At 43.9% G+C, this 72,089-nt stretch overlaps 1 protein-coding gene across 2 annotated transcripts; it reads right to left on the bottom strand.

The window, feature by feature from the left end:
* Positions 1–16,942: 16,942 nt before the first annotated feature.
* SEMA7A (semaphorin 7A (JohnMiltonHagen blood group)) lies at positions 16,943–70,674 on the bottom strand. Of its 2 annotated transcripts, XM_072982285.2 has the most exons (14): positions 70,436–70,674; positions 37,066–37,199; positions 35,442–35,483; positions 33,671–33,766; positions 32,359–32,443; positions 30,462–30,572; positions 28,029–28,174; positions 27,514–27,686; positions 26,902–27,010; positions 25,940–26,123; positions 24,717–24,832; positions 23,929–24,095; positions 22,494–22,564; positions 16,943–20,174 (listed from the first exon to the last, which is right to left on the bottom strand). In XM_072982285.2, exons 1-14 carry the CDS (start codon positions 70,563–70,565, stop codon positions 19,801–19,803), a joined length of 1,938 nt encoding a protein of 645 aa, XP_072838386.2. In that variant the 5' UTR covers positions 70,566–70,674; the 3' UTR covers positions 16,943–19,800. The 2 variants fall into 2 exon arrangements, with proteins under 2 accessions (XP_072838386.2, XP_072838387.2); XM_072982286.2 differs by lacking the exons at positions 32,359–32,443; positions 33,671–33,766; positions 35,442–35,483; positions 37,066–37,199.
* Between the last annotated feature and the right edge of the window lie 1,415 nt (positions 70,675–72,089).

The following is a 72,089-nucleotide window of genomic DNA, read 5'->3' as shown; positions in this document are numbered from 1 at the left end:
ACAATATGGACAGATTTATCCATTCAGTGCTGGCAGCCTGTGGTCCCTTCAGAGCATGGTGCCCCCTCACAAGATGCCTCACCTTTCAGAGGGCTTTGGTGCTGAGCACTAAAAAAAAAAATCTGATTTGGAATTAGGTTCAGGGGCCGGCTTTGCCCAAAAGCTAATTTAGGGCCATTTTAGGACCTTCCTTGACATGAGGTGCTTCTAGTACTTCTCTGGATCTTTCTGCACTTTAAAAAAACATAATTCAGAGTAGTTAGAGTTTAGTTGGAGGGTAGTGAGAAAACATGAATTTGACCCAACTCCGGTAGGCAGTGGAAGACCGGAGGGCCTGGCGTGCTCTGGTCCATGGGGTCACAAAGAGTTGGACACGACTTCACATCTAAACAACAAGTGAGAAAAGAGAAAGAAAAAATTAAATACCATCTACAACTTAAAATATACCCAACTGCCGATACTACAAGATGAAAGCCCATTAACACTTTCTAACATATGGAAGCGATGTACCCATCCTTCTGTCAGGGTAAATACACAGGTCCCTTTTATGGCTATTTTTGCTTCCCAGTCCAGACGTTAACTGTTAGTTATTCACATTAAAGGCAATGGTGACATTTCTGAAGCATGACAATAATCTGGACAACTTCATTTATTTATATAAATGCCACCCTTCAATCAAATATTATTCTAGGGAAGGTCTTGATAAGAATTTACAATAAGATAAAGTCTCAGAATTAAAATGTTGGCATGTTCCATCAATGGAAACTCTAGCAAGGTTTTTGGGATACTTAAGATGTTTGACAAGTGGTTCACCCATCGCCACCTTCCAGGGACTTCCATGGCCAAGAGGAGATTGGAATCCAGATCTCCAGAGTCTCAACCCAAGACTCTTATCTACTACTCCACACATATTTGGATTTGCATAACAGATGGTGTATAAATTCTTTTTGGAAAAAGTAAACAAATCAATCCCACGCACCCACCATTAAAGCATGTCACTCCCACATCTCCTCTGGAGGCTCCTCCAACCATCTTGAGTAGTTCGATGGACATGTGAGGTTGAAGGCAGAGAAAAGAAATCCCTTCTATTGGTCAAAGGTGGATACAGTCTCTCAGGGGATGGGTGCCAGAAATATCAGGAATTCATGGAAAAGTCCTTGGATGGAGTACCATCTGCTCATCTCCTTATCACAGGCAGTGCTTTAACATCAGCCTTGAAAGGTTGACCTTGTGTTACTCAGAGGACAAGAAATGAACTAAGTCTCATTATCATGGAGGGGGTGAATAACAGTTGTTTTTCCAGCATTCCCAGATCCAAAAACTACCTACTTTGCAGTTAGCTGGGGCTTAGCTTTTGTCTGATGCAGAAGTCAAAACTGATTCTTTGCAGTGTTTTTTTATTTTAATTTTTTTATGAGCTTCCACTTAGAAGATTGGTAGAAAAGCCTACTGACTGGAGCCGGTCTGACATCTACAGAATGAAAAACGCAACACCTGCTGGCATAAAGAATTACTGTATATGTAATTCTGACTTGGCAAGGTTACGCACGCTGTATTTTTTTTCTCTGCCTCCACTTTAAAAAGTCCCGTGTAATTTCAGACTGGCTTTCCGGCTGCTCCTTCCTGTTTGCAAAGGGTGAGGCCCACCTGCCTCAGATCCTAAAACAGAAAGCAGTTTTCCATGAAAGGGAATACATTCGTCTTTCCTGTGTGTGTCAGAAGGCGTTTGTAGAAATTGTGAAGTGGACCAAAACAAAAGAAAAAGAGAGAGTTTTTTTCTTCTTCTTTAAATATCCTTTGTTTGACTTCCTGGATGCTGGAGATCAGTCAGAACCCAGTCATTGTGAAACAACAGTAGAAGTCACCTGCTTTTAGTTCCTGCTTTACTGTCACTTAAGAGAGAAGTATGTCTCAGATAAGTGTGTCATAGACTGGCAGCGCTGTGTAGGCGTAGGCTGGTGCTCCGATCCTCTAAGCACCAATTTCTCGTATCATTTCCCAGAATTAGAGCTACAGACATCTCTCAGGATCCTTCCACACGGAGCAAAAATTCCACATTCCTTTTACTCGGTTGGTCCTAAATGAGTGCGGAGCTTACTGGAATTCACGTCCAAATTCTGTTCAAAAAGCCACCTTTTCTCATTGAGTCATATTTGAGAATTTTCCCAAAATAGTTAGGAACTCCACCTACGTATCTGATAGAGTTTGTCTCCTTTGTTTGCATGCTTGAGTGTGCAACTGAAAGCTTTCACCAGGTACACTGTCACAGGTATCAGTTTCAAATACCACCGGAAGTGTTGTTGTTGTTGTTGTTGTTGTTGTTGTTGTTGTTGTTGTTGTTGTTGTTGTTGTTGTTGTTGTTTAGTTGTTTAGATGTGTCCAACTCTTTGTGACCCCATGGACCAGAGATTGCCAGGCCCTCCTGTCTTCCACTGCCTCCTGGAATTGGGTCAAATTTGTGTTGGTAGCTTCAGTGACACTGTCCAACCATCTCGTCCTCTGTCGTCCCCTTCTCCTCTTGCCTTCACACTTTCCCAACATCAGGGTCTTTTCCAAGGAGTCTTCTCTTCTCACGAGATGGCCAAAGTATTGGAGCCTCAGTTTCAGGATCTATCCTTCCAGTGAGCACTCAGGGTTGATTTCCTTCAGAATGGATAGGTTTGTTCTCTTTGCAGTCCAGGGGACTCTCAAAATCCTCTTCCAGCACCAAAATTCAAAAGCATCAATTCTTTGGCGGTCAGCTTTCTTTATGGTCCAGCTCTCACTTCCATACATCACTACAGGAAAAATCATAGCTTTGACTATGCGGACTTTTGTTGGCAAGGTGATCTCTCTGCTTTTTAAGATGCTGTCTAGGTTTGTCATTGCTTTCCTCCCAAGAAGCAGGTGTCTTTTAATTTCGTGGCTGCTGTCACCATCTGCAGTGATCATGGAGCCCAAGAAAGTGAAATCTGTCACTGCCTCCATATCTTCCCCTTCTATTTCCCAGGAGGTGATGGGACCAGTGGCCATGATCTTAGTTTTTTTTTTATGTTGAGCTTCAGACCGTTTTTGGCACTCTCCTCTTTCACCCTCATTAAAAAGTTCTTTAATTCCTCCTCACTTTCTGCCATCAGAGTGGTATCATCTGCATATCGGAGGTTGTTGATATTTCTTCCGGCAATCTTAATTCCGAAGTGTTGTACTGTAGCACTAAACTCAGCAGAACTAAAAACAAACCCTGCTTTCAGGAAAGATGCAAAGATATGGAAAGTCATGGGAAAAGTCACTAAATTGAACTGGACTACCTCCCCTTTCCCCCCTCTTTAGTAGAAAAAAAAGACCCATGTTCAAAGAATTAAATAGAACATAACATGCCTTGTTCATAGTATACGATACTAATTAAAAATGTTTTACTGACAAAATTGATAGCAAGTGTGTCACTGCTTATACTGCCAGCTGCAAAAAGGCAATTTATACATTTTGGTTTTGCTTAAACCCTGATGTATTTTACTTACAGAAACACAAGACATAACTTGGTTTGGATGATGAGAAAAAAATATTGATAAAGTCACTGTACAACTCTGAATCTTTATAAGAACAAGTGTTCTGTCTAGATAAGTGCTCAGTCACTTAAAGATACACAGATTGGCATAAATTCATTTGCTCAGTTATGGAACCTTCTGGATATTCATTCACTCACTCATTCGTTGGAAGCAACTGGCTGGCACATAACCGCCCAAGGGATGACTAGCTTACAAACAGCTCAGTATAAGATCATATCAAAAATCTGAACCACCTTCTCAACCACTGGCAATCTGTTTGAGGCCACTCTGGTTTCCCTGCCACTAAGCAGTTCACTGTTTGACAAGAGGAAAAGATGAGTATTTATGTCTCATTCATCGTCGTTTAGTTGTGTCCGACTCTTCGTGATCCCATGGACCAGAGCATGCCAGGCCCTCCTGTCTTCCCCTGCCTCCAGGAGTTGGGTCAAATTAATGATGGTTGCTATGCCTAATGCTGGTATGCCTAATTACCGTACTTTAAACTGGTTATTTTCTCATTCCTCAACTGCCATGTAATGACTATTCTGACTCTGAAAGCAACCGCTCTAAGTAATCATGGGTCATTTCCCAAGCAGTTTCCCTTGCTCTTCTTCCTGTATTTCACCTTGAACTTCCTCCACTTGTTATTTCTCCTTAACTTGTTTGAAATCCTGTTTGGTTTGGGTTTTCTCTGAATTGTATGCATTTTATGCCTCCTTACTCTTTTTTCATTTGGTTTAGTCCTTCTTTGTTGGTCAATTTCTCGATCCAATAAATTCTTATTATCCTGCAGTAAACCCACCTTTCAGATCTTTCTTTTATCTTTTTATAGTCGAATGCGTTTAGGCTCACAAATTTGCTTCATCCGTGTATTTTGCATTTATAATCCTCTACCATTAAATGTACCTTTTTTAAAAAGTGTGCAGGTTAAGCTCCATGATTCCTACCCACAGAGAGCTCAAAACACTTGCATTGCACAGTCCTTATTTTCAGTGCTAATTTTAAATGTTGTTGCTTCTGACATTCTCCATTTTAGGAGACTGCCTTCTTGCTGGGCCCATAACGGAAATGATGTAGATTGGGTTCAGGAGAGTTAGATCAGTCTAGGCAACTGGGAGATTAACCCCAGTGAGGACCCATAAGCATGATATATAAAGCAGTTTCAAAACCTAACTTTATTGAAAAAGTTACACATAAGAAAGCTACACTTAAACCCTAACTACCCTGTTTCCTCAAAAATAAGACCTAACCTGAAAATAAGTCCTAGTATGATTTTTCAGGATGCTCGTAATATACCGTAATATACCGGTAAGCCTTACCCCCCAAATAAGACCCAGTTAAGTGAAACCCCGCCCTCCACCCTTGTGCAGCAACCAGAAGATGACATGACTGTAAAATAAAACATCCCCTGAAAATAAGCCCTAATGCGTTTTTTGGAGCAAAAATTAATATAAGACCCTGTCTTATTTTGGGGGAAACATGGTAAAAGGAGGATGCATGCTAAGGAAGGGGAGAGCACATTGTTGACAGAAAATGGGAAGTCTGCTCTTTCCGGAAACCAGAAAGGAAGTCAAAGTGGGTGAGATAATAATAGCCCCTAAGAATATCTGTCTGGGTTAGGTAGGAGGGAGCAGAGATCAGAGATAGAAAACAACTGAGTTGTCTTATGGATGGCTACTCCCAAACCCCTTTCTAGTACAGTGATGCCTCGCAAGACAAATGCCTTGCAGGACAAAAAACTCACAAGACAAATGGTTTTGGCAATGGGGTTGATGACTCACAAGACGATTGTTCCTATGGCCGTGCGTCGCAAGACGAATATTTTCCATTTTTTGTTCCTGCCTCATGTTTGCTGATTTTTAAATGTTTTTCTACGATGTTTAAAATGTTAAAGTTTTTTGATTGATATTTTTTAAATCATCTGCACAATATGTACGGCTTTAAAGAGCACTTAATAAACCCTTTGTAAACCTAATTTGACTTTGTTCTGACTTGTTTTGCCCATAGGAATGCATTAATTAGATTTCAATGCATTCCTATGGGAAAACGCATTTCGCAAGACGAATTTTCCACAAGACAACATTAACCGCGGAACGAATTAAATTAATCTTGTGAGGTACCACTGTATTTGGGACAAAAAGACAGTGCTTGTGAGACTCCAGCATATACGCCTTCAGGCATTTCTTGCTTAAGAATTGGAATTAGTGGCAGTGGAAGACTTTGAAGGCTCTTCATCAAGGTCATGGCATCTACCAAGACCCACCAATTGGCCATACCAGCATATACTTTGATTATTATGACACATTCAGACCAGAAAACAGACCTGAGACAGGTATTCGATTTAGCAAACAGACACCAGAGGGGGTGTTTATGTCTATGAGTTCCTCATTCTATGAAAGGAGGAGGAAGGAGGTCATTGTGGTAGGTTTCTACTCAGCAGCTATGATATGTCCACAATGAGAATCAAGAAGGGTGTGTAAGCCGTCTGACCACATTGGTTATTAGTCTTGTTATCTCACACCTCCAGAGTTTCAGTCTACAAGGCATCTATGAAGAGCAAGCAATTCATCCAAATTGCCCACTGAGTCAGCTATCACTTTTGGTTACAGCAATTACATTGGGATTCGAGTTCTGTTGGCTGATGCAATCACATGGAAGTATATGCTCAGGTTCTAAATAAGACTGGGCACCACAGTCAGACAAATTCTTAATTGAATCAGCTCGATTTGGACTAATTTGCATGAATCTAGTCTCAGTTCTGGATTCAAGTGAAACAAATTTACTAGTTCATTTACTTACATTTTAAACACCTCATTTGTACTGAAACACAGCACTCAAGGTGGCTTAGGAAATTTGCCTCTGGAGCATAAATCAAATCAGATGAGGCACAAGAATGCAATTCCTTTTCTCCCAGTAGAACCTGGAATTTGACATTGTCGATCCCTAGATGGTGGGCTGCCATTTTCCTGGATGTGAAACTACAAAAATCAGATGGGATAGAGTTCTGGAGTTTCCCGTGATTTCTTTTCCCCTGTATCTACCAGAATAATCCCAGCCGGATTGGCCAATGGGTATTTTGCAAGATGTAATTCAACAAATCACCATTTCCCATATCTTCTTAGAGAAACGGACTGTGTGTGGTAGGTGTAGCTTGCTTTTGGAAAAGGACCCTGGAAATTTAATGAAAAGATGCCACCGCTAATTAGGCTGTAAACCTGCCCTTTTACAGGACTGGAAAATCTTTGCCCCTCTGGCCATTTTTGGACTTCAGCTCCCAGAAGGTCCAGCCACACAGCCTGCAATGGCCAAATGCTTCCCATGTCCGCCCTGTCACAGTACAGTGGTGCCCCACATAGCGATGTTAATCCGTTCCGGATTAATCGTCGCTATGTGGAAACATTGCTAAACGGAATGGAAAAACCCATAGGAACACATTAAACGAAGTTTAATGCATTCCTGTGGGGCCCAAACTCACCGTTCAGCGAAGATCCTCCATAGCGCCGCCATTTTTGCGCCCTCGGTAAGCGAGGAAACCACGCGAAAATAGTTGCGGTGGCCATTTTGGGCACCCGGAGGCCATTTTGGAACCACCGATCAGCTGTTTAAAAAACATCGCAATGCGAAGATCGGTAAGCGAAACGCATACTGATCATCACAATGCAATGTTTTGCCCATTAAAACATAGCAATGCGATCGCATTAGCAATCTAAAAAAATAGATCGCTAGCTGATTCGTCATTAAACGGTGCGCTCGTTATGCGAGGCACCACAGTATTAGTGTTAGCCATTGGGTGTAAGTACTAGCCACCCAGTCCAGCCAGATTGTTGGACCATAACTCCCCCAGCCTCTTATCATGGACCATGCTGGCTGGGGCTTCTGGACTTTGAAACAGTGGAGTCTGCAGTCATGGGTCCACTCTGGGTTTTAGTCCAGACTTTGCAGAACTCTTCAAAACGCTGAGCTCTGCTCTCAAAATGAGTTCAGTACCTTGGACAGCTCTTTTAAAAGTTCAGGTTGAAACACAGATTCACTGCCGCACTGGCATTAGACTCACAAGCTTCCACTGCACTGGTGTCCGAAAGAGCAGGAGAGCCCAAAGTTTCCCACCTTGTTTTTGGTCTTGCCCTTCCAGCTGCTGCTTCGTCTCTGGACTACACCCACTTCCTGCATAACTATATCTCAATTGCTAGCTACTTCTCCCAAAAAAACGCCACACACCTGTCTTTCTGTAATTCCAAATAGACTTATTCTTCATGATATCCTGAGCTGAATTGCCTTCCTTAGTCAATTGTGTTCAGGGAGCCAAATTTTGCAAAAAGAAAACCTTGAGCAATACTTCAATGTTTCCTTATTTAAACTTTAAACAATGTGGAGGCTAATTTTGTCCTGTTTTTATTTGTTTTGCTTATAATGCTAACAGGAAGTCTGGCACACCAGAAGCAAGGAAAAGGCTAGGCCAGGCTGCTTTTGTCCAAAAAAGGAACTCATTTATGCCTCGGGGGGGGGGAATACTCCCAAGCACAAGGTGCAGGTTCAAAGCCAATGTGTTATAGTGGGCCAAGTGTCACACTAAGACTCAGGCGTCCTTGGTTCAAAATGCCTGTCAGCCACAGGAAGTTGCAATGTTAAACCATTCCTTGATATCTTATATACCTTGACAATCTTGTTTGGATAATTGTAAATCTGAGGCAACTTGATGGCACACAGACAGACATCCTTGAGATCACTTCGGTCCAAGCCATGGAAGGGTTTTCTTGGTTAAAACCAGCACTTTGAATGGTGTCTGGATCTGGACTGACAGCCAGCAGAGCGGCCATAACGGCGGCTACGCTTTCTGGGGTGGCTCGACGTGGTTGGCCAAAAGCAACTGGAGGGCCACAATGGGCCACACCTCAACTGCAGCCTGACCGAGGGGGAGAAACTCTCTTCTTAGGCATGTTGGTTTTGAAAACAGTGAATGGGCGTGAGCAGAAGGATAGCTATGCCGAGCCCAGCTGTGGCTGGGTGGTTTCCTGCGTCCCGGCCAAGCCCGTATGACAGATTATGTTATTTAATTAACATGATGAGGTGGCAGCCGATGGGTAAAGGTTAGTTCCTCTGAAAGGCAGGTGCTCCTGGAAAGCAGGAATTGCCAACCCGTTCTGACATCATTCCCATGTCCCTGACACTCCAGCGTAGCCCAGCTTCCTGCCAGCACAGGAGAACGGCCTCATTCAAAATGTTTATCTGATTTCCCCCCAGTATCCAGCACAGGATGACTCACATAAATAGACGTGGCTGACAGGACCAACCGCACTTCCTGTGGGAGCCGATCCCAGCGAGTGCCAGGCAACGGCCGAAATTATTGTACCAGCTGAAGCAAACAACAAGGGGGCATCCCTTTCTATTCTGTGAAGAAAAGCTGATGAGATGGGCAGAGGAACCCATCTTGACTGCTAAAACTGGGGGGGTGCAGTCTGCTGCCACAGAGGGAGGGGCAGGCCACGGGGACCACTGCTTTCTCCACCTCCCTGATCACCACCTCCCAAAATCTGCTGCCTGAGGCAAAGATCTCTTTCCAATGAGTGGCATCGATTTTGCCAGGCAGGGAGCCCTGCTGATGGCATGGGAGGGAAAGCCCACTCTCGAACGCAGGTTTTGAATCCTCTGCACACACCACTGATGCCTCAATGAGACCTGGTGTCCTGGGCAGGCAGTCAAGGAGCCAAACCAAACAATGTATGAAACGCAATTGAACTTTTAAAAAAAGCATTAAAAAGAAAGGGCAGAGGAGATACGAAAGACCACACTGCATATTATTATTATTATTATTATTATTATTATTATTATTATTATTATTATTATTATTATTATTATTATTATTATTATTATTATTATTATTATTATTATTATTATTAATTGTATTTATACCCCGCCTATCTAGTCATTTTGACCACTCTAGGCAGCTTACAACATAAAACATAACAAATTCAAGAAAAATTTATAACAATTAATTAAATGATTTTGCAATGGGAAAAATACAAAATAAATCAAATAAAGAGAAAAAAAGGAAAGAGGACAGGAATTAACTGGAAGGGAAGGCCTGCCTATACATCCACGTTTTTAGTTGGTTCTTAAAAGTACCCAGCGAGGGTGCAGCGTGAATCTCCGGAGGTAGGTTATTCCAGAGGCGAGGAGCCACCGCCAAGAAGGCCCAGTTTCTAGTTCTTTCCTTCTGGGCCTCCCTCGGCGTCAGGCTCCTCAGCCTCACCTCCTGGCTCGCGCGGGTGACAAGGGTAGAGCTAGTTGGGAGTAAGCGTTCCGCCAAGTATCGAGGTCCTAAACCGTTTAGGGTTTTATATGTAAGCATTAACACTTTGAAGTCAATGCGGAAACGGATGGGCAGCCAGTGCAGCATGGCCAGAGTAGGAGAGATATGTTGGTATTTTCTCACTCCAGTAAGGAGTCTGGCCGCCGCACTCTGCACCACTGAAGTTTCTGCATCAGCTTCAAAGGAAGCCCCACATAGAGCGCGTTACAGTAGTCTAATCTAGAAATTACGAGCGCATGTACTAAGGTAGTGAGCGCCCCCGTGTCTAGGTAAGGTCGCAGCCGGGCAATCCGCCAAAGGTGGAAAAAGGCGGTGTGGACTACCGATGCCACCTGCGTTTCCATGATGAGCATTGGGTCCAGGTGTACCCCCAGGCTGTGGACCCCACTCTTCACGGCCAGGGCCACCCCCCCTAAACATGAGGGAGTTTCCCAAGCCACCATCCACAGGGCCACCCACCCTCAGAACGTCCGTCTTGTCCGGGTTCAGCTTCAGCCCGTTCTCCTGCATCCATTGCAGTACGGCCCCCAGGCAGCGCTGAAGGGACAGGAGGGCATCACCTGCAGTTGGTGAAAAGGAGATGTAGAGCTGGGTGTCATCAGCATATTGATGACACGATGCTCCACACCCCCTGATGACCCCACCCAGCGGCCTCATATAGATGTTAAACAACATTGGGGAAATGATCGACCCCTGTGGAACCCCACAATTGAGACTCCACGGGGCCGAAATACTCTCCCCAAGCTGCACTCTCTGGGGGTAGTGGAAAGGGATGTGTGAAAATTATCACCTAGTCCCAGCCAAAGTTGCTCGCAGTGGAAACGTAGGTTCAGATTGTGTTGCAGCTTGTGGGTGACATTCTTTCAAAGGGCTCTGTGGTGGAGTGCTTGTGACCTTGATCCCTCCTCCCCCAGAGTGATGCCACTTACTTTGTTTTTAAATACACAAAACCAGTTCATGCGCTTTCCTATTTTGCCCACAGATTGCAGGGTTGTAGTTGAATACAGTATGTGCTGGAAAATACCCCTCAGTATAGTGACAGATATGAATAGAAAAAGCTTAGAAAAATAAAAACCAGGAAGCATTCTAAATGCAGTGCGACCACATTTAAAACACCCCTGTGTGTCCAGACCTGGTGGTGCCACCGAATAAACACTGAACAGAAAAAGAAGCAAGTGTGTAATCCAATCGCAAGTTTGCTCACAGGTCCCCCAGGGCCTTGTTCTAAAGTAGGTACACAGGATGTATTCTCGAAGGCTTTCATGGCCAGGATCTGATGGTTGTTGTGGGTTTTTTGGCCGTTGTTCTTCCTGACGTTTCACCAGTCTCTGTGGCTGGCATCTTCAGAGGACTGGAGTAGGAACTCTGTCCATGCTCTGTTGCTGTTTGTTGGATAGTTGAGTATTTATAGCTTTGGGAACAGCTTTTGTCTTTTTTCAGGAGATAGGGTGATCAGCCTGTTTTTTGTTGTGATAAGGGGGAGAGATTATCTGTTACTGTGATTGATGGGTGTCGTTAGCTGGTCTTTTTTTGTGCAATGATCCCTGGTCCTTGTGGCTGGGTAGAGTTCATTGACCTTTTACAGGCCGTATTTTTCAATATTGGGAGCCAGACCGTGTTTAGTTTTAGGCCTCATTCCTTTTTGTTGAAGTTCTGTTGATGTTTATGGATTTCAGTGGCTTCCCTGTGCAGTCTAACATAATGATTGCTGGTGTTGTCCAGTACTTCAGTATTTTGAAATAGGTACACAAGAGTTTTATCTACCTACTGACAAACCACATTCCTCTATGTGGGCATTCCTCCGTCTCCTGTGTGAGGTCGCGCATAGCCTCCAATGTAGGATAAGATAATACAACTTCAGCAGTAGAGATGCAGACAAACCCGAAATTCTCAACCGAATTTGTGTGATTTGGGCCAATTTGTATGAGGTCCAAGCCAGAGTGGCCAGATTAAGTTCTGAGATGGTGCAAAGTAAATTTATAGAACAGCTTGGATCCAGGGCAGAAACCTAATCAGACAGGGCACAGCGGCTTCAGCCTAACTGGGATTTGTTAGAGCAAATGGTAAAGGAGCCTAGCATGCAGAGGTTAGCTGCCTGGAATTTGTCAGATTTATTCCATTCTCTAGGGTCTACTGTCTCTCCAAATTTCATGTACATCTGCATTAAAACAACAACAAAAGTTATAACCATTTCAGTTTCTCTGTGAGTTGACTTTCCAGATCCACACATGTGTGGGACAAATCAAATTGGAGAGGGGCACAGATCACTCTGATCAAATTGGGGAGCATTCTGAAGTCTTGACTTGAACCCCAGACTGAATCAAGCGGATTCCTGCCTAGGTTGACCAGCCTCCATGAGAATGAAGGCTTCCTTCCTCCGAGGCTTCTCTCACCTTTCAAGAGAAAGGCTGCAGCTCAGCAGAAACCGCATGGTTTAGATCCAGCTGGGGATGTGCAGACACATCAAGTTTGATCTTGTCAAGGTCTAACCCCCCTCCAACCAAGGTCACTCTGATTCAGGCAGAAGAAACTACTTCCACCAGAGGATGCAAGGAGAAAAAATTGCATCCGACCACACTGGAGAGGGTTGTTTTGCTAGGAGCAAACTTCCGTAGAGCGATCCTCAGGTCTGTTTGGGAATCAGTCCAGACTGGCCCAGAACAAGAATAGCCTTACTGCTAGACCAAAAAGGTCCAGCTTGGGCATGAATTCGGTAAGGCTGAAAAACTATTGCTGATCTTGTGATCATCAGGAAATAACAGCTCCCATCAAATGGGTCACAAGTGGTCCAACATGCAATCTATTTCCTTGTCTGACCATCCCTGCGGTGATCTGCACAGAATGAAGACAAGAAGTAGCTGCAGTTTTCTCTTCACTGTTCCTTCTACGAAAATCAATCAACAAATAGAATAGAATAATACAATAGAATAACACTTTGTCATTGCATGTGCAACGAAATCACCAGAGTGCTGTCCAGACAGTGCATCACTCGTTCAGCTAAAGCTCCATATAAAGTCCTTACAAAATTCCAATATAATACAACGATAACAAAATACATTCACACGCAACCCTAAAATAAATCAGATTAAATCGTAACCGAATTTACAACATTTTATGTTGTAAGCCGCCCCGAGTAGACATGGTCTAGAGGGGCGGGGTATTAATTTAATAAATAAAAAATAAAAATAATAATTAAATCGTAACTGAATTCAGCAAAGTCGTCACACTTGGATAAAAAACTGTTTTTAAATCTGTCCTTGTTTTAATAGATCTATATCATCTTCCTGATGGCAGTAGTTCAAGCAAAGCGTGCCCAGGGTGGGAGGTGTCTTTTATAATATTTTGTGCTTTTATAAGACAGCGGGACCTGTATAGTTCCTCCAAGGTGGGGAGGGGACACCAACCTCTGTGGCTTTGCTTTAAGAAAGAAATAAACAAAGTAGTAAAGACATATCCTATCACATTTATCGGGAAACAAAACTCAAATATAAGCCAAGTGAAACGGGAAGTCTGAGACCAGAGTCAAGAATGGGCTCTGATCCAATCACGGAGCTGCTAGGAGTCTAGTTTACTCCCTATAGGAATGCTTTGGCGCTTTACACAAAAGGAGGAAAGTTAAGGTGTACCATCCATTGTGTGAAAGATGGGAAGGCAACGAATGAGGGAAAAATCGCTCTTTATATAACTGGAAACTCCCAGAAATTTACTATGACCGCATTGTCTTCCAACAATACAACCACTGAAAGCGCACACTTCCAAAAGGCAGGAAGGCGCAGAGCCAGTATTGCTGCATTTTATTTCCTTTCATGGGGAGAAGTTTAGGGTATGTAGCTAATATCATATACACCATTTCCAGTCATTGGCGAAAGTGCCAGTCCTTGTAGAGCTAAAAGGCTACTTCATTTGCCACAGACTTTGGAACAGAGCACCAAAGTATGTGATACGCTACACCGGTGAGTGACAGGAGGCAGATGGAAAACTGATGTATTTTCTTGATCTACATGTCAATTGATAATATTAGACTTGCTTCATGCTTCTCTTTCTGAGCTTCCTGTTTTTCTGCTTCTTCCTGTTCCTGATTAGAAAAGTGCCAGAGAGCAGACAATTACCCATATCCAGCTTTTGTATCTACACTAAAGGTTCTTTTTTCTACTGCATTATTCTTAAATGAAATTCTTGAATTAACAAGCTACGTTTTGGTTGTTGTAGGTCCTGAATTCTGACTCCTGTCCTCTGAAGATGCCGGCCACAGAGATCGGCAAAACGTTAGGAAGAAAAACCTCCAGAACATAGCCAGACAGCCCAAAAAATCTGCAACAACCAATGGATCCCGGCCGTAAAAGCCTTTGAGAAAGCTAAGCTTTCCTTCGTTTACAGTGGTTTTTAAAAAAGAGCTGGTATACCTTGGTGGGTAGAGCACCTGATTACAGAGCCAAGGATCATGGGTTCAAATCTCTAGCATGCCTTCGAGGAGAGGGACCAGCCATGATCACCTGGAGCATGTGTGGCTGATGAGCATCACCAGAAGGAGGGAGCAATGAACCACTGCTGTGTGGTTTCAACTTAGGAAAAAACCAGGGAAGGTTGACTTGATGGCACACGGTTATTATTAAACAGGTGTTAAAAGCTCAATACTAGACCATGACACTCTGCTAGTGAAACAGCACAAATTCCTAGCAACAAATATACAGCCAGAGCACCAGCAGAGAGCATATGGGAATTCCACTAGATGTGAGGTGGGCAAATCAATTTCTTCCCTAGTTACTCACCCATGAATTCTGCTCCAGACAGATCTCAATGTTGTTTTCAATTTCTCTTTCTTATAAATTAAAGGGTGCCAAATGAAGCTGTACTTCCGACCACCTGGGCATTAATCCAAGATGCCTACTCTTCCGAATGAATTTCCCACTCGGCAAACGTCCACAGCTATTAAAGAAAACTGGACATTTGTCATACCCCATTGCGTATCACTTTTCAGCCATCACGTCACTGTGGTATGTTGTACAGTGGTGCCTCGCATTATGACGTTAATTCGTTCCAGCGAAATCGCTGTAGAACGAAAACGTAATGCGAAAAGAAAAAACCCATTGAAACGCATTAAAACCTGTTTAATGTGTTCCAAAGGGCTGTAAACTTACAGTCTAGCAAAGATCTTCCATAGGGCGGCCATTTTTGCTGCCTGTGCAGCGAGGAATCCGTCCCAGAAAACAGCGGGGGGGCATTTTGTTTACCTGGTGGCCATTTTGAAACCGCCGATCAGCTGTTGGAAAATCGTCGTTTTGCGAAGAATCGGTTCCCGAAGCAGGGAACCAATCATCGCAAAGCGAAATTCCCCCATAGAAAACATTGTTTTGCAATCGCAAAAGCGATTGCAAAAAGTTCGTCGTAATGCGGTTTCGTTGTTAAACGGGCCAATTGTAAAGCGAAGCACCACTGTACAACTCTCTCTACATCCAGAACCACTACATTAGGCCTGGTGAAATTGTCTCTCCATGCCCTGCAGAGGATCATAATGGGTTGGGATGCATTTGGGTCCTTGGGGGACAAGTTTCTTTGGAAGCAAACCTGCATCAGAGGATAGCAGGCAGCATGGGGTTCTCCAGGTACTTTGGACAACCATTCCCATAAATACAACTGACTAGGGATTATGAGAGTTGTCATCCCAACCACCTGGAGGGCATGAGAACATGACAGGCAGAGAACCGGATGCGTACTTAGCTGGCAGTGAGCCACATTGATAAAGAGGGATCTCAAAGCAAGGCATGATGAAGATCAGCTAAACATGCCACCAGCACTGGATTAGGGCCTTAAGCAATGTCATGCTCAAGCAGCCTCATAGTAGTATCTAAAATGTGTGCTATCCTAATGATTATGGAAATCCTGAACTGTAGTGAAAAGCCATTCCATTCAGAGGCCCCGAGACCCTGCAGTGTGGCTTGCTTAGCTCATGCATGAATCCAGGATCACTCTCACAAGGCCCAGCTGCCTATGAGATCCAGACTCTATCTTGACTTGACTTTGTCAAATGCTCTATATTTCGTATGTTTTATATTTTACAGGACAGTCCTTCAGGAACGTCACTGTACCCCATTGCAATGCATATTCTATGCCTGTGTTGTTAACTTGACAATACAGTGGTGCCTCGCTTAACGATTGTCCTGGATTATGACAAAACCGCATTACGATGATCTTTTTGCTATTGCAATTGCAAAACAATGGTCTGAATGGTTTTTTTGTTTTTTTGGGGGGGGGGTTGTTTTTGATTTTTTTTTTTTTTGTTTTTTGTTTTTGCTTTGTGATGATCGGTTCCCTGCTTCAGGAACCGATTCTTTGCAAAATGACGATTTTCCTCCAGCTGATCGGTGGTTTCAAAATAACCGCCGAATAAATAAAATGGCTCCCCTCTGTTTTCTGGGACGGATTCCTCACGAGACAGCCACCAAAAATGGCTGCCCTATGGAGGATCTTCGCTGGACAGTTAGTTTCCAGCCTACTGGAACGCATTGAAGGGGTTTAAATGTGTTTCAATGGGCTTTTTATTTTCGCATTACAACTTTTTCGTTCTACAGCAATTTCGCTGAAACGAATTAATGTCGTAATGCGAGGCACCACTGTAGCTGCAAATTTCTCCCTCCCTCGCCTTCCCTTTTCCTTTGGTTCCCCATTTTTCAGATCAGTCTTCCTCAACCTGCTGCCATCGGGCTTGGTTGGACTACAACTTCCATCTCTCCAGTCAATAGGAGCTCTTCTGGGATGGGAACTGTAGTCCAATGTGCCTGCAGGGAAGCAAAATCATTTTAAAAAAATCTTTATGACCCCTCCTGGGGACCATGTGGACAGAAGGAAAACAGACTAAAAATGTTGTACAACATAGCCAAGAAGCAAGAAGTGGCAAAAGGCAACATAGGGCACTGGTTCTTAACCTTGGGTTACTCAGGAGTTTTGGACTGCAACTCCCAGAAGCCTTCACCACCAGCTGTCCTGACTGGGGTTTCTGGGAGTTGCAGTTCAAAAGCATCCAAGTAACAAAGGTTAAGAACCACTGACGTAGGGTAAAAATGAGACAAAACTGTGAGGCAGATAAAGAACAGCAAACCTCTCCTCTAAATCAGCTTGGCAGAGCTTTATTATTTTAAAAAGATATTTTTGGAAATGCATGTGAAACAGTGCAAAAATACAAATAGCAACAACATACTGTACATTGGCTCCTTTGTTAAAAATCTATACAATAAAGTGCATGGAGAGAAATCAGCAAAAAAACAAGGAAACCCACAATGACTTGATGAAAGGGACATTCAAAACCATACACAAACACTTGTAGTGCAAAGAGGCGCGTCTCCTCTGCTTCCAGGCAAAGAGAATTGGAGGGCCCAAAACAAACCCCTCACCGGCTAGAAAAGGAGAGCACCCTTGATATTTCACAGTTTGAATCACAGGCAGACCCAGCCATAGTTGGAGGCCTGCCTCAGTGGGACAAAGGACGGCTGAAAGCTGGTCCCGTGGGCGAACCACGTTGTGGAAAGAACTTCTCAAGCTTTTGTTCGCTGGTTTGTTTTTGCCGATGTTGGCGCACACAGCTCAGAGGTTTCTGCGATGCAGCTCTGCTTTAAACTAAAAATACGAAGTTTGTGGAGAGAAAGGTCTAACATCCTCTCTGACCTCTTGCCAGCTCACTCCATACAGCTTGCTCAATCAAGACGGGACGCTAGAGATCCCGATCTTAAGTCAGTCGCTGCCCTTCACGGTTTAGCGCTCTCGTAGCCAAATCCCAAACCCATTTTCTCAAACGTTAAGTCCTGTCAGTTTCAGCTGAGACTTAAAATTCCAAGTAAGGCGTTCTCAAGTTACACGTTTAAGGTGGCAAAGGAGCATTTCAATATTTTTTTGCTCTTTGACTGAAGATTATGAACAACAAAGGATGTTCCTCTTAAGAATGCTTCCGTAAAATTCACCAGCCAGGCCTTCTCTGTGGTGGCTCTGAGGTCATGAAATTTCTTATCACTAAATTAGGTGGTTGCATTTGACCCAATCTGTCACATTTTGAATTCTTGACAGGTCTTATCAAACCAGGGATCCTGGGAGTTCAAATACAGGCATGAATTTGCAACAGATCTACGTTTAAAAAATATATTAGCCATCAATTAGATGAAAAGCTAACAAGCATAGATGCACACATGCAGACCCAATATGCATCTGTAGCTTTCTGTATGCTTCTCACTCTCTGCACGTCTCTCTGTGAGCATCTCTGTCTCTACATGCATGTATCTCCGTATATGTGCATATCATGTATTTCTCTCTGACAGCATCTTTGTACTCCTATGTGTATGCTTCCTGAGTACTTCTATGTATCTCTCTAAACATTTCCGTGTCCCCCTCTGCAAGCATCTCTGTGCACCGGCCCATTTCTATAGCTCTCTATTTGCTTCTCTGTGTTTTTATATGCATGTTCCTCTGAGCACGTCTGCATCTCTCTGCGATCATCTGTGTGCATGCCTGCCTGTATTTTTGTTAATCAGACTTTGATTCCCCTCTCTATGTTGCATCGCTATGGAACTTTCATCATTTAAAAAAAAATAGCAGAGAAGTTTTTCATTAGCTTGAAATGACATTCACTGTGCAGTGACCTCTTTACAGCTTTTGCTCTTTGGTTTGCTGCTGTTTATTTCCACATCTGCCTTTTACATTAATATTTCATTATTTGGAAATGAGTTTCCATCATCCTTCTCTGTTTCCCTGAGCACTTTCCCTGCAAAGGACGGGCCAAGATTTTATTTTAAATGCAATAAATAAATAAATAAATAGACTGTGATGTGTAACTCAAAAGTGCAGAACAGGGACTCTTTGGGATCCCTTGGGCATATGAACAGGAAGAGGAACAGGCCAATATATGAATAGACAGGACAGGTCAAGGGTGGCCAGGAGCTTCTCTACTGATGGACCACTGACTAGTCTTCTGATAATTTATTAGAGCACCTAGGCCTACCAGACATTGATCTTAATATCAACAGGATGCCTACATAAAATCAGTTAGCAGAGACTGATAACCTGAGTATACACCCTTTTGCAAAAAAAAACAAAAAACAAAACCCCAAAACAAAACAAAACAAAACCAGAAAGTACAATAAATTTGAAATTATATGATCCTCCAGATGAGTGGAGTTGCATTGCAAATCTCCTCAACTGTTTATGGTGCCCATCAGCTAAGCTGGCTAGGTCTACATGATGTAGACTATGCATGATGAGAAGTATTTCACCCATGCTAGTACAGAGACCAAATCTTATAAAACCTGAGCTCAAAGTATGCAACCCGGTTCTAAAAACTTTATAGACAATAAGTGGTCTTGACATCAGCCTTCCTACTTCTTTTGGGCCACCAAACATTCTGGCCCATAAGGACAAATAGGCATCTCCCTGAGTTTCAACTATCTACAGGCTGATCCTTGGTGAATGCCAATATAGACCTTCACCAAAACCCTACTGTCTAATTCCAGTCATCTCCTCTGACCCACTGGCTCTTTCATGCCTTGTTGGTTTTAATAGGGGTGGAGTACCCTGTGGGCCCCCAGCTCCCATGAGATCCAGCACAAAGGGCCGATGGTCAATAACAATGAGAAGTGTAAAGCCATCACAGATGTAAGGTAACAGTTTCCTCATCTCCCCTACTTTAGATGCTTCTCCTTTATCATCAGAAGGTCCCCCCTTGATGATACCATGTTTCTGTCCAAAATACTTCTTTCAAAGTGGGTTGTCAAGTTTTGGTTATTCAGGTGTTTGAGACAAACTTCCACTCTGTGGACGGGGAGAATAGGACACACAAGGATTAGATCAGAAATGTCTACCTTCTATAAGAAGTCTATCTTCTCAGATGGGGAATATCTTGTGAACCACCAACAAAAGAAGAAGAAAAGCATGCCTGGCTGGCTCCTTCTGATCAACTATGATGGCAAGTCATTAGATGGACTTTGTCTACTGGATGACCAAAACAACTGCTAGCATATGCAGGAGACCCAGCCAGAAAGATAAAGATGTGGTGGTGGCCGTGTCCTTATGCAGTTTGTCCCTGAATGCTATAGTCTTGGAAAAGGGCTTGACTAGGTTTTCAGTCACAAGTGTCTGAGTGAACCAGTCCTCCTTGGCAATGCAAGAATATGTGCCGTAGAGGTCATCTGTCATGTTGTCAATGAAGTAGATACAGTGACGGTGGCCAGGACGACAATGCAGAATGGCTCGGTTGTTGTGAAACCATGTATAATTGGCGTGGTGGGATTCAACAGTGCAGTTCAGATAATAGCGGGACTGCTGAGGCACTGTGACATTCATATGGAGTTCCATGCCATCTTCTGAGGAGAAGAAAGAAGAGGAAAATGTGAGACAACTGCACAACCATGAAACGGAAAGGGAAACATGGTGTTGGAGAAGCATAATGGCTTCAACTTGCATGGAGCAACCGAGCTTTCTTCAAGGTGACTTTATCTCCATACGTCCTCACAACTTGCCACTCTTAGTGGGGATGTGCACTACCTCCAGACAAATGTGGAGAAATGGACTGAATCAGGGCTATTTGTGGAGTTATGGGGTTAATTCAGGATGGAGTAAAGAGCTGCTCTTCAATAGGGCAGAACAGAACCACAAAGCAGTTGGGTACCCCATCTACTCTCCCCACACCACATTTAAATGTACAAAGCTTCAGAAGTGATTTTATAGGCCACGAATGCTCATGTTAAAATAAAACTTTTTACTCTCTGGAGTGCCACAAGACTGTTGCTTTTGTTCCAGCTATCCTGCTGGAGACCTCTGTAAACATCTAAGATATTCTACCACCCTACTCCACCCAGTATATATATGACAGGAAATGGATACTTTTCATATACAGTGGTGTCCTGCTTAACGGGCACTCCGTTTTATGACGAAATTGCAAAACGATGTTTCTTATGGGGGAATTTCGCTTTGCGATGATTGGTTCCCTGCTTCGGGAACCAATTCTCGCAAAACGACGATTTTCCTACAGCTGATCGGCAGTTTCAAAATGGCTGCCAGGTAAAAAAAATGGTCGCCCGCTGTTTTCTGGGATGGATTCCTCGCTGCATGGGCAGCGAAAATGGCCGCGCTATGGAGGATCTTCGCTGGACGGTGAGTTTCAAGCCCATAGGAACGCATTGACCGGGTTTTAATGCGTTTCTATGGGCTTTTAAATTTCGCTTTATGATGTTTTTGTTCTACAGTGATTTTGCTGGAACGAATTAACATCGTCAAGCAAGGCACCACTATACTCAGATACTTTCCTTATCTGATATTTTGGGCTTTCCACTTACTAATATAGTAGAGCTTGTGGAAAACCTTAAATACATCACAGGGAAAGTATCTCAATTGTCCTTTGCCTTTCCCAGCTCTGCTATGAGCTCCGTGCTTTTTCCCTTCATTGTCAACAAGCAACTTTTTCTAGAGAGAAAAGTTATTTCTCCAAGTTCTCTGTCAAGAAAGGCTGAGATAGTTTATGGGGAAATTCTTACAGAAATTTTAACAGCAATTTCTTCTAGAAAGCACAGAGCACAACTTTTATTTTAATCAATGCCTTGTACACGGGCTCAGCAGGAAGACATGAAAACCACCTCTTTTTCTTTCCTGTTTTCCAAAATCAGCTTCTTAAGAGATTGCACAAAGACTCAAACTGAATGGCTTTTCCAGCAAGCCTAGGTAGTGATATCCCAGTGGGAATTTAGTTATAATCACATATTGGCTTGAACCTTCTTGTTGTTCATGCAAGGTTCTCATAACTTGCATGGTTAATGGACATGGTGTTGGTGTGCATCTTAGATAGATACACCTGCAATCTTATCAACAGTGTGTGTGTAATGTGCCGTCAGCTCATGTCTGACTCGCAGTGTCCTTAGTAGGGTTTTCAAAGTACAGTGGTGCCTCGCATTGCGACGTTAATTCATTCCGCAAAAATCGCTGCAGAACGAAGACGTCGCAATGCAAAATAAAAAAGCCCATAGAAACACATTAAAACCTGATTAATGTGGGATTAAAACTCACCGTTCAGCAAAGATCCACCATAGCGTGGCCATTTCTGGTGCCTGGTAAGCGAGGAATCTGTGCGAAAACACAGCGGGCGGCCATGTTTTTTTCCCGGTGGCCATTTTGAAACTGCCGATTAGCTGTGCGAAAATGGGCGCTTTGCGATGATCGGTTCCCTAAGCAGGGAACCGATCATCGCAAAGCAAAATTCCCCCATAGGGAACATTGCAAAGCGATCACTTTCGTGATCGCAAAAAATGTGTCACAAAGCGATTTCATCGCTAAACGGAGCAATTGCTATGCGAGGCACCACTGTATGTGAGATATTTAAGGGGTGGTTTTACCCATGTCATCCATGCCCATGAGTTTTCATGTCTCTGTAGGAATTTGAATACACATCTTCTGAGACTCACTCCAACACTCTATCCACTACACCATGCCGACTCTCTACCTTATCAATTAGCTGCAATTAATCATAAGAAGTTACACAAACCTTACACCGGTGAGCCATACGTTAGTGAGATCAATAGTGTTACTGGCCCTTTAGAATAGATGCCAACTGAGTTCCTCCCATGATGGAACTACGTGTCAACTGGTTTCTTCCCCAAGTCTAGAAAGGACAACAGAATTGCCAACTCTACCTTTTGTGTTGTTGCTTGAAGAGGAACAAATATCGGAAGAGTTATCATGGGTCAGAGCTTGTAATAGCGTCCTAAAATGAGAGATTGAAAGCCCAGATAAACCTCACATCATACATATACACATTTGAAAGTCCATAGAAGGCCTTTGCACACAACCACTTGACATGGGCTCATTCATGTCAAAGATATTGAAGATCCAACACAAAAAGACTTTGCCTGTCTCAAGAAGTAATAAATCTGTCTGTGAAATTTATGCTGGAGCATAATCCCTTGTTAGGATAAGGGCAAGACAGGTCTAGGCATCTTGCCTTGTCTATAAAAATTGCACTCTGTATCTTAAGGAACCAAGGGGGTTAAAAGGGCCATCCGGACGATGCTTTGTGATAAGTAAGATTTCTTCCCCATGAGTCGCATGATAGAGAGAGACACAGCACTGTTTTTTACAGGCTGATACAAGCTTGAAGGAAAGCAGGCAGCCAGGCAGAAAGGAAGCAACATGGGTAGGACTGTAGAGATAAAACAACACATGCAGCAGAGCAGGAGTGAAGCCGTACAATTCTACAGTGGTACAGTGTGTTGCCCCACAGAGGTCATACACACTGGATTGGGGCAATTCTTTAATTATTAAAGGCTGATTTGGACTGACTTATGCAAAATCCAGGTTAAAAGCAGCAAGGCTGGATTCAGTTTCATAGCAGGGCAAATTTACAAATCAATTTGTTTTTGGAGTACAAATCAAATTGGATAGGGCACAAATTATTCAACCTTTTCTTTCTTTCAAAAATGAAATTGTAAAGATGGCCAATACACAAAACCCTGAAAACAGCTGTCTCTTTTTAGGATCTATCAGGTGTCAAACTTCAGGTGCAGAAACAACAAAACTTATATCCATTTTTGTCTTTCAGTGCACGTCAGTGGGAGGCTTACAAATCAACTCAAATCTCAGGCAGAAATTGAATGGGTTTCGGCCACAAATTGCTCTGGATCTGAGACCTAATTTGGGGGGGGGGGGTCCTGCACATTCCTAGCCGCATAACAGCCTACTGTTATAGAACAAGGGAGGAATCACAATTTTTGAATGCCACCCTTTGTGAAAAAACTCCCTGCAAGTAGAAGAGCAGCACAGGAGCAAATAGGTAGGGCTTGAATCTACTTCCTTGTTATGACAAGTTTGCACTTGCAGGGAGTTTTCAAATTAGGCTCCTTTAGAAAATGTTATCTCCTGCTTCTGATGGCAAGCCCAACTGCTTCACCTTTATTCTCTTATTCTGCTGCATGTGGGACTTGCACGCTAAACTAGAAAGCTATTTCTGTCTAAAAGATGGAAACGATATTGAGATATATGCCAGATGATAGTGTGGTTGGAATTTATAGGAGTGCATTGGTAGCAATGTAGAAGAGAACCAACAGGAAGATGTGTGCTGGAGGGACATACCTATTTCCGTTTTGCTTGTGGTCATAAACAGAATCACACTTCCCACCAGTCCATCCACAGTACGGATCTCGTGCCAGTACACAGCTCCCGCAAGTGTTCTTATATGCCCCGCACATGGCCAGAGGGAGCTGGACGACTTCGCTCAGAGAGGCCACAAACAGCTCTTTCTGCAGAGGAAATTTAGAAAACAACCACTGTGAGATGTTCTTCCAAGCCACGGGGCTAAGAGACCATCTGGGACATTATGGGCCAGGTTGGCCAAGTCAGCAGTATCAGATCACCTGAGATTTCAGAGCCAAAATGTGGGATCAGGGGCAAACTCTTGCGATGTCCCTGGGGCAAGCCCTAGTGATGTCACAGAGATGGGCAGGCAAGATTTGGGAGGGGGAGTCTTTTCAGGCTTTCCACTACTGTCAGCAGGGCTGGTACAACAAGAAGGCTCATGAGTCACAATGAAAGTGCTCCACTTTTTGCCTTTCCACAGTTGGCATCATAGGTTCACCTGGCTATGGGTCTCAGAGACATTCAGGACCAAGGAAGATTACAAGATTGGAGTTCTGCTCTGCAATGGCTCCATAGTGAAAAGGTTATGGAGGCAGGGTTTAAACCAGGCTGGGCAACATGTAGCCCACCAGACACATGCAACCATCCAGTTTCAACCACCCAGCCACCAACGGAAAAGCAGGCAGCAATTTTCACATATTTTTCATGGGCCTTGTAGGTTGGACAGATTTCCATGGACACCATAGGGAGATCATCAAAGACCAACACGTGGAGGTTTTTCTTACTCTTGCAGTGTCCAAAATCATGGATTGGATGACAGCAGAAGATTGGAATGGCTGGATCTCCAGGACATTTATGGCACCTGTTGGCAGTACTACAACCTTGTGGATGGTCCCTCTGTCTGCAGAAAAGGTAAGGGAGAGGAGAAATAAGGAAGTGAAATAAGAAAAAAATGAAAGGTGGGTTGTGATCTTGGCTGGGGAGAAGAGGGCTTAAAGTAGACCAGCAGAAGGTTTTAATAACCCATTCCATTTAAGAAACTGAGAAACCATTAGAACATGTTGCCTTGTCCATCCTCCTCTTTCCAGTTTTCCTCCTCCTCCACCCCATCCTTTGATCTTTTCCCGTTTCCTCCTCTCTTGGACCTTCAAACTTTTTCTAAAATTTAAATTGATGTTTATTCTTTGGGCTTAACTATAATAAGGTGGAGCGGCAAAGTCATCAAGTGGTCAGATCTGGCTTATCAGATCTCAGAATACATTCTAGTGACAAGGCTCTAAAGCAACGCCCAACATGAAAACTAGAATGACGCAGTGATTAGAGATGCTTTGCTCAAGCTAGCACCCTTCAGGTTTTTGGGACTGCATCTCCCACAATCCTTAAGACATCAGCCTGGAGAAGTATTGGACCCATCACCCTTTTTGGACACATGTTCTAGACTGTCAAGCAGCCTTCTCCAACCTACAGTGCATATCAGTGGCTCCAATTTCACAGGATTGGTGATGTTAGTCTGAATTTTCCAGGAGCTATCTGAGATGCTGCTACCTGGATAGCTTAGTGGTTTAGAGGTGAATCTGGTTGGGAGTTCAATTCTCCACTGTGCCTCCTGTGAGAAGAGCCAGCCTTGGTGGCCTTGGGCAAGCTGCACAATCCCAGAACACCCCCAGAAGAAGGGAACAGTAAACCACCTCTGAGCATTCTCTACCTGGAAAACCCTGAAAAAGGGGTTGCCATAAGTTCAAAATTGATTTGATGGCACATAATTTTTATTACCTGGCATGCTAAACCTTTAACATTTAGCACCTTGGATAGTTCCTGGAAAGGTAGAGACTAAAACTCAGATTTCTGTAGCCCAAGACCAGAAAGCTACACACTTCCACAAACCCTCATGCTAAAATGACCCTCTTAGCCTTGAAAGCAGGATAGGACTCTCAGTGGATTTGTTTCAACAGCAGCACAGGACTGCTATATTCAATCCCATCTGCAGGAGAAGCCCCTTGTACGTTACCTGTGGCCAAATAGAGAACATTGTAAGTAACTCCATCTCCTGCCTCAACTTGGTGGATTTCTATTTGCTGGTAGTGATGCTTGTTGCTGAATATGGCTTTTTCTTGGACTCTGTTCAACACCTCTGGGTAGCTGTCGGCCAGTTGGAAGGTCTCGTGGGGTGTACGTTGGTCCCCTTCTAGGCACTGTGAAGAGGGGCACACAGTTGAGTCCATTGAAGTTGGACTGACAAGGATGTATACCAGGGATAGAGGAACCTTTGGCCCTCCAACAGTTTTGGACTAGAGTTTGCACAATCTCTCACCATGGCTTCTGTTGCATTGGGCCAAAGGGAACTGTAGGCGAGAGGACCCTGGAAGGTCTATAGTTCCCAACCCTTGTTCTGTAAGTGATCAGAAACCTTGCTTCCAACATCCAAGGATCCTACTGCTTTTTTAATCCATTCCAGTGACTACTGTTTCAGTATATGATTCAATCCTCCATGACTTTTAATTTGGATGGATCCGAGCAATTTGGCTGATGGGAAGACAATATAAACTTTGTGGTTGTTGTGAGTTTTTCGGGCTCTTTGGCCATGTTCTGAAAGTTGCTCTTCCTAACGTTTTGCCAGTCTCTGTGGCCAGCATCTTCAGAGGACACCCATCAATCACAGTGACAGATAATCTCTCCTCCTTATCACAACAATACACCCACAAGACACACGAATCACCCATCTCCTGAAAAGGACAAAAGCCTATCTCACAGCCATAAATACTCCACTCCCAAGCAAACTACATCAGAGCACAGAGTGCTGTCCTCTGAAGACGCCGGCCACAGAGACTGACGAAACGTTAGGAACAAAAACCTTCAGAATATGGACAAAGAGCCAGAAAAACCCACAACAGCCATTAGATCCCGGCCGTGAAAGCCTTCATGAATACAAATCTAAACTTTGCCTATAGATTTTCTCCACATGCCGCTTACCTGTCCTGGCCTCACAGCAGGGGGCTCTCCAGTGTAGCCTTTCAGTGGCGAAGTTCTGAACACTTCACTAATGGCACCGACAGAATAAACACAGACTGCTGAATATTCCCTGTGCACAAAAATGAAAAACACTGTTATTACCCTGCTCATTAATTAAAGCATTTGGGTGGGTGGGGGGAGAGAAAGACCTATGACTTAAGCACCATATGCAGACCTTGGCTTGAGACCCACAGAGATGGGGCACCAGAAGGAGAAACTGATGACACACAGATAGAAAGAACTGCATAGTTTTGCACAGTTGAAATGCCCCCCCCCCAATTCCTGGCTCTGGGTTTGTCTCCCAGTGGGTGTGACTCTGTACATCACGGGGAGATGCTCCGTTAGATAAAGTAGCACACTCAAGCCAGTGCACCACTGTGTTGATACAGTCCAAGCCTCACCTTTATCAAGGTGGCTGGCTATGTCTTGATGTCATTGCCCAGATCTCTTGACCTGCAACCCCCTCAAACCCAAGGTGCATCTCCACCAGAGTCCACCTTAAACACTGAGAAAGTCCAAGTGAGGCATAAAGTGAGGTATTTGCATAGAGCTAAGGCCCATAGGAACACTCACCACTCATTGGAGAACAGTCCATAGATCTTTGTCTGAGACCAGACGGGTGACTCGACAATGAAGACGTCCTGCAGGTGGTTAAAATGCCGATCACCATCAACACAGAGCAGAGTGGCCTTCAGGAAAGTTGTCCATTTGGATGCTGAGAGGGAACCACTGCCTCCTTTGTCTCCCTGCAGGAGAAAGGAAGGCTTTTAGGTTAGGCCACGTGTTGGCAACTACCTGTTCTATGAGGAGGAGGAGGAGCAGGAGGAAAAAAGCAAAGAGAGGACAAAAGGAAAAAAATACTGAGCTCAGTATCTGTATAACCTCTTCTTCTTGTCTCTATCACATTATGGGGTCACCCGAAGCTATTTCTTCCTACAAACCATGTTTTGTAGCCATCTGTTCCATCTAAACCATCACGTATCAGTTCAGCGATTAAGCAAACTTGTGGAGGCCTTCTCCTTCTGAAAACTCTGGAAGAAACGTGCTTCCCCACCACCACACAAGACAGCTCGTCCCCAGGCCTTTACCTTGCACAGCTGAGCCACTCTGGAGATGCTCTTCGAGGCCACTGGATTCCTTGAAGAATCTGGATTGTCCTCTCGGAAGAAGAGGTAGATTTTGGCATTGTAAGGCTTGTCTTGCTTTACCATAGCTGCCTTCACAAACTGTGGATCTGCAAATAAGAACAGAACATGTGTTATGTGCTGGATCAGACCCAAAGCCATTCTGGTCCATTGAGTTCCCCAAAAGACCAACAAGATGCTGCTGGGAAGCCCAAAGCAGGACCTGCACACAACAGCCCTCTCACCGATTTCTCAAGCAGCTGACTTTATTTTATTTTATATTTTATTTATTTTATTTATATCCCGCCTATCTGGTCGGTTAAGACCACTCTAGGCGACTTTCAGAGGTATGCCTTCTGGAACCTCAGAGTGAGCATATACACGAGGACTAGAAGCCATTAATAGCATGGCCTTCATCATTTCCCCAATAACTGGTACCCAGTGATGTACTGCTTTTGATAAATATTGGGCATGGGATTTTCTGAGCTCTACCTGACAGGCATCTAAATGTGGCTCATCTGAGAGACAGGCTTTTACGAGGAGCTCGGCCTTTCAGTCGAGGACTTTCTCCTGGGTGAGCCTCATTTAGATGTCAGGTAGGACTCCCAGAATGGAGAATTACAGTGGTGCCTCGCTTAACGAGCACCTCGCTGAGCGATGAAATCGCTTAATGAGGGGCTCTGGGCCATCGCTGGCGCATTCGCTCAGCGATGGCCCCTATGGCGTTTTTTCGCTTTGCGATATTCGCTAAGCAATTCGCTTAGCGAATATCGCAGAACGAAGCGGGGGAGAACAGCTGATCAGCGGTTCCAAAATGGCCGCCGGAAGGTCCGCGCCGCATTTTCATGCCCTGCCCTCGCTTACCGAGGGCGCGAAAATGGCGGCGCTATGGAGGAACATCACTTAACGGTGAGTTTTAAAGCCATAGGAAAGCACCACTGTATGGTCTTTGTAGGCTGAGAAATCAGAAAATGTCAAGAACTGCAAACTGCAACAAAATGGTGCAGTGTGGAGAGCTTCTGCTTGCTCTTAGAGCCAGCTACGCTCCCAAACTCCACTCCATTTTATTTCCCAATTTGCCTCATCCCCCACAAATTGCCCCAGACGGCTGTTGTCTCACAGCCACCGAGCACACTTGGTTCCCACCGAGTTTTTCAGAGGAAGTGGGGGAGGAATCCTCTAACGGCTTCTGCATGCCTCAAGATTTCCTCAGCCCTCTCACTTCCTCCTCCCTGAGAATAGGTGAGGCCATTCCAGCTACATAAGCCTCCTTAAAGTAGGACAGGTGCAGACTGCAATGCCTTAGAAGAAAAGAAAGCCATACAAAACCACATGTAAAGTGGAAAAGACCCTGGCAGTTAGGGCCGGATTAAGATTAAGACCTTCAGAGGCCTAAGCACTGGAAACATTACCGTGCCCCCCCCCTTGAACATAATGCATGGCAGGTCCCACAGTTTGAAAAAAACATATAAATTGCACATCATATGCAAGAAAATATGACAATCTAATTGTATAGCATGTGGCAAAAAAGAAATATTGTATGCAAAGTCATATGTATAATCAAATTATCAGCTTCTGGCCAAATCTTGTGCTTTCACGCTTTGAATAATATAAACAGATTCTGTCAGGAAATCTCAGACAACAGCTTAAAACCCCTTTTGGGGTGCTTTTAACAGTGGCTGCTATTTCTTTGGCTTCCACATGTAATGCAATGTGTCTGAAAGACCAGCAGGTCTTTTTATCCTTATTTCCACCCAACCTCCCAAAATACAGAAGTAAATAACAACAACAACAAGCAATGATGATGATTGATCATTTTAATCAAAACATGAGTTTTCTTGAGTCTTTTAGTTTTGACTTGTTTATACTCAACCTCTTTTGGGAGGGAGATGGTTTTCTTTGGGCTGTTGAAGGAGGGAGCCGAGGGTGAGGGATGTGGCTTGTTAAGGACAGCGCACCATTTGCCCAGGGTAACTCCAGCACTGAAAAAAAAATATCTGTGCTGCCTCCTTATTTTGCTTAATGGTTAATCCGAGGCTGCTGGGAGTCCCTCCTTTTCTAAAAGAGCTTGGAAAGAGAAGGCCTTAAGGAAGGATATGCCCAGTGGAAAGTTGTATCACCTGAGGCTCATTACTGTGGGTTTCCCGCACATGAGGGGGAAGTTGGCCTCTGTGGCATTCATTGTACAGAAAGTACCCTGCCTTGTTATTGCGTCCCCCGAGCTACTCTCACAAGGGCAAAGGCTGGGCTTCTTCCACACCAGAGGACTTCCTCAGACAGTGAGGCTTGTTCTCTACTGGGAACGCAGGGAGAAGTAACGGCTAAAAGAGTGATCCTGCGGAAAGCCCCCACATTTAATCATGTTCCTTCCACAAAAGGGATTCCCACAGCACTCACTCTTCATCATCATGTCTGTGGTGTAGAGCTCCGTAGAGCCAAGGATCCGGCGGAATCGAGGGTTCTTTCCATTGTACTGATGCTTCTTGATTGTAGAATAGATGTCGTCGCCTGGAATACAGGAAAGAAGCACTAGAGGTGAGAAAGAAACACAGCCAGAAGGAGAGCATGGAAACGCTACGTTTAGGGACCACAACGTCCGGTGATCATGCTGGCGGGGGAATTCTGGGCACTGTCGTCCACAAGAATAACTCTTCCACATTCTTGCCGCAAATCACAACCATTCCCTAGTCGTCTCTGACTGTTCCAAGAGGATTAGATTTTAGATTCGGCCTCCTTCAATCTTGATAGACTATGGGAACATGCTCTGAATAGAGGACTTGGAACAGTGTCTAGTGTGGCTGAGAAGGCCAATTCGAGAGGGACCATCCCTTCCAAAATGATGATGACTCTAAACAAACATGGTACATTGTGGCCAATCCATAATGAGGATTTTACAGAGTGCTTAGAGTAACTTTGAAATATATCCTTTTTTTCTCCTGCTGCAATATCATATAAAATCAAAAGCAGGGTTTTTTACGTTCCTTATCATTTTTCTTATTTTCTAGCAAAGGGGCTGCCATAGTTGCAATAGGAGATTCTTAATGGGACATAAGGCAAGGGAGATCATATATGTCTTATTTATGCATTTGGTGGAAGAATAACAAAGATGGGGCTAGCCTGGCATCCCTTGGCAGGGACTTCCTGTGCCACAAAGCATCCTTAATAAATTCCTCTCCTTACTTCCCGGCTAATGTACCTTTGATGGCAGGAGGACAGAGAGAAGGGCCCCTCTGCCCAGAATCTTAAAGCTCACAGGAGAAAATGCAGGCTTTCAATTTCCCAGTCCAAAGTGGTGCAGGGCTTCCTTCTACATTATCAACATTTAAATTGTTGCCTGGAAACATACCCATCCCATTCAGATGCTGCTCATTAGACACATTTTCCGGGCATCAGCTCAAGTGCTCAGAAAGCCAGTATCTGCGTGGTAACAGTACGACCATCTGGTAAAGCGAATGCTTCATCAACAGGTGAGCTCTCTTAAAAAGCAGATGGCATCTTATCCTAGCATGAGCTTGGCATTTTGGCATGTAGTCCATTAGCCTGCTTTTGCTTTGTAATTGGTCATCAGAAGGTAAACACAGGCTTCATTTGCAATGGCCAAAGTTAATACGTATAGCTACCTTCAGTAAGAAGAGAGCCATCTTGTACTTGAGTAGCCATTAAGGATGAGAAGTCCATCATGAAACAAAAGAAGTGGCAACCCTAATTCAGCATTACAAGCATGGTTGAAAAATACAGCATGTTAAAAGTCAACGAACTCTCCTCTACCCAGCCACGAGGACCGGTGATCACTACACACAAAAGACCAGCTAACAACACCAATCAATCACAGTGACAGATCATCTCTCCTCCTTATCACAACAATACACCCACAACAAAAACACACTGATCACCATAATCACTCATCTCCTGAAAAGGACAAAAGCTGATCTCACAGCCATCAATACTCAACTCCCAAACAAACTGCACCAGAGCACAGAGTGCTGTCCTCTGAAAATGCCGGCCCCAGAGACTGGCGAAACGTTAGGAAGAACAACCTTCAGAACACGGTCAAAGAGCCCGAAAAACCCACAACAACCATGGTTGAAATACACAGAGATTCAGTGCTGAACTTTTAAGAACTAAACATTTGGAATTCTTTGTGTGGAGGAACCTGTTTACCAGTTTCACTGGCTCCCACAGCGCAGGTTTTTAAAACTCGCATCCTTTCCTTCTAGTTGTGACGAAAGGTGCTCATCGTGGAAATCACTTTTCAAGTAACGAATCACATGTGGACCAGAAATATGAGACTTACCATCAACAAGAACAAGAGCATTGGGATCAAGGCCAAAAGGGGCCAAGCCCTGGGCATGCATAAATATCTCTTTCTTCCCATGTACCTGCAGAAGGATAGAACATATAACACAAGGTTGATGTCTCCAAAACAGGTTCTTCCAAAACTCCAGCATCCACCAGAATTTGGAAAGTTACTTTTAAAGCATGCATGTGAAGAACACTTGTTAAATTCCTGATTTCCTTTGATTTCGGCTGTCTCAACATGCTGAATCACAACGAGGGATTGTCAAGCCTTAGGAGATTCCTCAGGTCTCCAGCACAAAAATGAGACAAAGTTCCTTTTTTCCCCCCTTTAGATTTCTACAATTTGTTCAAAATGCCTCAGCGCAAAACTAGCATTTTATCCCTCTGTGAAGCAAAGTGCATGTGCACACAGAGCAAGAATAGAAAGGTCAGCGGATGGAGGAAAAAGACGTGAGCAACTCATCCAGTGCTTTTCCTCACAAATATGAAAACTCCAGTTGGCTCAGTCAGAAAGCATCTCACCCTCTGTGACCAGATGGAATCAATTTCTCATACTCATGTGGCCACAAAACATGTGAGGATTGTACCACTCACCTAGACTGAAATTTGAAATATATATCAACCAGACCATGGAAACATTTTTAAAAGTACTGCTTCCAGAATCTCTAGGACAGTGATGGCGAACGTATGGTACGTGTGCCACAGCTGACATGCGAAGCCCTTTTTTCTGGCATGCGACAAACCTTTTGAAGTGGCTGCAGCTGGGATTCCCCCTTTCTCTTCCTGTTCTGGGTCCTTTAACTTCCTGTCTATCCCCATGATTCCCCCTTTAACTTCTTGTCCGTCCCCATGATTCCCCCTTTAACTTCCTGTTCGTCCCCATGATTCCCCCTGAAAATGCCACTTCCTGTTCCAGTTCTGGTCTTCCAGGCAACCACTGGTTTCTTCTCCACCCCCTCATTTTGGGCACTCAAGCTGAAAAAGGTTTGCCTCCACTGTTTTAGGACATGTTGCCTATGCGGTTTTTGTCCTCTAAGAAGCAAAACCTTCATGCTCTGTTATCAAGATGGGACAAATGTAGTTAAAGGCAGCAGGACAGTTTAGGAGCATGGAAAAGGCCAAGCGTGACAACGGCTCTGTCTCACATGAAAGAGGAACAGAGAGTACTCAGAAAAAAACTTCTACTGTTGTCGCCCTGCATTGCTATCTAAAGTGATTACCTCCCTCTGCCAGCCCTGCAGGCACTAATGCATCAGATATCACAGCAGAAAGAGAAGACACCATGAGTGCCACATGGCATTCCATACCCAATTCCAGCAGGTAGGGTTGCAAGCATTGGTGCCACAGATCAACAACTTGTCCTGATATTTTTCGAGGAGCGTAAGATAATTCTTGTCATCCTCCTGAAAGAAAGAGGGGAGTGGAACGGCTGAGAAGAAGATAAAGAGACAAGATGACACTAAACATCACTCTGGTTCCTACATAGGGGGAGAGAGCAAGAAGAAGCGAAGTGGTGTCTTCGGTAAAGCTGCACTGCTGGAGCCTCCGATCTTAAGACAGTCAGTATCCAAATCTGGCTTGGGAAATGATTTATGGATCCAGCAGACCCACCAGGATACAGCTCAAGGCTCAGCTGGAGACAAGAAGCGCACAGTATTTGGCCGCGGGAAGAAATAAAAAGGAAAAGCGTGAGATAACCTCCTGCAGCACAGGAATGAAGAACATCACAGGGTACAAGAGAGAGTTGGACTCTGGAGGGGGTAGATGTCATAGGGAATACAGCCTCCCACACTGTTTTTGTGAGAACACACACTTCTTGATCTATCTTCCCCAGCCCAGAAGGTCCCACTCCACCACCACCCCAAAGGTTTTTAAGAACTCGGGAGATTAAACAAGGAAAACAACGTTCTGACAAGCCACGTCTCTTATGAACTGAGACAGCTCCCACCCTCACGCCTTTGGGGGCAAAGAGGAAATGGAAGCAACCCCTGATCATTTCTGGTTTTGATCTGAGATGCTTTTTGGCACTGGGGGAGAGAAACACCCCAGGACATGCTGTGGGTGGGACACGCACATTTGTCCCTACACTTGTCAAAGCTGCCCAGCTGTTTTTTAAACAGTGAACTCAGCTATGGTTTGCAAAGCAGAATATGGTTTGCAATTGGGGTTCAACCAAATTCAGATAAAGGGTTGAGTATTGTCCCCAGATCAGTACTCAACCCTTTACTTGAATTTGGTTGAACCCCAATTTAGAAAACCAAGTCTGGGCCTTCCCCACTCATTCACTAGTCACTTGACCTTCTCAGTACAAGTGGTGCCTCACTTAATGACGATAATCCGTTCCCAGAAAATCATTGTTAAGCGAAAACATCGTAAAGCGAAAATAAAAACCCCACGGAAACACATTGAAACCCTTTCAATGCGTTCCAATGGGGTAAAAACTCACTGTCCAGCGCCAAGTTACATTTTTGCCTACATCTTCCAGGCCATTTTTGCTGCCTATATAGTAAGGAATCCGTCCCTAAACACAACGGGGAGCCATTTTAATCAGCTGGTGGCCATTTTGAAACCGCCGATCAGCTGTTAAAAATGTCATTTTGCGAAGAATCAGTTCCCAAATCAGGGAACTGATCATCGCAAAGCGAAATTCCCCCATTCAGACCATCATTTTGCAATAGCAATTGCGATCACAAAAAGATCGTTGTTAAGCAGTTTCATCGTAATGTGGGGCAATCGTAAAGCGAGGCAACACTGTAGTTACTTGGTCAGTATGGCTTCACTGGCACAGTCCTGAACTGAGGTTTAGAAGATCCAGATTCAAGTCTCCACTGAGCTGTGAAACTCCCTGGCGGACCCTGTCCCAGTCTGTCCCTCTCCGTCTGACCCACATCGCAGGACTGGCTTGTGAGGATAAAGTGTGGAACAGGAAAGCCCTATGTGACACTTTTGATTTCACTGGATGAAGGGTGGGATGTGAATTAACTGATAAATTGCATAACTAATAATAAACAGTAGTTAATGAGACAAAGCGAAAGAAATAACGCAAAACGGCAACAACAGCTTTTCTTCCCAACTTACATTTTTGCAGTTACTGGGTTTTCTAGTTGTTTTAAAGGGTACCTGAATGAAAGGAAAGAGAGAAAAAGGTGTACTCCTTTAAAAAGGCAGCCTCCATCCAGCTATCCATGGGCAGAACGGTTCATGAACACCCACCACGAAGAAGTTGCAAAAGTAATGGACGAAGGGAAAACTAAATACAGCCTGGAGAGAGGTTCATCTTGCAAAGAAAAGCTTTACCAATTAAAACGACTGGGAACGACTCTTCCCAGGGTTGGAGAACCAACCGTAGAGCTGCCTTTCTTGTACATCTTCCCATCTGTGAAGATGGGATGGCTCGCTGAACCATAAATGTACATCTTCTTTGTGCCTTCTATGTTTCATCTAGCATAGATCTTGCAGCTTCACTTGCCTACACATTCAGTCTCTAAAATTCTTTCCACTGAGTTTAGGAAGAAATCCAATAATTTGCAAATTTTACTCCTTGCAAATTTGGAGAGCTTGATTTAAAAAAAAACTAGACCAAATTCTCCACATTGACACTGCCCGAATTTTATAGGACTTAGCCCAGAGGGACAGGTTATACCTGGCTGTTACAGGTGAGGAGCGCATGGGAAGAGGAGGTAGTACAAACAGCCACTTAAAATATGGTTTGCAAAACCCAGACTTTTAAGTCTGAATAACTGTGGCTTAAAGGAGGAATCTATTGGTTTCCTTTTCTCCTATATTTTTTTTACAAAACAAAGTTTTTTTAAAGTGGGGAATATTTATGCAACATATAGAGAAATGTGCACATTTTGATAAGTGCTTATTCAAAACTGAAATGTAAAAGTTTCACATAACTTTGATCTAAACTAGTCACTAACATAAGCCACCTCTCCGGGGCTGTGAAGCCAGATTTTTTAACACCTCTGTTCTGAAAACCCTGGTGGGCTTGGCTGAATGAATCGGTCACTTTCCATTTCTCCCACACCCAAGCTTTCTGAAATCTCTCTTGCTGAATACATAGAGAAAAGTAGCAATTCAAAATGTTCTTGTCTCAAAACCCTTGGTGGAGAACTTGGGGGGGGGGAGAATGGGGGTGGGGGGATAGGGACTAACTGTTCTTGTTGACGACGGATCAATGGTCCATGGAAGGGATTAGGAAGAGGCAATGGGCAATGGGAGGGAAATAGAATGAAGCAGATCTTGGCCAAGTTAGATTTTTGCCTACATCTTCCAGGTAACTGGTGAAATGCAAGAGTTGTAGCTTTTTCAAACTGTTGAAAGGAACACACTAGAAAAGAATAATGCTTCTTACTGGTTGGGCACCTTGAACAGGAGCATTTCCTAATGTCACAGCTTACCGCAAGCCTCACCAGCTGGACTTAACATTTCATGACAAACAGAGTGTCTTCCCACCCCATCGGGCTGTGCCAAGGGGGAAAAAAAACTTTGCCATTTTTCCAGACCAACCCAAAAGGGAACTGATCGTTCTGAAGTTGCAGCCAGGAAAGGAAAACATTTGTTGATATGAGATTCGGTGCTTCTCCAGAGTTTGGTAAATTTTCCAATGGATGGATTTAAAGTTCAAAATGTAACTTTTAAAGCATACAGTCTAAGTGTGTGCGTTCAACTTGGTCAATTGTGCCTTAAATCTCCTTACTTCATAGTCTGTGGAGTTGTCGAAGTTGTGATAGTAAAGCTTGCTTTCTGCTCCCACGAACACAGAAGGCGTCCCCTGTTCATGGTAGAGAACTATGTGGCTCTCAGGGGTGCCAAAATGGAATCTTTTCTCTCCTATAAAAAGCAAAAAAAGGTGAATGTGAGATTTTTTTTTAAAGGGGATTGTTCAAAATGTTTCTGAAAGGTCCAAAATGCCTAATGTGATCACACCTAAGTCTCCCATGAGGGCCACACCTTACACTTCACAATACCTTAATAGCTTCTTTTAGTGTTTTCCCTGACTTTTTCCACCGTGAAGGACTGAAATTATAGCTTAATAATGGATGAGAATTTTTTAAAGCTAAAATGTGCTATACATCTGATTGGAACTCTCTGTTTTTATTCATAGCCATCATTAGAACGCAACTGAATTACGCTTTCAGACTGAAATAACTTCCACAACCCCTACCTAATCATATATAGAAAACAAGCTAAAGCAGTGGTTCTCAACCTTGAGGAATATCCATGGGTTCTTGGACTGCAACTCTCAGGAACCCCAGCCAGCACATCTTGTGTTGAAAGCTTCTGGGAGTTGTAGTCTAAGAACAACTGGGTTACTCAAGGCTGGAAGCCACTGAGCTGTATTTTTGACTCCTAAAAGTTTCCTGCATGAACTTTAGCTAGAAAACCAACATTGGATCAATGAGATAGTTTATAGCCACAGTAGCCAAACTTCAGAACAGAACTAATTACCTAAAGTTATTTTGTAACTACTAGTTACATTACTTGTTCCCAACAAGTAACCGGTCATAGGTAACTATGTTACTTGTCACTGGCTATTTATTCCATGATCTGTTCTCTTTCAAACTTAGAATGTTGCTTTGAGCAATACCATTTCTTACAGAGAGAGGAAGACATAAAATTGATTTCTCAAGACACAGAAGAAGAACAGTGAGGACAATCATATCTGAAAGCTTTATTTACAGAGAGTTTGTTTTACCCGGGGGAATAATAAAGCTGACAGGAAAAAAAAACTGATTTGCTTAAAATGTGGTGCTGGAGGGAAGCTTTGCAGAGATTGCCAGAAAGATGAACAAGTGAGTCCCAGATCAAATCAATCCCGAAGTATCTCAGGAGGCAAAAAAATAAAAATTTTAAAAAAAAATACTGAAACTGAGACAGCCCTACTTTGGGCCCATCATGAGAAGACAGGATTCTTTGGAAAAGGCAATAATGTTGGGAAACGCGGAAGGCAAGAAGAGAAGAGGAAGGCCAAATATGAGATGGAACCCACAGGCTTGAGTCTCCAAGAGCTGAGCAGGGCTGTTCAGGAGCGGACATTTTGGAGATGGCTCACTCATGGGGTCGCCCTAAGTCATGGGTGACTTGATGGCATATAACAACAACCACAGAGAATACCCGCTGACTTCCACAAGCCATTATTTCTCATAGTTTGGAGGAATACAGGCAGACTATTTCTCCCCATCGCGTTGTGTGTTTGTACCCGTTTTGGCACTCCATGTAGAATTTCCAGCTTGTTGGAACGAATCTGCAAATCCCAACCTTCCACACCCTCGCCTCGGAACATGAATTCATTTGGCACTATCCTCCTTGGCAGCAACAGCCTGCGAGCCTGAAGGGTCTTCAGCTCCTCATCTGGCTGTCTTGAATCTCCAAATGAATCTACTAAATCGACAGACTAGACCCACTGCTGCTTCCGTGCAGTTAGCCGAGAGGGGTCCACTCACCTGGTTTTAAACAGAGGACCAGTTCCCTCTGGAAGTCTTCCCAGGGGCCCTGTCCTCTGCCCTCCTAGCCTGGGAACTAGGTCACGGCTATTAAGCAGCCATGATACCTCACCAAATCAGTGAAGGCATAGCATTGCAATTTGCCCGGGGCAAAAAGGAAAGCAACGGAAGAGAGAAAAAGAACATTGCCAAGCTTGTTTCTTTCTCTTTGATCCAGCTAATCAGGAAAAAAAAACACTGTCCTATTGGAACACATTTATTCTGCCCTTATGCAATACACAGGACTGATCACAGGAACCATGATTAAGATCAAAGGAATCTGTTTGTTTGATTTGTTTGATTTATATATCGCTCCATTAGTGCACACACAACTTTGGGCAATTTACAAACTTTAAAATCCCACAGACCCCATGTAGCAGAGGGGAATATGGCCATAAAAACACAATATGAAAGCAATATAGGCCGAATCAGGATAGTTTAGGGTGTGTAATGAACCCTACAAGGTGGTGTGCGAAGAACTGTTTCCAGTCTGTTTCCCCCCCCACACTTTCAAATGTGCCAGGGGGTCATATGGCTCCCATTGAGAATGGCTAGAAACCACTTGGGCAATGAGCAAGCCAGAGAGCTTGTTTGTGGCCCTCTTGTCAGAGAAAACTTTGCCTTCCAAAGCAAAACCAAACCTCAGGGTGCTCAACCCCTAGAGAACAGCATGGGCCCCAAAAGAAAAAAAAATCTCGCTCCGTGGAAACTGACACCTCCAACGCAATGGCATATTCCACCTTTTGATACCAGGCTACCTTGGAGTCATTGTTCTCTGGAGAATATGATGTCATCATGGAAAGAGGTAACTGCGCCTAACTCTCTAGAGTTGCATGAGTCACCCTCTAATTATCTGAAGGGAAATCCTCACTCTTGATCACTCCATCTGAGACTCCACAGGCCTCCAAGCATCTCTATCAACACAAAGCCAACGAATTTCAGGCCAGATTTGCACCACCTTGACCAACACACGTTTTGCTGGAAGAAGTATATATAGGCTAATATATCCAGAGAAGTGGGGTATGTCCCCTGAAGGTCATGCCACGTGCAATCTGCTCATCCTAAAGGTACAACAAGGCTCTGTGTTGGTTTTTGCTGTGCCAGAGTAACACTGCCACCTCCTAGGAAGAATAATGAATCTTTAAGGTAGGAGTGAAGAAGACAGGTGACCTCAAGTGGAATGCAGACCAAGACAACTTGTCTCCCATCCGGGGACCTCAGGGTTTTGAAGAGGCTTCCCTTGCTGCCAGGGATATATCCAAGATGCTGATCTCTATTTCCCAAAACAGAGTGTGTTTTGGATTGCTATAGTATTAAAACCCAGCACAAGTTTATCATCAACCTCATGGCATTGGTGTCACCAGATCTCCCCTGCTCTGCAGCCAATGGAATGGATTTTCTTGATTCTCCAAGACCAGCTACACCACAAGGAGCATCCTTCTGTCTGAATGTTAAACAGACGGGCATAAATGGATGGGTGGAAATTTCATTTCCATTCTTACTTTTAATCAGAACTTGCCAAAATGCGCAACATTTAAATAGAAGAGGAGAAGAAGGTGAGACTGGCAGACTGGCTCATTTCTAAAATGAATGAGCATGAAGATGGGGAAAACTGCTGCTCCCTCTAGCAAAACAGGTCCTGAAAGATGAACCATGTGGAAATTTGTCCCCCCAAATAAAATATGTCCTTTTCTTACACACCACAGATTATGTTCATGGGACATAGGGCAAATCTTATCACTCCTGCATTTCTACTGTAGACACGTTTCATGCTTTAACTGATGAAATGGGTATATGAAGGTCTTGATAAATCACTCATTATTGACAACACAGATTGTCTCTTGACACACTGAGATAGCCTGAGGAGGGCTGGTTAATCCCCATGATATTTCTTGCCTTCAGTTTGAAAAGAAATCCATGGGGTGTGTGAGAGAGAGGTTGGTTGAGGTTTCTACAGTTTTCACAAAATGTGTGTATTTTGGAGAGGCAAAGTATATATGCACACAAAAGAGAGCAAACACAGAAGGACTGGCTGATTGTTGTGGGTTTTTCGGGCTCTTTGGCCGTGTTCTGAAGCTTGTTCTTCCTGACGTTTCACCAGTCTCTGTGGCCGGCATCTTCCGAGGAACAGGAGTAGGAACTCTGTCCATGCTCTGTTGCTGATTGGGACAAGATCGATAGACACAGACAGAATTCCGACTCCAGTCCTCTGAAGATGCCGGCCACAGAGACTGTCGAAACGTCAGGAAGAACAACCAGAATACGGCCAAAGAGCCCGAAAAACCCACAACAACCATCAGATCCCGGCCATGAAAGCCTTCGAGAATACATTGACTGGCTGATTGTTCAAAAACATGCAAACAACCCAGTCATTGCTTCCACTTTTTTCAAGTCCACAAAGGAAGGTTACCTGGCAATTTAGGTGAAAGAAGAAAACCTCCTCACCAATGACGTTCTTCTCCTAATTTCGCCATTTTGTGTACATTCAGGCAAGAACAAGACCAGCTGATCCTTACATCCTTTGGACCAAATCACAAAAATCTGCATCTCTTTACTTGTCTAGCCCCAGTTTTTCTCTTGAACACATAGAGACAAGAACTTGATGCAGGAGAATGAAGGGAGAAGAAATGGTTGGAGGTCAGTGAGAAGATAGACAAATGCTTTGCTCATGTTTTGACAGGTGATCCTTCTGTCTCTCTCGCTCTTTCAGGCATGTCCGCGCAGGAGCTTCCCCCACTTCGAGTCTGCTACTCTAGTGTGCCAAGTGTGATATCAGAACCCTAGTCTCCTTCCTGACTAGGGTTCTCTTATCACAGTTGACTCGAGTTAGACCAGTCTGAAGAAGACTTCAAAGGGGGTGTAACACAGTGCTTTGCAACCCGGTGTAGAGGTCAGCCCTTCAGACGGGTCTAACTCGAGTCAACTGTGATAACAGAACCCTAGTCAGGAAGGAGAGCTGCATGGCCAACAAAGGTGGGCTCAGAGCCAGGTCATTTGTGCTGGGAGGGGAGGAAACCAAGGCAAAAGAAAAGAAAACAAGCCCCAGTTACCTGCAGAGAATTAATGAAACTGCCAAAAAATGTGTTAGTGGTCCCCATGCCTTTGTATTGTGACGATAGAAAGCAGCCTCCAACCAAGCCAGACAGCATTGGCCCATCTAGCCAGAGCCAGTCACAGTCCATGCTAATTCAGAAATCCTGAGAGCTGCAGTCTGAACAGAGCCCCTTGGTTATCCTAAAGATCAGGATGTTTTAGTCTTAGAGGACTTTATTTTGGGTAAGTGCTCCTGGCAATTCACTTAACTTCTTAGGTTGCATGAAGTCTTGCCCACAAGATCTTTGTTATTTTTGCTACAGCGCGCTGCAGCTACTCCTCTAGGAAGTCCACAAAATATCATGTTTTCAAGATCTGGATCTAATCTACTGAAAGTCCAAAGGCAATCCTTGGCTCAGATCCATTCACAGACAAACAAATTTAAAGTCCCAAGATAGACGGATGATCTAGTAACAGAGCATGGCCTCCAAAGCGAATCTTCAGCTGGTAGCATCAAAAAGCACACTTAATTCTGGTAGTCAAGTCATGTGGGTCAGCCGCTGTTTCCCTCGCATCAACACACTAATCAAGAATGTTTTGTTGTTTGTTGAAACTAGCTTCACCCCAACCATAGGAACCCAGAGCAGTGCTTAAACACCATTTTATTAAACTTGTCGGATGTCCCGACCCCCAATTTGTTTCTCATCTTTTTAAGAAAACCTTTACAATGGTGCCTCACTTTATGATTGCCCCGCATTATGACGAATCTGCTTTACGACGATCTTTTTGTGATTGCAAAATGATGGTCTAAATGGGGCAATTTCGCTTTGCGATGATCGGTTCCCTGCTTCAAGAACCGATTTTTGCTTTACGACAATCAAAAACAGCTGATCGTCGGGTTTTCAAAATGGCCACCGGGTGCTTAAAACGGCTCCCCGCTGTGTTTAGGGACAGATTCCTCACTATACAGGCAGCCGTATGGAGGATCTTCGCTGGATGGTGAGTTTTTACCCCATTGGAATGCACTGAATGAGTTTCAATCGTTTCAAAGGGTTTTTTTATTTCGCTTTACGATGTTTTCACTTAACGGCAATTTTCCTGGAACGGATTATCGTTAAGCGAGGCACCACTGTATACAGATAGTAAGGAATGTATGTACAAGTATTATTATAAATAAATGACAAAATCCTGTCCCCTTTCCCTGGACCTAGCACATCAATGATCCCAGGAAACTCGTGTCGGGAAGCAAACCATACAAAGGCCAGAGGAAACAATGAAGGGAGTAAAGGACCTTGATATGCCTATAAGAATATCATGTGACAAGCTGTGTCTCTCTAGTTGAAAATTGTGTTCACAGGCGGCTGTTCCTTCTCCTTACCCTTTCTTTAGCTTAATACTCATCATCGGGTTAGGCAATGCAGATTTTGGAGTTAGAGGAGAAAACAGAGGTTTTATTATGAACTTCTTTGATGATCCTGTCACGTAGTAACAGCTTTCTTCCCTGTGCTCTCCCACATCTGGCTAACTTATCACAAGAGGAATGTTGACTCAAAGCCCCTAAATTAGAGTAATCAAGTTGCCCAATTTCATTAGACAAGGCCCAGCTATTCAGGTAGGCCTTCAGCGGCTGACGGAGTGCTAAGGACAGGGATTATAAAATACGTGCTTTACTTTTCTAACTTTTTTTAAAAATGTAATTACTATTTTTAATGGAGAGATTCTAAAAAATATATTTAAAAATAGTAAGTGTACTAATATTGTACACGAATGAATTATGTTTTAATAGATATCGTGTTTTTGATTACCATGTAGGCTGTTTTAGGTCCCAGTTCAGAACAAACTGGGACACAATTCAGTCAATGGATGTGAGACAGAGGGCGAGAGGGGTACTCCACTCGCCGGAGAGCCGTCCCTCCTCAACAGCAAAGCTAAGGAAGTGGAGCCCAAACCAGCACCAGAGCCTACAGCGAGACCTCAGCAAGGGACAGAGATAGAGGAGATGACGGAAGACATGCAGAAAGTTGATGATGGGGGAGGTTTAGGGAGAAAAGGCGAGAAAAGAGGGGAAAAAGAGGGTGGAGTTTGAAGCAGGAATGGGGGAGGTAGAGAGGAAAGAAGAGCAGCTACCATTCGGTTGGGAATGGGTGTGGATGAAGGATCCCTGGACGGGATTATGGGAAAGATTAAGAGTGCCCAAGGAGGAGACAGAATATAGAAGGAGAGCGGAGATTCCACCCAGACCCTCTAATTGGGGAGAAGCCGAGGAGAGAGAGTGGAGAAGGAGATTGAGAGAGGAGAAAGAAAGAGTTGAGAGAGAAAGGAGAGAAAGATTGGAATGGAGAGTAAGGGCAGAGTATGAAGAGAAGGAGTTACAGGGAGGATCCCGGGAGAGCCAAGACACAGAGAGACGGATTCTGTGGGATGATGACCTGAGTGACGAGCCTGTGCCCTTGTTGGAAGGCCCGACGGGGCAGACCGTGAGAGACTGGGTCCCCACGGATCTACCGGGATCATGGAACCATCGTTATGGAAGCCCGTTCCTGTTTGAAGATCGGAAACCCCTTCCGGACCCGTTGGCAGAAGGAGAAAAGACTCACAATCATGTTCCAGACACTTTTTTATTGCTAAATGCACCAATAAATCCTTCACTAGTTTTGAAGCAACAAAAAAAATCTACTGATTTCTTTGAACCGAACGTGGAGCCAAAAGTCGAAACCTCACAATGGATCAATACTAAATGTGGTTCTCTGGTTATGTGCCACCAAGTCGCCTCTGACTCATGACAACACTATGAATGATCAATCTCCAAAAATGTCCTGTCCTTGTAAACAGAAGGCTGTGGCTTCTTTTAGGGAGTCGGTCCATCTCATACTCGGTCTTCCTCTCTTCCTGCTAGCCTAGTTTAACCTTTCCCAGCATTATTGTCTTTTCTCAAGAATCTTGCCTTCTCATGATGTGCCCAAAGTAGAACAGCCTCAGATTCAACATTTTTTTTCCTCCAGAGGAGGACCCACTTGTTCATCTTTCTTGCAGTCGAGAGTATCCACAAAGCTCTCCTACAGCATATTCCTCCGTCTCCCTCCAACAACATACCCTCAAGCTTCCCCTCCCCGGCTCACATCCATCAAAAATCAGTGGCTTCAGTTCTGCAGCATTAGCGCTCCAACAATCAAGTAGGAGTACAGCTAATTAGCATTACTAAAGGGGGCAAGGGGCAAAATGAGATCAGCCACCCATACAGAACATCTGTCCTGTGCCAGCAATTTATTTCCTTGCTGTTCTAGAGGTTAAAAATCAAAATACACATGAAACCACTACTCTATGGGGAAAAAATCCATATTCAGCAGGGAAGAGAATTACAGCTTATGTTACACAGAAGGCTTACACATCTATTCCTTCAATGACCTTAGAGACACCCTTATTTTTTTTTTCCTCCCCTCCCGGCCACCAAGCACAGCTGGCTGGTCTCACGTTCTATCATATCCATTCATTGCTATCATATCCATTCATTGCATGTTTGCTGCCTTGTATCCCTTACCCTACCTCATAAATGTCACTGATAGTGCTCTGATCACTTGTCTGCCAACGCTGATCTCAGAGCCCTGCATCAACACTCTGACTTATGACCTGTGCTAATTGTGTAACGCCATGGCATTTTAAAGGCATGCATTCCTCCAAAACCACATTCCTAAAAGCAAAAGAGTTCCTCGGCCGGGAAAGGGAGGCAAAATCTTTCTGCTCCATTTGCAATTTTTAATCTCAATGGGAAGGCAGTTTATCAGCTTCTCTGGCAAAAGCAGATGTGCCTGACAGCTGGCCTGAGCTCACTTAGGTCTCCTGGCATCGGCAGAGGTGGTGATGTGCAGGTCGTGAGCAGAGACAGAGCGTGGAAGGGATTATGCTTCATTTAGTTACTTTACACACTCTCCTTACTTGTTTGTTCATAGTCACATTGGGGCTGATGCTCCTTTGCTATTTTTCCTTTGGTCACTTAACATTTGTTTTCCTTCAGTTGGGGTTTTCGTGGGAGCGGCTCTATCATGAAGCAGAGCGAGGCAGTTGCCTCTGGCGCTGTACGCTAAGCGGTGGCAGAAACGTGGGCATCTATTCGACACCACCCCCCGGCTACCTCTGTCATCACCAGTAGTTCTTCAGTTGCCTTTGGGTCACAGAATGGGAATCTGAATGTCTGAAACTCAACAAAACCTGGCTCCCAGCTCTCAAAAACATAGAGTGCAAAAGGCCAACGAACCCTACCCAGCCACAAGGTCAGGGGATTACTGCACACAAAAGACCAGCTAATGACACCCATCAACCACAGGGACAGATAATCTCCCCTCCTTATCAAAACAATACATCCACAACAAAACACATTAATCAACCATCTCCTGATTAGGACAATAGCCTACCTCACAAACTAGCCTTCTCACAGCCACAAATACTCCACCCACTCTCAAGCCTACCCAGAGCACAGTTTGCTGTCCTCTGAAGATGCCGGCCACAGAGACTGGCGAAACGTTAGGAAGAACCACTTTCAGAACATGGCCAAGAAGCCCGAAAAACCCACAACAACCAGAATGGGAATCGTCCCATCTTTTTCTGCGCCCTAGTCACTAAAAATATATTGGGCTACCTCTGGATCTCATCCTCTGCTCCAGGTTTGGTGGTCAATATCCTGTGCTATATTTATTGTCAGAGAATGCTAGCTGCAGGAGCTGGTGGGACAATCAGGCAAGGTGTTGGCTGCATGCCTAGTCACAGGCCAATGGCACCACACCAGAATGCCTCAACACTTTCCACGGATGGAGCACACATTTAAAACAGGCTACTGGCTACATTTTATTTTCCCCACTTCCCTCTTGTCAGGACCAGAATTCATTTTGGCAACCATTCCATCTGGCAGCCATGTTGTTCTTCCAGCAAGCATTTTTGGAGAAAGGAGTCATAGCCACCATTCCTCCCTTCTAGGATGCAACATCCAAGGCATTCTGGGAATATAAAATGGCAGACATCAGTGCTGCCCCACTGCAAAAGAAATTCAGAGCCAGATCTATCACTAGACCTGTGCACGCCCAGGAACTCAACCAGTACCTTGTTAATGAGCCAGGATTTACTTGCCAGGACTTAGTTCCCCTTACACAAATGTAAGTCAGCAATGCTGCTCTCTGCTTCACATCTAGCTAATTCAGCCCTTGTTCTTGATGGAGCAAGCTGAGCTTCTCCTTAAAATGTGGTTACATAAAAAGTACTCATTCGATATCATATGGATGTGGATGAGGGAGTTTAGTCTCAAGCTGGCATGTGATATTTTACTCTTCCTGATCTAAATCCATCACAGTAGTGAAAGACTGCCCATTCAATATTGCAAAACCATTAGGAGCTGATAATCAGCATTGAAGCTGATTCTCTCTTGTGCCAGAGAAAGCCCACCATGTGCAAATATGTTTCATAGTAATAAAATACTAGCCTGAATACTATTATATTTCCTGAGAAAATGAACACACAAATTACTGTTCAGTAATAACAGAGACATAAATACAACAAAAATACAATAAATGTTACGGTCAGCGAAGGACAAAAGGGACCCCTGCATCACTGCAGGAGTATACCGGATACCTTGCAGTTGTGGCCAGGTATATATTGAAACCACAAAACGTAGCATCAACACCAGAATCAAAGAACATGAGAGACACTGCAGACTAAAACAACTGGAAAAATCGGCAGTAGCTGAACATGCCCTAAAACAAGCTGGACATGAAATTCAATTTCAAAACACAGAAGTACTGGACAACACCAGCAATCATTATGTTAGACTGCACAGGGAAGCCATTGAAATCCATAAACATCAGCAGAGCTTCAACAAAAAAGAGGAAAGTATGAAACTGAACAAGGCCTGGATTCCAGCACTGGAAAATACAGTCTGCAGAAGGTCAACAAACTCTACCCAGCCACAAGGACCAGTGATCACTGCACACAAAAGACCAGCTAATGACACCCATCAACCACAATGACAGATAATTTCTCCTCCTTATCACAATAATACCCCCACAACAAAAAACACGTTGATCACCATAATCACCCAGTCTCCTGAAAAGGACAAAAGCTGATCCCACAGCTATAAATACACAACTATCCAACAAACTGCACCAGAGCACAGAGTTCTGACTCCTGTCCTCTGAAGATGCTGGCCACAGAGACTGGTGAAATATTAGGAAGAAAAACCTTAAGAACACGGCCAAACAGCCCAGAAAACCCACAACAATCAACGAAGGCATTCTTTGAGCAGCCAAAAGTTACTCAACTCAGGGTCCATGGGGAGGGGAGCCCTCACAAAAAGTTTATAGTTAGGACTCAGATTTACTTCCATCTGAGATAATCACCATAGCAATGATTCATGACTTGGAGTCATCTACAATAAAGCTCTTCCCAACCTAAGAGCAAGCGAATGTACGGAAAACCGAATGGTCAGTCAATCTAAGAAGTATACATAACACTGTCTTTCGGCTGCCAACCAAAGGTTATTCAGGGGTTACCGGGTGTGGGGAACCATCACAAAGAACTTTAAGTCTTCCAACTTGAGACCAAAGTATGGCCAAACTAAGATTCCTACTGCTTGTTTTCCATCTTGTTGAATTTGTTCTTTGTTCATTATGTAACAATTTTATATCTATTTGTGTAGAAAGAAAGAAAGAAAGAAAGAAAGAAAGAAAGAAAGAAAGAAAGAAAGAAAGAAAGAAAGAAAGAAAGAAAGAAAGAAAGAAAGAAAGAAAGAAAGAAAGAAAGAAAGAAGGAAGGAAAGAAGGAAGGAAAGAAGGAAGGAAAGAAAAGGAAGGAAGAAAGAAAGAAAGAAAGAAAGAAAGAAAGAAAGAAAGAAAGAAAGAAAGAAAGAAAGAAAGAAAGAAAGAAAGAAAGAAAGAAAGAAAGAAAGAAAGAAAGAAAGAAAGAAAGAAAGAAAGAAAGAAAGAAAGATCGATCCATGGGCACTGGCTTTACCTTCAACCATGCCACTGCACAGCAGGGAATGGAGAGATCTCATGGGCCAAGCCTCCCAACAAGCACTAAACTGAGCCTTCAAGTATCTTATAACTATGGGGAGACAGCAGAGTTTCCATATGCCCTGTTTGAGAGAGGACAGTCCTTCATTTGAGGTGCTGTTACAGGAGAAGTCTCTTTTCAAAGACGGAAAGGCTGTCCATTCCAACTCTGATTTAAGGAACCAGAAGAACAGAGATCACAGACCTTCGTGGTCCTCATGCACAACCAAGAACACCTAGAGAGCGCACTCAGCACTGAACATCTTAGCTGGTCCCTGCCTTTCCCACCTGAAAGAGATGCACGGCTGTTTCAAGTTCAAAATATTTCAATTTAGTGAAAAGAAACACATACATGCCCACACACACTGGGAGGGCACCTTTACTCAGCTGGGTGTGGTCCCTTTTGTGGCTGGGTGCCACCCGGATGTCTGGCCCTCCTTTCCATTCAGAGTAGCAACCAACAGCCTGGGCCTCCAAAGGGCTTTTATACCCTCCTATCCTTATGTTGAAATTAGCAGGAATGGGGGAAAATATCTCTCTACTCCTTGCGGGGGGGGGGGGCGAAATTGCTATGTGCTGAGGGGTGGTGACTCCTTCTCTGGCCAGGTCAGCATGTTATCACCCTCATAGTCTTAGAACAATAGATCTTTAAGTACAGGATGTGATATGTGGTTTCTCTCTATGCCCCACTGCAAATTCCCCATCCAAAACACAAGGCTTCATCTGTTCCAACTTTTCTTCCAAGGATCATGATGCATCCATCCTCAACCACAGAAGCAACTGCCATCTAGACACCAATAGTGTGGCCCACACCACATTGCTGAGTAATCTACCCTAGAGGCTTGGTCTGGGATAGGCAAAAAATAAAAATACAAGTATGGTAAGAAGCCACCCAAAGCCCTGAGTCATTTCAAACAATTAGACTGATTTAGTTCAATGTCTAAAAGATTCCAGCTGCTCTGGTGTCTTTCCTGATAAATTGTTATCTCTTTTTGATCCATCTTTTGCTCCATCTTTAAGGATGTCCCGTTAACACTGTTAGTGAGGCTGTCTCTGGGTATACAAGGATCTTAAGCAGGTATTGTCAACTCTAGCTTGAGAAAGAGGGGAAATTGAAATGGCAGTCAGCCCAAAGAGCTGGGCACCTAACATACATGGTCCACACAGGCCCTGTCGGCCCTCAAAGGAGGACAGCCCTGATGTCTAATGTGAATGACAGAGTTGTTAAAAGGCTGGGCCAGTGTATTTAGTTGGCTGGCATACCACAGCAAAGAATGCCCCACAGTCAAGTTAACATTGCATACTATTTAAAGCCAGCCAAATTATTTTACTACAAGAAGCAGAACAACCCTTAAGCACCTCTCAGTTTTTAGCAGAAACAGTTCTGTTCCTAATTATTGCTTCTGCTTTTAAAGGTGGAGTGTGGGGGTTTTTTTTAATGCAATAAACCTACAGCCTACCTCTTGGGGAGGGGAATGAATTACCATATTTTTTCCATGTATAAGACTATACTTTTGTCTAAAATCTTTAGATTAAAAATTGAGGCTCGTTTTATACACAGAAGTAAGCTGAGGAGAGAACAAAAACAAGTGGAGGAGAAAGCAGGGATCAAAGCGATTCTGCAGCACTTTGATCCCTTTCCCCCTACACTTGCTAAGCCCCACTTAAATTTCTTAATTTTGGATTTAAAAAGTGGGTGTATCTTATACATGGAAAAATACGGTATTTTGGCCCGCAAACCATCCCTTAGAACACCAGATTACAGGGAAGCAAGGTTAAAAGTCTCCATTGGAAATGGGAAACTGTGGAGTTGGAGCTAAACTGAAGGGAGGGGTCCATTTTCCAAGTTAGGGATTTGTTGCAAGAAATATCAGTCCTAGCTAGTTCTAAGGCATTCTGACAATTCATATATACCATACCACAATAGGCTATGACTGCCCTGCTACCTGGAACACAGCTCTGGAAAGTAGATATTTAAAGGTTAAGCCATCTTTAATCAAAGAACCTTGAAGATGATGCCATTTAATGTGCTGTACAATCACTTCTCAAAACAAGACTCCCAAAGATCTCCTGAGGGGGTGGCGGAGAAGAATTATTTAAAACTGAAAGCAAAAATATATTTTTCAAACACTGTTTCACAGCAGCCTGAAGAAAAACAATCTACAGGCGCCAATGCTATCCTTGGAATGGTTATCCACAGAGTCTGGAATGTGGTGTTTTTTTTTAATTAAATGCACTGAACAAGGTTAACTCCCCAGTTCTGTTATGCCAGGAGCTAAGAGAAAAATGAACACCAAAAACATCATTAACCTTTGATGAACAATTACACAGAAAGCTATTGATGCATTCAACAGGTTTCTCTAATGGTGCTTCGATCAGAGAGACGCTATAAAAGGTACAGCACACTACAAGCTACATCATTAAAATATTCATAAAGTCGTTCTCTCCTGTTTGAAAATCCTCAGGTTATTTACATAACACACATTAAAACTTGCAGCAATTAAACAAAAAGGGAGATAGATCTTTAAAATATCCCAGAGAGCGGAAGGCTTAGAAACCATAAAAAACTAAAAAGAACAGAAACAATGACTCCTTTCAAGTGACTGTGGGGGGAACCATTTTCCTTTGGGGATAAATGCCATTCAGGAACATAGTCATTTCAGAAGGCAGTTGCTTTCTGCAACAGCAACAAAACTAAAACCAAAATATTGTAGCAACCTAAGGACAGATATATTTCTGCGTGAGCTTCTGTGGGTTACAACCCACTTTTTCAGTCTGACATAAATGATTTATCCTATAGATGCTACAATATTCTTGTTTTTGTTGTTATTGGAAATGTATTCGTGCAAATTTCCAGTTTTGTCAACTATCAGAGTTGAGTTCCCCAGTTCCACAGTCTCGATAGGTTTCCAAAAGTAATTCGCCGGAGTGGGTGCCGTAATTGCCTATGCCCAGATCCATGGGAAACACTTAATTTTGTGGAGTGCCCAGGGGACCAGTGCATGAGACGACCCCATTGGTAAAGGACATGGAGTCAACGTCTGTGAGAAACAGTTGAAAGAGTTGGGTATGGACTGAACATGAAAAGAGTGAGAGGTAACTGGGGAGCCATCTTGCGATTATTTTCCATTCCCTTCTTCTGGGGGCATTCTGGGACTGTGCAGCTTGCCCAAGGCCACACAACTATCAGCAATTATTCTTTAACCTAAATTTCCTACGTCTGTTTGGAGCATATGCAAGCTGGAATATGTTGTGCCCTGTTTATCTATGTGTGCTGTTCATATCTGTTTTGTTCTGTGCTAGAATACAAAAGAATCCTGGGAAAAATCAGATAGGGGACGGAGAGGTCAAGCCACGAGTCAAGTTAAACGCTTGACTGAGAAAGGAATAAAAAAAATTCTTGAAGATAACACCTGTGAAGAGAGGGAAGGTTCATTCCCAAGATCTGCCTAACCCTTGGGACAAAAGATGCCAGGGTGTGTAAGTGTTCAGTGGGAAGTGTTCCCCCCACTAAACATCTACATTCATTGGGTCACTTGTGAGAAAACATCTGTTTCATCAACTAGTGTTGCCTCTTCTACATCTCTTCTGTAATCATTCCATGCCCTTTGTGGAAGGTTAATAATAGTCCAGCTGGATTTCCAGGAAGGGCAGGAATGAATGGAACACTTAGTAAAGATGTATTCTCGAAGGCTTTCACGGCCGGGACCCTATGGTTGTTGTGGGTCTTTTGTGTGCAGTAATCACTGGTACTTGTGGCTGGGTAGAGTTTGTTGACCTTTTGCAGGCTGTATTTTTCAGTGCTGGGAGCCAAGCTTTGTTGAGATTTAGAAGTCTAAAACACAAAAGACCAGCTAACGACACCCATCAATCACAGTGACAGATCATATCTCCCCCTTATCACAACAATAGACCTCCACAAAAAAAACATGCTGATCACCATAATCACCCAATCTCCTGAAAAGGACAAAAGCTGATCCCACAGCTATAAATCAACTATCCAACAAACTGCACCAGAGCACAAACAGAGTTCTGACTCCTGTCCTCTGCAGATGCTAGCCACAGAGACTGCCAAAACGTTAGGAAGGAAAACCGTAAGAACCACAGCCAAACAGCCTGGAAAACCCACAACAACCATTTGGTGAAGAAGTCAAAGAATCCATGAGCCGAGAAACAGAAAAAGCATATGATGGGTAGGAAAGGAAGGAGAACAAAATGGTCAGTACTGGGAATCACCCTGACAGAAGAGAATCATTAGAACAGAACCTGAAGTTAAAACAACAGTTATAATACCTTCTTTCAACCAAAGCTTACTGGAATGTTCTGGCATCACTTTATTGTAATGTTAATCCGCAAGAAACAGGCACATCTTCTTGGCCACTCAGAGGCCTTTTAAAAATCCATGTGACTCAAACGCGACATAATTGTGTTAGTGCATGGAAAAACAGAACAGCAAAATCCATCATTGGGCATCTTTTCTATTGGGATTAGGTGAATTGCCACAAAAGCATGCAATCTTTTGAGTTCTCCAGATTTCTTGTCCAGGCTAAGCAGGAGAAATACAGCCTTCCCCCAAGAGTGAGATATTTTGCATGTCTAGGTAAGTTTTAGTTGTTCTTTCCAGTGAATCTATACCTATACAGTAGCATATCGAAACTTTAAGCAACCCTGTGCCTGCTGAGAGGCGGAGTGAGCTCTTGAGGGCAGAGCACATGCTTGACCTGTGGAAAGCCCCATGGTTGGGCTGCAACCCCCTAGACCAGTGGTGTCCAACCTTGGCCCTCCAGATGTTTGTGGACTTCAACTCCCAGAAATCCTGGCCAGCAGAGGTGGTGGTGAAGGCTTCCGGGAGCTGCAGTCTAAGAACATCTGGAGGGACAAGGTTGGACACCACTGCCCTAGACCTTCTTCAATGCTGCCTAGGACTCCTCGGTATTGTAGTCCAATAACATCTGTAGGGCTGCACAATTACTACCACACCTTAATTAATTAATTAATTAATTAATTAATTAATTAGATTAGATTAGATTTATATCCCACCCATCTGGTAAATTCTACCACTCTGGGCAGCTAAGACAGTGGTTTTCAGCCTTTTGCTCCTTCAGTTGGACTTCAGCTTACAGAGGCCTCTGTAAGCATGTCCAATGGCAAGGGATTCTGGGAGTTGGAGTCCAAAACAGTGGGAGAACCAGAGATTAAAAAAACCATTTGAGGTGTGCGGATGTGTGCTTTTGTACTGCAATTCCCAGAATACTGGCTGGAGAATTCTGGGAGCTGCAGTCCAACTCTGGGAGGTATTTCTGGTGGAAACCGCAGCCCGAAAACACAAATCTGCACACGTTAAAAAGCCCACTGCCTTTTGGTCAGAAAAGAGATTCAAGCAAGAGTGAACAATGAAAAGCAGAAAATGGGTCCTCTTCTTTTGAATGAGTGAATCATTATGTACCACCTAGAAAACTCGTTAACAGTAACAAACAAATTTGTTCCATGTGCCTTACTCTCTGGCACAAAGACCCAGAGAAGAAAATGTTGCAAAGTGAAGTCCCTATAAAGCTGAATCTACTACCTCCTTAGGAAGGAAGTCAGATAACATTTATGGAATACAACCAATGCATAAATGCTAAAAAGCAGCTGAAAATACAGAACAGCATTGTTTTTATGAGAAGTAGCAACAAAATGGATTATGTTGTTTACACTGTATTTTCTTTTAGCCCTGGGTTCCCAGCTATGAGGAAGGCATGTCTAATGGACTCATTGGCCACAGTTCTGAACACACCACTATTAGCTAAGCCTTTTTTCCTGCTTTCTGTAGATTCAAGAGGGGGGGGGGCTCTTCCCAGATAGACCTGCCTGATCATTGAAATCTGCTTTTGGAGAGGGGGAGCGGATTTTCTATTCCCATTGATTTAATTTTAGTGATTCTCCACCTGAGTCTTAGGAGTTTGGAGATCTTGGCTTGAACAAAATGGACAAATAGTATAGGACAACAGGATTTGGAGTCAGCAAAATCTGGATTCTACTGGTTTTCTACCCCTTTCCTAGATGGTTTTCATTTGTAGCAAGGTCTGAATCACCCTGCACCCCCTGCACATGATGGAAAGTGTTTCTGATTAACTACCAGCAAGATTCTCCATTCCAGAAGCTTCGCAGCACAGTGGTTAAACTGCAGTACTGCCCCAAAAACTCTGCTCACAACCCAGGCTCAATCCCAGGTAGCCAGCTTGAGGTTCATTCAGCCTTCCATCCTTCCAACGTCGGTAAATTGAGTACTGCTTGCTGGGTAGGGGCAATGTATAGCCTGCATGATTAAATTATAACCTCCCTAGAGAGTGTTTTAAGAACTATGGGGCATATATAAGCAGCACACTTATGTTTTGCTAGGTTATGGAACTAGGTGTCAAATTTCATACAGGGGATATTATGGGCCAGAATAGCCAGGTGGCTACAGGTCTTTAAAAGTCATCCAGAGCAAATACAGTACACAACTATTTGTGCATTTCTGCTAATTTGGAACCACACACATACACAATTCTGAGAGTGTGCCATTCTTCTTAAACTCCATCCTGATGTTGGTGCCTCATTGTTACATCATGACAAATTGTCGCATGGGGATAAAGCAAGCAAACCTGTGGCCAAAAATGATAGCTTATGGATATAAAAATAAGTTATAAATTGCTCAGCAGGAAAAAGGAACTACAGAAATATATACAGATGAGAAGAAGGAGATGAGTCAGCGTCTATCTGCTTATGGGCATATTTATTTGATGAGCAAAAAAAACCTCTTTCAAAATATTCTAGAAACCACAAGCACAACTGTTGAAAAGTTAAGCAGCTTTTGTGAACTTTAAGCTACTAGGGCAGTTCACTGCCAGTCACATGGGGCCATCAACTCTAGAGAAGAGGGGGCAAAAGGAAGCTGGTTCTCTGTGTGCTCTCACATACTGGCTAATTATCTTTTTGGAACATAAATCCTGATCTCAGCCCCACTTGCTAATTAGTACACAAAACAACCTTCAAGTGTTCACACACCACTGGAAGAAATAGAAGCAGGAAGAAAGAGAGTCATGACAGGAGTCAATGTTACAGATGGCACATTGTTTTACCTCTTTTCCTTGTGATGGAAGAACAAAGGCTTCCTCGGGTCTCGTGCCTTAAGTGTTAGCTATTTAGCACTTAAGCGCTACAGTGCTATACTTGCAGTTTGAAGAGACCTGGCCTATCAGCTCCACACCTATCAATGCCCAGCAAACACCATCATTGTGGGCAATCACTGGTGTGAACTTTGTTAACTGCTGCAGCAGCGCTAATGCTTGGGAAGCGCTATAGCACTAACTGCCCCAACCAATACAAAGCAAAAACCTTAGTTCTGTCAATGACAGAAAAGCACAGGAAATCATTTTCAAGTATAAAGTGCTAGGAGATAAATTTTATTTGGATATCAGAGAAATCTTCATTACAACATGGTCCTTCAGGAGGAGCAATCAGCGTGTCTGGAAAACTCTGAAGAGCACAGCAGAATGTTACCATTCTGTCATTGGGGCGGGTTAGATTGGAGCTTGGAAAAAATTACAAGTTTTTAAATAGAGGTGCAAGAATTTCTCAGCTCTGAGAAATCTGGAGGCCATTGTCCAGAAAGTAGCTTTCCCAGTATCTGTTCCAGATAACAACTCAAGTTATTTATTTATTTGTTCGATTTATATCCCACCCATCTGGTATATTCTACCACTCAAGTTATGCCATTGAAATACCGGAATATCTAAAGCACAGACGCACCACCTGCCGGGACCACAATTCCTAGATTTGCTCAGCCACAACAGCCGTTTGTTTTGGGGGATTTTGAAAACTGTAGTCCAAAACGCTGGCTTTTCCAAGCTTTGATGGAAACCTGCTACCCAACAGCTTACATGACCAAGCAGAAGAGGAAGCAAGCAGATGTCTCAGAATAACAGTGACTACTGCTCATCATGATGGTTACACATTGCTTCCAGGATCCAAAACAATGGGCTGAGGAACATGAGTAGGACAGTGCTATTGTTTCTTGTCGTGCATGTAGGCGTCTCACTGAACTGCCGATAGGCCAGTGTGTTGGCAGAACAGTGTCCTAGAGAGACCTGCGGCTAGAGCTAGCAAAAGAGAACTGGATGTCATGTTGATTCTGAATAAGGAAGTATTATTTCCTCTTATTCCACAAATAAGAAGTCTTTGGTGGGTGGGAAGGAGAAGTAACTGCATTCTGTCTGAGGTTCAGATGGGTTTCCTTAGAAAACATCAACTCAAGATGCATGTATCTTATAAGGCTTGTATGGAGACATTCTGATGTAGCATGATCAGTTTCTGCAGTTTCCATCAGAAATACCTCCCAGAGTTGGACTACAGCCCCCAGAATTCTCCAGCCAGAATTCTGGGAATTGCAGCACAAAAGCACACATCTGCACGCCTCAAATGGTTTTTAATCTCTGGTTCTCCCGCTATTTTGGACTCCAACTCCCAGAATCCCTTGCCATTGGACATGCTTACAGAAGCCTCTGTAAGCTGAAGTCCAAAACAACTGAAGGAGCAAAAGGCTGAAAACCACTGTCTTAAGGTGTGGTAGTAAATGTGCAGCCTTACAGATGTTATTGGACTACAACACCCCACCGAGAACATCATCCAACCTGTCTTTGGGACTTTGTACATGCATTTATACTTGAGGTCAAAAATGTATGTTTTTATCACCTGCATCAGAGCTGCATGAATCGTGTCCCTCCTTGTGTTTGCTGAACTACAATTCCCATCACCCATCGCTTTTCATTAGACTAGCTGAATGGGAGCTGCTGTTGTCTGATGAAATCTGGGAGACCATATGTGCCAAAAGATGGAAAGTTAACACCACTGTTTTGTGGCAGCTATATTACCCCTGTTGTCAAGAACAAAATAAAAAACAGAAAAGAGAAAACAATCCAAGGAAGTGCTCTATCACCTTAAAGACTTAAGGGCCTGCCCAAACGGTTACATAGCTCACTCTTTGGACTGCTGTTGGTACGGTTTGGTTCGAACCAAATTGTATCATTTACATGGTTCTATTTAGATCAATCCATTCTGCCCCTTTAAGAGCTATCACTCACCTTTCTGACACCATCACTGTTGCCTCCTTACTCAAGAATAAACCAGCAGTCCAATGATCTGCTGCATGGACCCTTCTCACTGGAGAATAAACATCACCAGTGTGAACAAAAGGAACACTCAAGTGCAAAAGAAGATAGATCACCCTGAGGATAAGAACCTTTTAAGCATGAAGCAGACCGCTCCAGATTGCCCCCTAAGGGACTTAGGTCCTAATACTAGTGAGCAGCAGCTCATTTCTTCAGATACACCAATATGCTGATTTTTTTGAGTACAGAACAAAAATATGTTCTATTAGTTTTATTTATTTAAAATGTTGTTACCCCGCCTTTCTCCTTGTAAAGGACCCAAGGTGTCTTGCAACAATGAAAGACAATTATTTGAAGTTGAAAAAAAATGAGTATATAATGGGGGTTAACATAAATAAAAAGCGATATTTAAAAATTATGAAGCATGAATAAGGAGGCATCTTACATCAATTAAAAGGCAATATTAAGGAAAAGATCAATAAGTATACATTTAAAAAAATGTAATGTCACTCTGCAAATTTTAGTATCATCCAGCAAATCCTTTAGAAGTTGCCCTGGATTAGTGCAGACAGATTTTTGCTTTTGAAATGGATGGTTTTAAGCAATGTTCTCAGAACTGCTGACAGCAGAATTTCACAAAGCAGAGAAATGCAACAGGTCAAGGCTATATATAAAACTACAGGGAGTATATGTGCAAAAGCTCAAAGACTCAATTCTCTTGATGTTGGGCTATCTCATTTCAGCCTTTGGTAAGATCAACCTCCAGACAGACCATGGCATCAAACTTTGAAACACAAAACATACACAGTCAACCTTGATCCAACAGGAATTCTACTGAGAAGGGGATGGGGAGCTGCAGTCCTGGGACCCAACAGAAACCCCCCTTATGGTTCCAAGTCCAGCTCAATGGGGTTCAATACCATTCATCATTGGGGGGGGGGGAGCCCTAGACTTTGCACATAACGTTCCCTGCACTCTAACAGGTCAAAATGCTTTTACAAGTGGTGCCTTGCTTAACGGCAATAATCCATTCCAGGAAAATCGCTGTTAAGTTAAAAAGTCATAAAGCGAAAATAAAAATCCCATTGAAATGCATTGAAAACCGTTCAGTGATTTCCAATGGGCTAAAAACTCACCGTCCAGCGAAGATCCTCCATATGGCGGCCATTTTCAGTGCCTGTATAGCGAGGAATCCGTCCCTAAACACAGCGGGAGCCATTTTAATTACCTGGTGGCCATTTTGAAACCACCTATCAGCTGTTTAAAAAAACATCATTTTGCAAAGAATCGGTTCCCGAAGCAGGGAGGAGATCATCGCAAAGCGAAAAAACTCTATTTAGACCATCGTTTTGCGATTGCAAAAACGTTGTCGTGAAGTGGATTCATTGTAATGTGGGGTAATCGTAAAGCGGGGAACGACTGTACTAATGTTTAGATCCTGGCAACAACAGGCGTGAGCCCATTGCTAATTTTGGCCCCACCTCTTTTGTTTTTGGCCCCACCCACCTCTGGAAAGCAGGTGAGCGGCCGCTCCCAAATAACTTATTTCCTGGCCCGCTTTGGGTAAACAAAACAGGCAAATCAGAATTGAGAAATTCTGATCATGGCAAAAGGTTCTTCTCCCCCTCCTTTAAATGTACTTCACCCTTTGCTGCCTACAGAAGTGACCTACATTGGTGCTTGCTTTGCAGGAAACTGGTGGAAAGTCTGGCCTCTGATTTTCTTTTCCTCTGTCCAGTTTGATCACGCCAGTGACAACCGGGGCAGCAAGGCTCAGAGGAGAGCAGTCTCTGCACAGTGGGGTCCCGCAGGTGGTGTTGCACTGCACACCTCCTGCTGAGAGGGTGACACCCAGGTTAGAGACACACACACACACGTGTCACAAGCAGGAGAGCCCTGGCTAAGCCCTCGGCATCTCCCGTTAAGTAGATCAGTGGCAGCCTATGGGAAGGGCAGCCCTTGAGATTCTGGAGATTATTCTGGGTTATCCAAACCTGAACTAAAGTGGCTCATGAAAAAATGAGAGATACCACTACATTTTGCTGTGTGGAGCATTCCTATGGCCTGCTTGGGGTTCTGGTCAGCCAAAGGCCTCTTCACCCCTCGGCATTTTGGGGCCACAGGAAACACTGAGCGTTCTCTCGCTTTCTCTCTCTCTCTGTCTCTCTGCGTGTGTGTCTCCTGGGGCCAGTGACTCTCAAAAAGTGACATTTCCCTTATCTGAAACAGATGTCGTCACCCAGCACCCTCAGTCACTGTTAAAGAAGTAATGATGGACTCTTTGTACAATGAGGAAAGCTAGCAACCTTTCTGAAGCCAAGGAATAGAACTTTATGAAACATGCCATTGAGCAAGTCCAGGGTTTTAACTAGTTCTGTGGGTTCCTTATGGGTGCTTGGAATTGCCATTTATTTGCAACTAGCACGGATGTCTTGAGAAACATTCAAATACTGTTTGGGTGTCGCAAGGGAACAGCAGGAAGAACCAAACTTCTCTCGTTTCAGTACAGGACTCCTTCAAATAACCCGAGATCTGGCAATACTGCAACAGAAAGTGGCTTAAGATAGAATATTCCTGCATGGAGCAGACGTACACATTTTGATTAGTTCTGCAACGATGTTTTGAATCATTTAAATTTTTTAAATTTATTTTTTCCTAAGCTCTTTAGCTTCGAAAAGTTCATTTTTTTGGACCACAATTCTCAGAATCCCTAAGCCAGAAGTTTCAGAATTGATTTGACAACACATGATTATTTGAAAATGCAACTTCTCCAAATCATGATCATCTCCTTCCCTCCGTGTAGTCCAACTACTGAAATGCCACCTTGGCATGGAGAGGGGGAGCAGGGAGGAAAAAAGGGGCCTCATAACAGCTCTCTAATCCCCCTTTCTACTTTTCCACTGAAAATCACACCGTTTTAAGCACCACATGTGGGGTGAGACATGACTTTCCAGAGTGTGAGAGAGTGAGCAGTAAAAGCAACAAGTTCTCCTAATAATAAAGTGGTGCCTCGCTAGGCGATGATAATCCGTTCCACTGAAATCGCTGTTTAGCGAAATCATTGTCTAGCGAAAAGCATTTCCCCATTGGAATGCATTGAAACCTGTTTAATGTGTTCCAATGGGGAAGAATCATCGTTGTTTAGCGAAGATTGGCCATAGGAAAGCCGCTTTGCAAACCGCCGATCAGCTGTTTAAATAGCTGTCTTGTGAAGCTTAGGTCCCGAAAACACCTGTTTGCGAGTGCGGAGAGAGCTGTCAAAATCGTCTAGCAAAAATTGGTTTGCGAAGCAGGGACCAAACATTGTCCAGCGAAATTCCCCCATAGGAATCACTGTTTTGCGAATCGCTATAGCAATCGCAAAAAGCCAATTTCTAGCGAAAAAACTGTCATGCGGGGTAACTGTCTAGCGAGGCACCACTGTAGTAGTAGTAGTAGTAATAGTAATAGTAATAGCAACAACAACAACAACAACAACAATAATAAGTACAGTGTCAGACAGGAAGATTGAACAAGTAGGCAGCATCTGTTAGCCTCTTTCTTCCACCAACCTCTTCTGTCCAACAAGCTCAGCAGCTGAACTGCATTAAAAAGGACATACTAAATACAGGTGTTCAGCATATTGTACCATATCTGAGAAGGTCTGAATCTGCCAAATATGGGGCAATTGCAAATCAACAAAAGAGGAAGTTACATAAAAAATGCTGTTAATTGCCTTGTACTAATTTGCCTAACACGGCTTTAGAACCAAGGCTTCCCAGAAAAAAAGCCCCCAGGGACAATCCCTTCTGGTTTCACTATTTCTGTATCAATATTATCAGCAGTGATTCCTTGGGATACCTGTACACAGCCTCCAGCACCTGGGGCGATGTACTCCTGCAAGCCAGGTTGCTGGGAGGTGCGCTTGGTGGGATAGTGGGAGCCAGGGTTGCCAGGGCAGCCAGATCCACAGATCTGAGATTTCAGGACCAGCGCCTGGGAACGGAAGGTGTGGAGGCTCAGGGATCAATTTAAATGCCAAAGCATAGGGCAAGTGAGAAAGTGGAAAAAGAAACGGGTGTCTCTGAGCATGTCTAAAGTGTGTGCCTTGAAGCTGTAAGAACAAACCACAAAATCTAGGATTCTCTGAAGAGCAGTAACACCATGCCCTGAGATTTCAGGTCTAAAAGCCTGAGAGCTGATGGCTGTATGGACTTGGGAGTGTGGGTCTTCCCACCTCCCCCAAATGTTCATATCTTGGTGTTTCTTTGCCCTCTTGTTAACCAACATCAAGAGCAACCCTTTGGCTCCCTGTATAGTGTTCTTTTCTTCTGAAGGTGGAAACAGAGCAGTGCACGATGCTTCACACACACCAGTTTCACTGGGCTTATACAGCATAGGAGCAAAGAGATCCTATGCCTTTCAGAGTTCCAGGAATCCAACTGAGCAGAGGACGTGCCTGCCAACAGACCCATACAAAGGAACTTACATCCTATACAATTTAAGTATCTTTAGTTATGGTGATAAAGGATCCTCACCACACCCAGCAAGGTCAACAATGAGGTCAGCCCCTGGCCTAGAGAAAGGGGATCCACCACCCAACCGAGCTTGTGTATTATCTCACGTATACAAACACCCATTCCCTTTGAATCTACCATCTAAGCAAACATTCCTGCAAGTGGAATAAATTATGATGGAACTGGGTGAGGTTGAGGGCCGGGCAGCATGTAGCTGTTGGAATCGCTGCACAAATTTCCCCTCACACAATCTTCCTTTGCAAACTTTTCTTTCTTAAGATTAAGTTTCTAGTCCTTAAGATTTCCAGAATTCCACACTCAGCTCTACTCAGAATGGAGATCAGAGTCCAGGGCTATAGTAACTCAGCCAAGCAGCACCAGGGCTACTTCCACTGGCCACTCTCTCCCATTGCGCAGATTCAGTTGTTACAGGGCGCTTGTTCTTGTGTACAACATGTTCTGAGCTGAAGGCTGCAAACAATAGGTGAATATCCTATGCAAAGATAACTTTTTACATAAGCCTTTCAATGACAAAGACAGTTTACCTGAGATTTCCTAATTCCCCCCTCATGAGAGTCAGCCTCTGATCCTTTTATGCAATTCCTAGAGGACTGTATTATCTCATCAGATACTGCTTTTAATAATTTATTTACCTCCAAGGTTGGAAGCATAATAATAACACAACAGAATCCATCGTCTTCAGCAGTTTTGTGGATCTCCCCTTCATCTAAGATTAGAAGCTTTGCGAAGTACCTTCATTCAAAATTGGGGATCCTTTGAATTACCAGCTCACTTGGCCAGTGAGATTGAAAAATAGGGATTTGTTGCCCATAGAGTAGGTCTTGAACAGGCTTCAATGCAGGGCTGCTGAATGGAGATGATGGAAATTGTAGGCTATGACATCTGGAGGTCACAGGGTACAAAGGTTGCTCATCAGACTCTTGGGATTTTAATTTGTTTTAAGTAATAATAGCCCACAGTTATTACATGAGATCTCCATGGCAGCTATGACTGGTTCTTGTTGCAGGGCCAGGAAAAACTGGTCTATAGCTATCTTCTGTATCTGAAGTATGAGTTTTACCCCTGACCTACATCTCCTCTTTGTACACACTGGCTGTTGTTGAAGAGCTTTCACAAAAGCAGGAAGCAATGGGCATTTTCTCACCTGCCTTCTGTTCTAGTCCCTCCTCCCGAACCCCAGAGAGAGAGAGAGAGAGAATCTCTGCAGGTGGTCCTTCCCATGAAATATAGCCTGACCTTCAAGTGTCAGACCAGGGGAGCTGAAGATCTTGTGTTGTGTGGGTGAGACTTGAGTACTTATCTGCCAGGCAAGATTAGAGGAGCTGGCAAGATTATCTGCCAGGCAAGAAAATGAGTGCACATTTCCTTCCACCCACAGCAGCTAGCATCTGCTCAAAAGGATGCTCGGCAATCACAGCAGCTGTGCACACATCCTGCAAAGACTGGACGCATTGATCAGCCCTCCCAAATAAAACCATAGGCAGAAGACAGGTGCACCTGTGCACACACCTGCAGAGCTGTAACTAGGAATTTTGGAACCTGGGGCAAAAGAGCAACATTTCTCACCCACTCCGTACTAAGCCATGGGCACCGACCTCCACCAAGACTAAGGAAGAGCATATCGCAGAGCCCCCACCACCAAAAGAAAAAAAAATCTGCTTTCCAAAAAGAAAAGGAATGGGATGTATTGCTGTTTATTTTCCTAACAATCTCCAGTAAGTTCATCTCTAGGATCCACCACCAATGTTTTTATTGGTCCCCTGGAGCAATGGTCCGGTTACTCCACTCTTGTTACAGTCATGCACTCCTGAATTCCAGAGGACCATTCAAGGAAATGAATGTAAGAGAGAAAAGGAGTAAGTTGGCCAGTTTGAAACCCCTGGCATTAATTTCCCAGATTCTAAAGAATGCCACCTTCTTCCAGTCCTCTCTCCGGTCAAGGGACGGGAGAAAGTTAGATCCAAATTTATCAGGAAACCTCTGGGTGATTCACCAGAGTGTGGCAAGAATTTCTTATCTCCAGCTGATTCACAGTATCGGCAGGATAATGACTCCCCTCACTGATTTAAATGAAATGAAGCAACCTTTGGGGTGCCAGGCAGCAGGCATTGGCATAAAATGTGTACAAGTGCCATCCATTGCTCCTCCTTATTTGACTTTTATACTGCCCATCTAGCTGCCATGATCACTCTGGGCAGTTTACAACTAAAAAAAACAGATAAACGACAACAATAAAAAAAGAATAAACACAGTAACAATCAAAATTAGACAATAATTAAAAATAAACAAGCCACAAAGTAAAAACTAAAAAGTAATAGGATAATTTAAAAACAAGATGGCTGGACAGATAGTATAACATGCTGTAACAACCGCTGTGTTAAGATGTTGGAATACTCTGGGAAAGAGGTCCCAAATCATTTAAGGATTCATAAGTTAGCATCATCATCATTCATTCATTCATTCATTCATTCATTCATTCATTTATTTATTTATACCCCACCTATCTGGACCACTGGACCACTCTAGGCGGCTAGAAGCTGACACAGTTTATAAAGTTCTGATCCCACAAACCTGTCGTCTGCCCAGTCCCACTTTAAAAGGGAGAGAAGAGTGAAAGTAAAAGCAGAAGTCCTGTTTACATGTGAAAGTGATTTCTTTTACAACTACAACAAGCAAGAGTATAGTTTTCACATACCATCACGCCTACACAGACTTTCACTTTTATTTCTGAAGAAGAACTGTCAGATTTTGATTACAAGTAGATCATCTTTCTGTGAACCTTTGGAGCGGAGCAAATTATGTGAAGGCACTGAGTAACTGGGAAGAGAGACAGTGTTGTCGCTAAGAGTTTTGGTCTGGGACCCGTGAGATCAAGGTTCTAGCCCCTAATGAGCCATGAAAGCTCACAGGGTGATCTCAAACCTGCATGCCTGTTCCTCACACTCACAAAAAAATCTTCCCCCTCAACCCACCTCAAAGAGCAGTTGTGTGGATAGAAGGGAAGGCGAGTCACAGACTCTACCTTGAACTTGGACAGAAAAGACAGAACAGACATTTAAGCAATAAATGAAAGCTAGAAATCGAGATAAGACAGTTGAAGCTTTCATTTTAGTGATCCACTCTAGTTCCTTTCAAAAGGCTTTTGGGGGGAGGCCTAATTAGGGAGAAATTTCTGTGAGGAAATGAAGAAGCCTTGACAGTAAGAACCTTATTGTTAAGGTGAGGCAACCTGTTCCAGTTAAATTAAAGACCATCAAGTATATAATTACAGATTTCATTTAAGGGCTCCATTACTTTCCATTTCCATACACAACAAACTTTGCAGAGAAAAAGATCTGCAATGCATTGTTGCTGTCATATATCATTAAGACGCCGCCAACTTAAGGTGACCCAATGAATGAGGGATCTCCAAAATGTTCTGTCCTTAACAGCTCAGATCTTGTAAACACAAGGACATGGCTTCTTTCATCACGTCAATTCATCTCATATTCGAGTCTTCCTCTTTTCCTCCTGCCTTCAGCTTTTCCTAGCATTATTTTCTTTGGCATTCAGTCCTGCCTACTCATGATGTGCCCAAAGCAGGACAGCCAAAACATACATTTAAGGAAAAACTGAAATATTTCCCAAATATTCTGGAGTGCCCATATGAAACCTAGCTATTGTCAGTACATCTGGGGGGATGTATAAACACAGATCTGTCTGGGCACAGACAGACACACACAGGGAAAAGCAGCCAGAAAAATGCATATTTTGGGGGGTTTTCACCAGATCATTCCTCCACACTCCTCCAATATGCATCCTCAAATCACAAGCTTTTTGACCAGATGTAGCCCCAACAAAATAAGATACACTGGTTTTATTTTGTTGAAAAGAAATAGCTCAGAAACAACATAAATTAAGAGATTGTTGGAAATGCTAGTAACAAGGCATGTACAGTAATAACTTGGATGGACATTCTGCTGAACTGTACTTCAAAAACATCTGGAGAACAACAGATTGCCCATCCTTGTAGTCAAGAGAAGGGAGGATATCTCGGGGAGGATTTTTCTGAGATTAATAATGAAGAAATGGATCAAAAGAACCGAAGGAGGAGGCCAGGGCCAATGACACAACCCTTCCAAAGCTCACTGAAAACATTTCTAGAAAACTTAGCAATCACGGCATGCTTCAAGTCTTCCAGGTATGGGGTAAGAAGGAGAATTGTACAGCCGTTAAGTATGACTGGACTGTGATTAAGATGGTCAGAGTTTGAATTTCTGGTGCATACAGAATGACCCTAGAACAATCAACCTCACCCATCTTAATGGGTTTTGTCGAACTGAAGGAGCAGGATTTGAGTTGTGCACCCTGTACTCCCAAAAGATGACTAGGATGTGTTGTTGTTTTTAAAAAAATGTCCTTTCTCTACAACAATTAAACGCTGTGTAGATCGAATTATCCTACTACTATTTCTTGCCTCCAGTGGCCAGAGGTAAGAAAGTACAGTGGCCAAAGAGGGTTCTTGTGAATTCATCGATACTCTAAGTGCTTCAAATTGATATACATATATTTAAATTTTTAAATTGATATGTATAAACTGGGAATTTTTGTGAACCAAACAAATATACTGTATATATTTGTCAGCCATTGTTTGGTTCACAAAAATTCCCAGTTTGAAGCTCTTGGTTATGTGATGAATTCACTAGAACCCTCTTTAGTCACTGTACTTTTGGCAAACGGCTGTTCGGTTTTACTCCTCAACCCAAATGGAGGCTGCAACCAAGAAAGCAGAGGAAGGCCGAGATTCAGAGGGCCTGTCCAGACTGGTGCCATTTTGGGGTGTGGTGGATCAGGCTAGAAAGGGTCCATTGAGGGGGGGGAGTAATTTGCCATTTGGCATGCTCCTCCCGTTGGAACAGAAAATGATCCCTTGCAGCCTGATCAGCTATCAATTAAACACTTCCCCTGACAGTCTGAGGAGGAGCAGGGGGAGGTGGTGGTTGGTTTTACGTCCTTCTCTCCCTCTGTTAGTGCCATTCTGTTTTCTCCTCAGTCCCTGCTTCCCACCCCTCATTTTCTCCCCACTTTCTCCACAACGGCAGTTGGAAGCTGAGGCTGTCAAAGGCTGTTATTTCCTGGCTATATAATGAGCACACAAAAAAGAATGCATGCCCTACTGCTGGCCAGAAAAGTGCATGACAGCTCTTAGAGGGGAAGGACAGATCATTCTAAGTTAGACACACTTGCAGGTGAAGTCTTCCCACCCCCATGCCATCAGCGATCCATATACAATATGCCAGGGTGGAGAGGCCCTCAGAAGGGCAGCAATGAAGGAATTAGAAAACATCACCAAATATAGAAATGTATTGCCAAGATCACACATACTCTTGTATTTATGATCAACATGTACGGGTGTGAAAGCTGGACAATGTTAGGGGGAGAAATGATTCATTTGAAATGTGGGGCTGGATGAGAGCTGGACTGCCGGGAAGATGAACAAGTGGGTCCTAGATCGAATCAATCCTGAACTTTCTTTGGAAGCAAAAATGTTGAAACCGAGGCTGTTGGATTTTGGACACATCATGAGAAGGCAAGATTCTCTAGAAAAGACAATGATGCTGGTTGAAAGCAGTAGGAAAAGAGGAAGACCAAATACTGTAAGAGATGGATCGACTTCCTAAGCAGCAGTCCCCAACCTTTTTCGGTCCACGGACCATTTGGGGTGTGTGTGCTCCATGCACGGACCGGTTGAGGGGTGGGGACCCCCCGCTTACTGGTGGGTGTGTCATGTTTGCTGGTGGGTGTGTCACACTTGCAGGTGAGTGGCCTTCATGCTAATGCTTCCCCCAGCGCCCATTCCCTACGGGGAAGCTGCCGTGGGGCAGCCAGCCTGGGAAGTGCCCTGACGCACGGCTTTGACTCTTTGCTGGCTTGTTAGGGAGGGTGGGGAGCGAGCAAGCCAGCAAACAAAGAAGCAAAGCCGTGCATCGAGGTGCTTCCCAGGCTGGCTGCCCCATGGGGGGGGTGGAGATCTGTGTCCGCGGCCCAGTTCCAGCTAACCCATGGACCGGCACCGGGCCACGGACTGGGGGTTGATGACCCCTGCCCTAAGGGAACCCACAGTCTTCAGTCTGCAAGAGGTGAGTATGGTGACTGAGCACGGGACATTCTGGAGATCAATCATTTATGGGGCTGTCATAAGACAGAGACAACTTTTATGGTGGTATGTAACAGCAATGTTGTTCAGTTTCTCTTACCATACAATGCTATGCAGACTTACCTGTTTCTCCCTATCCTTCTTCTACAAAATAAATTCAGAGTAATCAAGACAATTCCGCCTTCTTCAAATACTAAGGGATTCTTTCTGCCTTACTTATTTTGCCTCACTTTATGGGGCTGTTGTGACATTACGGGAAAATAGTTTACACACCTGGGCCGACTGATAATTATTCCATAAACTACACTCGCATCTCACCTTTCCTTCAATGAGCTCAAGACCCCATACCCTGTTCTCTTCCTACTTGAGCCTCACAATAACCCTGTAATGCAAGTCTGGGTGAGCAAGAAGATGCTTTTCCAAGTTCACCCAGAGAATATCATGACTTGAATCCAGCTCTCCTGAGTTGCAAGAAAAACACTCTAATCACTAAATGGGTTCACAGAAAGCCTGGGTAGCCAGCATCCTACAGCTGACCCCAGATTTCATTTCAGTCTTTCCAGCCCACTACTTAAATTTCTTTTAACCATCTTGTAATCCAAAAACGAGCCAGTCCCCTTTGGAATCCAGAGTTTTACTTCTAGTTAAATGCAAAAGAGTCTCACTTTCTCCCTCACCCTCTGTTTCCTCTTCTCCTGATTAAATTACAGCCTACATCTAGCTTAAAATAAAACCCTTATCTTGGAATGGTCACTAAGCCTATCTAATAGGGGGGTTTAAAAGTGAAGTGGTTAGTATTTTGCTGCTTTTAATCCGTTTGAATAATGCATTTATTTAACACTTTGAAACAATGTTTATTTCATCATGTTTTCATGTGCAAATGATGTATTCAAATTATTTAATGCAACAATTTATAAATTACCATTAAAATTATAATAAAATAATAATTTAGTCATCGTTTTTAAGCAATCGTTACTAATGATGTAAGCCGCCCTGGGTAAAAAAAATATTCCAAATAAATAAATGTTGCCATGCCTGTAGCCACGGGGTTGCTCTCTGGGTGTCCCAGCGCACTGCCCGCTTTCGACACGGGACTTTTCTACTCGGGAGCAAGTCCCACCCATTTCAAACGCGCACAGGGCTTCCAACCTTTGGTAAAACGCTGACCTCGTCTAGTTAATTGGATTTCGCGTGCGGGGCAGATGCACCCCGGTGGCGCCTCGCGCGTAAAAGGCACCCCATTGTAAACGGTACATCCCAAACCCTTTTGCGCAGGGCGCTCATTAGCGAGGCGGGGGGGGGGACTGAGCAGAAGGACGCGAATGAAGCCTTGATCGACCCCCCCCCGGCCCCCTTCCCGGCATCGCTTAAGCCTTCTTAGAAAGAGTAGCCGTGGAGCGAGGGATTCCCACCCGGCGGAGTTCGAATACAATTTTTTTTTTTACCCCGAGTCGACCTTTGAAAGCGGTTGGATACCGACGGCGCCTTTTCTCCGTAAGATCCCAGGTTCTTTTTAACTTTTTAAACCAAGTGAAAAAGCAAAGGCAAGCTCGAAAGCAGGAGAGCGTGTGCCGCCCCGCGAGGTGTACCGGCCGGAGAGCAAGTCCCCGGGTCGGGGTTCGAGAGAGGCGGCAGCCAGGCTTGGCGAGGCTCCGAGGGACCTTTCCCGGGTCCATATCACGCCTGCCATCGCCATCGCGTCCCCCTCCCACCGCTTTCATCCGCAGCCTTACCCAGGGAGGAGGAGGTGATGATGATTCTGGGGCTGGCCGCCGGATCCGCCGCGGAGGGAGGCCAGAGCTGGCTGGCGGTCCAGACGACGAGGAGTAGAAGGAGACCCCGGGGCTCCGGAGGGAAACTCATCTCTTCTTTTCAGCCGGCTTTCGCCCTTGCAAGGGACCCCCCAGCACCGCCGCCCTCAATTCCCCGCTTCACCTTGAGCCGATGCATCTGGGCGAGGAGAACACGCCAAAGCTTTTAAAGGGCGGCCCGATCCAGGAAAGGGGGCGTGTCCGTGCGAGGGGTGGGCGTGGCACCGTTCGGCATCCCCTCGATTCCGTCCAGGAGCAGGTAGATCGCGGCAGGTTGACTCAGCCTTCGGAGATCAGTAAATTGAGTGGGTGGGTTTGGGGGGGGCAGGTAATGTGTAGCCTGCAGAATTAAATTGTAAGCCGTCCAGAGAGTGCTTAAAGCGCTGTGAGTTGATATCCAAGCAGCATGCTTTGCTTTACCTTTTCCTTTTGGTTTATTTTTCTTTTATTTATGCAGGACTCTGCAACACAACTGCACCTGCGTTTGTATGTGCCTGTTGTTGTTTAGTCATTAAATGGTGCCCGACTCTTCGTGACCCCATGGACCAGAGCAGGCCGGGCCCTCCTGTCTTGCTCAGTAAACTGAGGATATTGTGATTTGGACATATCATGAGAAGACCAGACCCTCTGGAAAAGACATTTATGGCAGGAAAAGTTGAAGGGCTCATTAAAAGAGGAAGACTGAACAGGGGGTGGCTTGACTCATAAAAGAAACCATGACCCACCCACCCCACCCCCAGTTTTACAAGACGTGAGCAAGGCTGTTAATGATAGGGCCTTTTGGAAGGGATGAATTCATAGGATCTCCAGAAGTCAAAAGTGACTTGATCACCGCAGAAGCCTGTGCTGCAGGGTCAGAAGACCAGCAGTTGTAAGTTCGAATCCACGCGACAGAGTGAGCGCCCGTCGCTTGTCCCAGCTCCCGCCAACCTAGCGGTTCGAAAGCATGCAAATGCAAGTAGATAAATAGGGACCACCTCGGTGGGAAGGTAAACAGCATTCCGTGTCTAAATCACACTGGCCATGTGACCACGGAAAGATTGTCTTCGGACAAAACGCTGGCTCTATGGCTTGAAGAGCGGGATGAGCGCCGCCCCCTAGAGTCGGACACGACTGGACAAAAATTGTCAAGGGGAACCTTTACCTTTACCTTTAAAACCTCTATTTGCAGTGGTTGTGTGCCATCAAGTCAGAACTGAGTTACAGCGACCCTAGCAGGGCTTTCAATATAAGTCTGATATTGAAGGAGTAGTTTTACCAGTGCCACACCCCCAGTGAGCTTCCATGGCTGAGCAGGGATTCGAACCCAGGTCCCCTGAGTCCTAGTCTGTCACTCTGTCCACTTACACCACACTGGGTAAAATCAACATGCCCAGTAAAGCTTTGCCATGACCACTTTTGGGACTTTCATTCATAATTTTTCTACCCTATACTGGAGAAAGTGAATTTGTTCATGGAAGTGTGTGTTAAATGTTTGATTTTTAGTGGCCTAATAAAGAGATCACCTTTTCTGCATTTGGATTGTGTAATGGACCACACCACTATCTGTGTTGTTTTGGTACATAAGAACAAATCT

This window comes from Pogona vitticeps, chromosome 12 (assembly GCF_051106095.1).
Source record: "Pogona vitticeps strain Pit_001003342236 chromosome 12, PviZW2.1, whole genome shotgun sequence".
NCBI lineage: Eukaryota > Metazoa > Chordata > Lepidosauria > Squamata > Agamidae > Pogona > Pogona vitticeps.
Note: the sequence above shows the minus strand (reverse complement) of the source record. Positions and strands in the feature narration are given on the sequence as shown.

Bases quoted from the DNA above. Each gene is read 5' to 3' on its own strand.
- SEMA7A (XM_072982285.2), bottom strand. From the start codon at position 70,565: ATGAGTTTCCCTCCGGAGCCCCGGGGTCTCCTTCTACTCCTCGTCGTC. The intron at 33,767-35,441 runs GTAAGTTGGGAA...TCTTTCTTTCAG, and splicing joins AACCCAGTAACTGCAAAAAT to GAGGATGACAAGAATTATCT. The intron at 28,175-30,461 runs GTGAGTGCTGTG...TCTTATTTGCAG, and splicing joins CACAGACATGATGATGAAGA to ATCCACAGTTTGTGAAGGCA.